General features: G+C 51.6%; 1 long non-coding RNA gene across 7 annotated transcripts; it reads right to left on the bottom strand.

The window, feature by feature from the left end:
* Positions 1-41,461: 41,461 nt before the first annotated feature.
* On the bottom strand, positions 41,462-70,518 carry LOC142069328 (uncharacterized). 7 transcript variants are annotated; one of them, XR_012665102.1, is made up of 6 exons: positions 68,987-69,102; positions 62,964-63,155; positions 62,270-62,440; positions 47,153-47,338; positions 44,750-44,989; positions 41,462-42,806 (listed from the first exon to the last, which is right to left on the bottom strand). It is a non-coding gene; the product is annotated as an uncharacterized LOC142069328 (long non-coding RNA). The 7 variants fall into 7 exon arrangements; XR_012665107.1 differs by lacking the exon at positions 68,987-69,102 and adding an exon at positions 70,446-70,518 and having other exon boundaries at positions 41,462-44,989; XR_012665104.1 differs by having other exon boundaries at positions 41,462-44,989; positions 47,153-47,378.
* Between the last annotated feature and the right edge of the window lie 968 nt (positions 70,519-71,486).

Here is a 71,486-nt window from a genome sequence, read left to right as displayed (position 1 = left end):
CACCTTGAACTGAGCAGAAATAGCTGACATGGTGGCACCAGGTGTCTGAGGACCTGGAGCCAGGTCACCCTTTCCCTAGTGGTGTTCTGATGCAAAGCAGGGCTGGTGGCAACCTGGACCTCAGACCCAGCCCATCCCACCACCCACCAGCCCTGGAGTTTGTAGAATCATAGAATCTCAGGGTTGGAAGGGACCTCAGGAGGTCATCTAGTCCAACCCCTTGCTCAAAGCAGGACCAATCTCCAATTTTTGCCCCATATCCCTAAATGGCCCCCTCAGGGATTGAACTCACAACCCTGGGTTTAGCAGGCCAAAGCTCAAACCACTGAGCTATCCCTCCCCCCTCTGAAAAGTTGGTTTGCCTCTGAAAAGCTGAGATTTTTTTCATCATGCAAATAAGAAATTCAGCTGCAAAAATCAAGGTCAGTGCTGAGCTCTGTGCAGCTCCTTCTCTCCCTCTCCCAGGGTGACGTGTTAACAGCCAAGGGACACGGCCTCCCTGCCCATCTGGTTACTGTGCACGCAGCCAGCCGCCCGGGGGAGAGGTGGGAAATGCCAGTGTTGCCGCTGAAGGGAGCAGAGAGGACAAGCAGGAGCGTCAAAGGTGTGAGACGCACCTGCTCCCTGGACACCGGGAGTGAGGGCCTGGGGCTGCTGCTTGGGCTGAACGCTGAATTGTCCCATCCATACGAATGTTGCCAGGTGCCAACCCTGATATTTGATGACATGAACGAATTGACAGTGGAACACAAATGACCCTCTTTATAATTCACACCGAGGGGTTTGCCAGCTCCGTGGAAACTCCTAATGGCCAGGAATTGTGTTTGTCAGCCCCAAGGTGAGGAGGGGAAGGAACTTTTCCTTCCATTCCTACCTTAGTCTGCAGTTTAGTCTTCATCTTGGAGCTAGCGCCGTTCAGGTCGCCGGTTCTCCAGGAAAGAATCCAGTTGCTGCTTTCCCTGGGAAATTTCAAACGCAGGTTTCCTTTAGCACTTACTGATTTTCCTCTCCCCTGGCAGGACGTCAATAGGGGCTGTTAAGTGGAGGTTTTTAAATGTGTAAGTCAGAGAACGGGAGCATAAATTTTCAAAGAAGAGCAGCAGGAAAAAAGGGACGTGTCTCTTTAAAATCAGCGTGATTTTACGTTTCAGGGAGACCCTTGCTTCTGAGCATTTACTGTGCAACAGCCTCCAGCTGGAGACGGAGCTATTTATTTACTTTACTCACTGCAAACAAACTCAGCAGTGAGCATGACCCTGGAAAATGAGGGAGCCGCAGAGGGTGTGGAAGGGCTGGACATTTCTCAATCTGAACAAACCCATCTCCAACTAAATAAATAGCCAGAAGCAGCCTGTGCTGGGCTTGGTCAAGGAGCCAGAGCCGGTAAAACGCCCCATAGATCTTTGCTCTAAGAGAGAATCAGTCGGCTCTCAGCTCCTCCAAGAGTCTGCCGTTTTGTCACTGCTCTGCCACTTCTCCAGGGCTAGAGCAGAGTGACTGGCAGTGCTGTCTTCTGGAGGAACAGATGGGTCACACCAGTGGGTGGCGGTAGCTTTGTTCCAGTTGTAACAGGATGGTCAGGGTAGTAAAGGGGGAATGAGCGTGACCACTGTAATGCCCCTGGAAGCTGAGATTTTCTCCATGTGAGATCGTTCTGTAAAATTATGTAACCACCGCTACGTCCCTACAGCTAGGCCAGATCTTGGGTGTCTTTACTCAGTCATTACCCCCCGGAGGAAGTCCTGAGTGAGGTTCGCAAAAAGAAAAGGAGGACTTGTGGCACCTTAGAGACTAACCAATTTATTTGAGCATGAGCTTTTGTGAGCTACAGCTCACTTCATCGGATGCATAAAGTGGGAAATACAGTGAGGAGATTTATATACACACAGATCATGAAAAAATGGGTGTTTATCATACACATTGTAAGGAGAGTGATCACTTCAGATGAACTATTACCAGCAGGAGAGTGGGGTGGGGGGAGAGAAAACCTTTTGAAGTGATAATCAAGGTGGGCCATTTCCAGCACATTTCCAGGAGTTAACAAGAATGTCTGAGGAACGGGGGTGGGGGGGTGGGGGAGGGGAATAAACAAGGGAAAATATTTTTACTTTGTATTTTGCATTTTTTGTATTTATTGCGAATACAGACTAACACGGCTGCTACTCTGAGTGAGGTTGTGAGCCTGCATATGGGAGCTGGAACAGATGCCAACAGGTGAGGACAGCCTACATCCCTGGGGCCTGAGTCCAAGCTCCCCTGGCCCAGGAAGAGCCAGGAGTCCTCCACTTGACATCAAACCCAGGGTGAGATGAGAATCAGGCCCCAGGAGGCTGAAGCAGGGGGGCAGTACTAATCGGTAAGTGTAGGTACTCCACCCCTGCCAGCCCCTCGATGGCTTGACCTCCCCCAGTGCATTTTGGTATAAAATGGTATCGTCCATGTGGGGTGACCTCACACGGACAGTGTATGTGAGGCCATAAGTGCTCAGAAGGGCAGGAACTCTGCTCCTGCCCCATTGCCTTACTGGTTTGAAGCAGCAGATGGATACCCTGTTCCCAGCTTTGCAGAGGAATTAGCTTTGAGAGAGTCTGCAAGAGGCAGCGAGCCAGATGAGTGAAAAGGGGGCATGAGAGAAATTCCCTTACCCATCAGTAAGGGGGCGTTTGTCGGCCTGCAGGACCGCTGGGTGTGACTCACACATCAGGCAGTTGCAGAGGAAGTCTTCTTTAACTAACACTGATTTACCCCCTTTGCAGGTTACTTTCCTCCCTCCAGGCCCAGAGGCAGGTGGGTTGCCAGCTCAGAGCCGTACCATGCCCACCGAGCCTTGCCTGTGAGTCTGGCCCTGAGCAGGGACAGGGAACACTGTGCCCATTTGTAAACGACATTGCAAAGGGCTGTCGAGAGCTGCACAAATGCCTAGCTACTGGCACAGCAAGTCTGTGGCGTGCACAACTGTTTCACTGGGACAAGTGCCGGGGAAAGAGACCGGTGGCTCTCAACATTGGATAAAGGGCACAGTGAGTCCATTTATCCTTTCCTGTTCCAACTGGATATGGCCTTTTGGGGGCACTTTCTTTTCTAAAACACCTTGCATAGTGTTGTTTCGCGCTGTTAAACAGCTGCCACCTTTCAGCCCAGAGGTGACTGCTTCTCACTGGTGAGTAAATTGTTTCCTATAGTTGTAAAGCCCGTGGGAGTCCTCCAGGATGAAATGTCCTATATTAATGGGAGATGTTATCAGCTAACAATCACTATTATTTTTAGTATACCTTAGAAGGGGGGATGCCCAAGACCCAGGTAACACCCTGAAGGCTTGAGTAGGACTTACGTAGTACCTAGGCCTGCTGCTGGTTCCGGGCCCAGGAAGGGATTTCACACACTATACATTTAGTTGTTGAACAGCTTTAATATTTTTTATTCTATGGATTAGTTGCAAATATTTGAAATGCAGGCTGTGTGATGGGCCAGTTCAGTCACATGGTCTTGCTCCTGTTCTCTAGTTGGCTGAGCATGCGACCGTTCTAGCTGAAGAGCGAAATTCACCTGGACCAGCAAACGAGATGGCGTTTCCAGGGCTGGATTGATGTACAATTCAGAACATACAGTGTGGTGGCAGAGCAGATTGGCTGCAGCATCTGCCCAAGGTGACTGCATGGCCGTTGTCCCAGAGGACCGAGAATGCCTGCTGAAATCTCACTTGAGCCTGCGTGTCCCCTCAGTGGCACTGTTGAGCCCCCGCTCTCTCGCATAGCTTCTCCCCCAGTCCAGGGCGTAACTGCCAGCGCAGCAGTACTCCGCAAGACTGGTTCAATCTGTTACCATCGTATCCGCCCACACACAAATACACCCAGATGCAAAAAGCCAAGGATAATTATTTAAAAGCCTGAAAGGCATGGACCCTCATGACAGTCGTGACAAAAATGCTGCCTTAAATATCTTTTGATTTGCAAGAGAAAAGAGGAGAGTGCTTGGATTATTTTTAGCACTGCATGGCACTCCTGGTGCTGTCTACCAGCCTGTTTGCAAGAGTTAACAGGTGTGAATTGGGATTTTCTGGCATAAAAACTTGTTGTCTGATCATTATGTTTATTTCAGCCTCCTTCCAGCCTCTATTATGGCTGCTCAGGGAGTCAACTTTACTTTCCTACAGTTTTCTTTTTAAATGTTTTAATGCTTCATACAATGCTTATTTCAAAAACATTACATGAAATAAAAAGTGAATCTCTCCCAGCACAATGTATTCCCACAAGCCCCGGCTAATCAGGAATGATTGCTTAATTGGCACATTTCTGCTTCTGCTGGGGTCTGTGCCAACAAAGAGGGTTCCACTCTACTCAAATAAACTAAATAGTTCTCATTACCAAAAATTAAAATGAAGTCATTAGCCAGAGAGGAGCATTTTCCTGCCTTGCATCCGGAGAAGTCTGATGAAAGATGGGGACATGCTGGCTAAAAAGGGAGAGTGGAGATTAAATAGGCAGGACCCCAGCCAGCATGATGCTAGGATTTGCTGTCTTTTTGATCCAATATGAAACTGAGGTTCTGACCATTTGTGGCCATTAAAAATCCCTTGGGGTTTAAGAGAATGGGTGTGAGAGCCTATATCCTGGCTTAATTCCAATGGAGTAATTTTTAGAGGTGGCCCTTGTTAGGGGGCTTATTCCTTCACCTGCTTACTTCCCTGGTCCTTCTCGCATAAACAGAGAGCAACAATATCCGAAGTCTAAAGGTGCAAACAATTCGATATTTATTGGGGTGAACTTCCAGCAAGCATGATTCCAGTTTCCTTCCTTAGTGTCCCCCTTCCCAGCTCTGACAACACAGAGCCTTACCTGTGTCCCTGTTCCCATTCCCCCCCTTAGCAAAACATTATTCCAATTTCCCCACCCCCATTCCCTGTTCCCATTCCACCTTAGCAAAACATTATTCCAATTTCCCCACCCCCATTCCCCACCTTACTTCCTGATTGACTGCAGACTATATAGTAAAACTTGAGTTCTGCTTAGCTATACCTTAACCTATTATTTTCCTGAAATTTAATGAACCAATCCTAACATATTGTAACGTGATTATTTAACCAATTATATCCCACCACCTTAATTAGTTTACACCCCACAAAATTAATTATACAGCAGACAGAAACAATCACAGAACCAGACAGAGATTATACAGACAAACAATAGGGAAATGGGGACTACAATGATAGAACAACACAGAAATGAGGATTTCACATCCCAACTCTTGGTAAGTGAGTTCTTGCCAAACAGGATGCTATCAAAATAAGTTTCCTTTTACATCTTCCAGGCACTTCCCTTTCTCTGGAGGCGATCGGCGTTATCAGGACAGGAGTGTATCCTAACAGCCCAATAGCACCTGATTTCAATGTGACTGGTTTGGAATGTGAGGAGGTGACCGGTCGCTTCCCAGCTTATGGCTGCCTCTGCTCCTTTGCCAAAGGCCTTAGCCTAAGCACAGGGCCTCAGACTGTCGCAGTGAGAGAAGGCCCTTACACCGGCAGACAGTGATTTTGATTCTTTCTTTTATACCTCTAGAACTAGCTAAGTGATAAGAACACACCTAAATTCTTACAAACTAGGCCTTTACAGGCAGGCCTGAATATCTATATCCTAACAGCCCTGAACCGACACCCTGGAACTATCCCGACGCTGAACGTTGAGGAAGCGAGATGTTGCCTTCAGATTGTATCCAGCACTTCAGAGAAGTCAGAGCTGTGCATCGGGGACTCGTTTCTCATTACAGTCTGCCTCCCCAAACTCACCGGTGCCTTGATTAGACCTTTGTGCTGTGTCACCGCCGGTCCCATAGCAGTTGCCCAGTGTTGCTGTGTGCTGTCTAATGGCTGCCATGGCTCGCTGAAGAGGTGCTGCATTTTACTATATATGTGTTTAGGTTGTAAAGCACTTTTGAGATTTGCATATGACACTAACGAGTCAATCAATAATAATCTCTCCTGCAACTCAACCAGTTGTTGTCCTGCCATGATGCCAGGAGAGGCTCAGTTAACTGGTGCTCAATGAACCAGAGAGATGTTTACAAAAGGATGGAGTCCAGAATGACAATTCCATGTGTATGTCACTGATGACTAAGATCAGCAAATGTGCAGCTAGCAACAGCCAGTCACAGGAGGTTACGGCAGGGTGTTCAGACTGAGACCTCTTCAGGAAAATGTAACAGCCACCACTTGTTTCTGGTGTTCTGTGCAACACAAAGGCCTGTCAATGCATGAGACTCTGCCACAAATAATCTTTAATAAATCACCCTTCATGAATATGAAGGGAGCTATGATTCACTCTCGCTGAAGAGAAAGAGAGCTCTGTGTTTCTGATGCAGAAAGGACTCCAGTGAGGACATGCCAACTCTGCGACTCCAGCCCAGCCCTGGATCTGTGCACCTCTGATATCCAAACCTCCTGCAGGATGGCTGCCAGCCGGGCCTCGGGCTGAGAGGGCAGCCTTGTCTCCTTTTTGTCAGGCCATTTGGAATGCAGATGCCATGCACATGGGGTGCGACTAGAGGAAGGCACCATTTGTGTCACTTCCAATCTGCCATTGTGAATCAAAGGAGTTGACATGCATGCTACAACCCATTCTTCTCATATCACTCATACCATTTCCATGCTACATTGTGACAATAGGGTATAATTAAGGTGTCAGCATATCATTTAGCCTTTTCAATATAAAACCAGGAGACAGGCTGGGAAATCTGTAGTCTTCTTTAATGAGGAATGCAGGGGGAAAAACAGAGAGAAGGAGAGAAAGAGATAGCAACTTGGCAAGGAAACAGACAAAGACCCCCTTAGTGTACCAGGGTTCAAGGTTTTGAAGGACACAGTGTCATTTTCCAGGCATGTTTGCATGGTAGCATAGGGATACTTCCACATGATCCTGGCAAATATGAATAAACTGCATGGCGTTTTCATGCAGTGATTCATTTCCTAAACTAAAGGAATGCTTATGTTCTTGGGGGGTGACTTTAATCCCTCACAGACAACAAAATGCCATCTTGATTGCTGCTCATGTTATTGGCAATTACAGGTCTCACAGAGCTGCTAGTCCAGCTGAGAGTGGTCAGACCTCGAACAGAAATCATACATTAGAGCACAGAGTTCCCATATTCAGCTGTTGTGCAGTGTTGCTGTGGCTTGTTAAACAGTTTACACGTCTCCGCAAAAGTGGCTGCATCTCAGGGGTGCATGAGGCAATGCGAGTGTGTAAATTGTCTATCAGTTTGTTACATCTGTACATTGTTAGTTGGTTGCATCACTGTCAGGATAGCTACTGCCATAGGCTAGATGGGAGCCTGCTAGGTCTGCATGGGCCTGAGAGTTCTGTTATCGGGATACACCTCTCAGGGAAATGGGGCTCTGTTCACCCAGGCAGATATCAGGAGGAACAAGAGCGATTAACAGGAAGGAAGGACAGCTGCTGGGGAATGAGAGACGAGAAAGCAGAAGGCAGTCTGGGAGATGAACTACTAAATATGGTAAAGACAGATGACACTAGAGAAAACAGCCCCAATCACTAGAGACCGAATCCACTTGTGCTGGATGAAAAGGGGTACCCCGGCACGGAGTAAGGCCTTGGACTGAAACACCTGACCCGGAGCAGTGATCTCACCAGCTGGCACCATGGGGCAGCCCTTTGCCATCCCGGGCTCAATTCCATGGGGGGTAGAGCATCTCCTGGCCATGCGGTTCCCATTGACTTCAGAGCGAGGCCCCAAGTGACTCCCGGGGTTATGAATGATTCATTCAGCACCATGGCCAGAGCCCCCAAACGGATCTGGAGGGATGAGCCAAGGGTGCTGCAAAGAAGAGAACATGTCACCCCAACCCTCACGGCTGCCTCTGGGAGTATCTGAAGGGAAGGTTAAAAGCACGGACGACCCTGGGAAAGGGGAGGAGGAGATAGTGGGGCCCCACCAGACAGACCAGCTCATTGCTCCAGGATAACCACAGGGGCTTCTGCAGTTACATCAGGGATGAGCCTGGCCCCTGGTGTCCACTTTAAGGGGCTGGATTTGTTTAGTTTCAGAGACAGAGAATAGAAGAGCCTCTTCGGAAGCATCTCCCCTCACATGCCCTTCCCAAGCCAGGTCGGGGAAAGTCCTTATTTCTTCCTTAGTTCGTTAATTAGTGACTGGGAGTGAAGAGAAAGAAAGAAACGTTTGATCGTGAGACAAAGCTCGGTGAGTAGCCAAGAAACAAAGCAGGAAAAGGAAAGTTTCAGGAGAACGGGAGAAACAGGCAGAGTCAGAAGAGAGGAGCTAGCACCAGGAGCTCTGGGTGCTCCCCTTACCAGCTCTGCAGGCACCAACCCCATAAAAAACTCAGCAACAGTGAGGTCCCTGGTGTGCCGAGCCCACGGCCTATCACGCTAGGCAACAGTGTCCCTTTGTTTCTTTGAACTTCCGCATCAGCTGTCTGTCCCCATCTGTTATCTCGTCTTATCCTTAGATCATCAGCTCTCTGGGGCAGGGGCTGTCTTTCCTTTCTGTGTTTCTACAGCACCGAGGGTAATGCGTCCTAGGCAATGGGGTAACACGACTAACAAATAACTAATAATCAAGAATACCTGAGCAAGAGAGACAGGGGGATTAATATTTCTGTGTTTCTACAGCACCGAGGGTAATGCGTCCTAGGCAATGGGGTAACACGACTAACAAATAACTAATAATCAAGAATACCTGAGCAAGAGGGACAGGGGGATGCTGCTGGCACTGCTGCTACAAGGCGTCTCTAGCGATTCAACTGTCTACCCAGGGAATGTGGCCAGCGTGGGACTATGGCCCAGCAGGGTGGGAAGCCGTGTGCCATGGCCAAGAACCTACAGGGGCACTGGGGAACTGGGTTGTCCTGGCTCCAGCAGGGCTTTTTGTTCATCATTTAACTGCGAGGGGTTGAGCACGTGTCAGGTGATGGAGATTTGCTGAACAGTCATTTGCAACCCAGGTGCACAGACATCACCCTCTGCCAAGCGAAGCGGGAGCCAGCGTGGCAGCGAGCGGCAGAGCTGAGGCTGGCCTCCCGCCATCGGAGCTTTGGGCAGGTTGAGTCGTTGGGAGACCAGCCTATCAGTGACCTAGGGAGGGGGTTGGGAGAGTATCAGCCAACAGCAAACACAAGCAAAAATGCTCAGGGCGTTCGTGGAAGCTGAATTACCCAGTGCAGGGAAATGGGACTTGGGCCCTGGCTTATGTATTCCTAAGAGTGAGCTTCCTTATAGAGACAGTCCGTAAGGAAAGGTCAAACTGCAAAGCACCGGAAAGTACACAGGGAACTTTACATTCCACCTGGGGCTCATGGGGGCAGCATGGCCCCTCCCAGCCCCACAGGGCCTGATTCAAAGCCCACTGGAGTCAGGGGGAAGATTCCCTTTGGTTCCAATCCCTGGCCGGGGTGAAATCACAAGCTGTCCATTTTTTCCTACTGTTTTTGGTGTCCACACTGGCCCACCCTCTTCCCAGTATAAATCTGTAGTGGGGTCCAGTGCAAGACCAGCTCTGTTTTGTGGGAGCCTTCCCCCAGTATATTGAGATGGCCTGTTCTACAAGGACCCTGCCACCTGATAAGCGCACACCATCCCTGGCCACTGTGGACTCTGATAAGTAACCTCTTGGGCCGTTGCTAGAGGAATGAAGAGTGAGAATGGGAGAGACCGGGAGGGACAGAGGGTGAAGAAAAACCCAGAACTTGAGCTGTTGAGCTACTAGGATGAAACGCTGGAGAAAAGCTACGGAACAATAAAGCAGCCACAGAGTTGTCATGGATTTATTTGCTGCATGATCTGGATAAGGAACAAAGGATCCTGGCACATCTGTAAAGTGTGCAAATCCAGCATAAATTAGCACTAACGACCACATCTGGAGCCAGTAAATTGCAGCCTGTTGCCTGCAGAACAATGCAAAGGCTTCAGGGCCCCTGGCTTTGTTTGGGACTGAAACAGGACAGCAGTGATAACTTCATTATCTCTGCAGTCCCAGAAGCCCTTGCATTGCCCGCAGATTAGTGAGGTTAGGGAGAGAATGGCGAACAATATGTACCAGCAAGTTGGCTCCTTTTTCTTACATGGGTTATGAAGTGTAATGTTCTGGGGCCGGTCTCTTCAGAGAAGAAAGCAGGCCCCAAAGAATCCATCCCAGGTTTTACATACAGCCCCCATGAATGCTGGGGCAAGTTTAATGGCTACCACGCGAATACTCCTGCAGTGTGTGTATCAATATGTTGAGGAACCTCAGTATCAAATCTGAGTACTTGTAATAACCTGGGACTAGAGCAGGGCAAGCTAGTCACGATGAACACCTGTTCTGTTCACCCGCTCTCCAGGAATAGCCTCTGCAATTGGCCTATTATTCAAAAACATCACACAATTGCTTATGCAAACAGATTTCAGCCAAGAGGCCTCTGATTAGCTCCTTTTTGGAGCGCTGACTATTTATGATACGTCATCTACCACTTGCGGTTGGTCACCTACTTCTCATGATGGCGTTTCCCCAGCTGGATGCCTGAAACATTCAATAGATTGAGTAAGTCACTTGTGATATCAACATCTGTAGGAAACATTTACAAAATTCCCAGACGCGAAACCTGGCAAGGAAATTGGGGCTGGCATTTGGTACGCCCAGGTAGATTGTGGAATCTCCATCACTGGAGATTTTTAAGAGCAGGTTAGACAAACACCTGTCAGGGATAATCTAGATAATACTTAGTCCTGCCATGAGTGCAGGGGACTGGACTAGATGTCCTCTTGAGAGCCCCTCCAGTCCTATGATTCTCTGATTTCCACTGCATGATCCCATGACTCAGACCTATTGTATGGCAAGCAATGGTCATCAGATAGCCAGTGAGCCATGCACAAGGTATGACTAGAGCAGTTGTTTCCTATCAGCCTCCATCTGTAAATCCCATCAGGTATTCAATGCAATTCCCAACCCAGGAGGATTTTGCATCAAGGGATCCAGAGCAGGCCGTGTAACTGGCTCAGAGATGTTAATGAATGTGTCTAGCTCCGTGAAAACAAAAAGGAGTTTGTCAGGGAAATAGCAAACTTCAGGTGAAGCACAGGTCACCGTGGAGAGTGCTGGATCGTTCAGGAGCATGCACCTGTATGGCTCAGTTGTAGGAATGCGGTGAGGAGGAGCCAGGCTAAAAGGTGGGGTGAGCAGTGTGCCAGAAATGATCTGCCAAGCAAACACGGGCTGAGCAAGAGCCTCTGCTGTGTAACACATGCAGCATTTCTCCAGCCCAGCCCTGCACAGGTGCAGAGGAACAGACTGTCCCCACCCCAGAGCTCACCTAAAGACACCCGGAGAAGCAATATCCCAATGTTCCAGCTGGGGAGCTGAGCCCCAGAGGGATGAAGTGACTGGCCCAGGCTCACACAGGGAGGCTGTGGCAGAACTGAGAATTAAACCCAGGTCTCCTGAGTCCCAGACCATCATGAGCATCCGTCCCCTTCGTAAGTCACCAAATTTCCATTAGTATCTAAATTCTTTACAGACGAAAGGGCCAAAATCCGACTCCCAGTTATACTGGTGTAAATCCACAGACGTCACTGGGATGGACACAAGTGTAACGGAAAGCAGAATTCAGTCGAAATGTCCAAACTTCCCCTCCCATTCTTCTCTCACAGCTGACAAGAATCACACAAATGGATCCAATGAAACACTTCAGCAAAGAGGGTTACCAGAGAGTTCAAGCCCATCAATAATTCCTTGATTTCTATAGCAAGAGCTCTCTCCAAGGGAATAAATTCCTGCAGAATCAAAAGCCAGCCACAAATCAATGCAGAAGATTCAGCTTTCTAATTACGGGAACTAATTTTTTGCAGCAGTTATTATTGAGTGCTGACAGTGTTCTGAGCATAACATAGACAGAGAGAGGGGCCGTGCTTCAAAGAACTTACAATATATGGCCCTTATCTTGGAATCAAATCTGTGCCCGTGCAAATGTGGCTGCAGAATTGGGGCCTAAATTAATTTCAGTTCAGGTAAAAAGAACATAGATTCCAAGGTCAGAAGGGACTATTACGATCATCCAATCTGACCTCCTGCGTAACTCAGGCCAGAGACCTGCCCCAAAATAATTCCCAGAGCAGAGCTTTTAGAAAAAAAATCCAATCTCAATTTAAAAATTGTTGGTGATGGAGAATCCACCGCAACCCTTGGTAATTTGTTCTAGTGGTTAATTATTCTCACCATTAAAGATTTATGCCTTAGTTCCAGTCTGAATTTGTCTAGCTTTAACTTCCAGCCGCTGGATCTTGTTATGCCTTACTCTAGATTGAAGAATCCATTATTAAATTTATGTTCCCTGTGTAGATTGTGATCAAGTCACCCCTTAACCTTCTCTTTTTTAAGCTAAATAGATTGAGCTCCTTCAGTCCATCATTATAAGGCAGGTTTTCTAATCCTTTAATCATTCTCATGGCTCCTCTCTGAACCCTCTCCAATTTAGCAACATCCTGCTTGAATTGTGGGCACAAGAACTGGACACAGTATTCCAGCAGCGGTCACCCAAGTGCCAAATACAGTGATAAAATAACCTCTCTATTCCTATTTGAGCTTCCCCTGGTTTTGAATCCCAGGATGGCATTAGTTCTTTTGGCCATAACATTGCAGTGGGAGCTCATGTTCAGCTGATTATCGACTATACACCTCTTTTTCAGAGTCACTGCTTCCCAGGATAGAGTCCCCCATCCTGTAAGTGTGGCCAATATTATTTATTCCTAAATGTATACATTTACATTTAGCCGTACTCAAACACATATTGTTTCCTTGCACCCAGTTTATAAACCAATCGATATCACTCATCAGTGACCTGTCCTCTTCATTATTTACCACTCCAATTTTTGTGTCATCTGCAAACTTGATCAGGGATGATTTCATGTTTTCTTCCAGGTCATTGATAAAAATGCTAAATAGTGTAGGGCCAAGAACCAAACCCTGTGGGATCCCACTGGAAACATGCCTGCTAGATGATGATTCCCTGTTTACTATTACATATGAGATCTATCAGTTAGCCAGTTTTTAATCCATGTAATGTGTGCCACATTCATTTTATATCATTCTAGTTTTTTAATCAAAATGTCGTGTGGGACCAAGTCAAATGCCTTAAAGAAGTCTAAGTATATTATGTCAACATTGTTACCTTTGTTAACCAAACTTGTAATCTCATAAAAAAAGGATATCAAGTTAGTTTGATAGGATCTATTTTCCATAAACTCATGTTGATGTGCATTAATTACATTGCCTTCCTTTAGTTCTTCAATAAACAAGTCCTGTATCAGCTGCTCCTTTGTCTTGTGTGAGATCGATGCCAGGCTGACAGGCCTATAATTACCCGGGTCATCCTGTTTACCCTTTGTAAAAATTGGCACAACATTAGCTTTTTTTCAGTATTCTGGGACTTCCCCAGTACTCCAAAATTTATTGAAAATCAACATGAACAGTCCAGTGAGCTTCTCAGCCAGCTCTTTTAAAACTCTTAGGTGCAAGTTATCTGGACCTGCTGATTTAGAAACATCTAACTTCAGTAACTTCTGTTCAACATCCTCCAGGGATACTAGTGGAATGGAATAGTGTTATCATCCCATCTGATGAGACTGTGTCATCTGTTTTTTTCCCCTAAACAGAACAGAAATATTTATTGAACACTTCTGCCTTTTCTGCATTATTATTGATAATTGTACCATGTCCATCTAGTAATGGACTAATACCAGTTTAACGATTCTTTTGGTTCCTATACTGATGTTCCAAACTTCACATCATGCAGAATTTGGGCCTTTTGAAAAACAAATATAGGTCTGAGGATCTGTATTTCCACCCCTAGAAAAGGAGATGGTGGATTCTCCAGATATCAAAGGCTTTAAATCAAGATTGGGTGTCTTGCTAGACAATACACTGTAACTCAGCCAGACGCTTGATGCAGGAATTACTGAGTGAAATTCTATGGTATGTGGTATGCAGATCAGAATAGATCAGTCTCTTCGGACCTTAAAATCTATGAATCTATGGACTATATTAGGTGGTTTGGCTTAGAGCTGGGTGGAGAATTCAAAGTGAAAGAGACATTTTGCTTTTTTTTCCTGTTTGTCAATTGCCTATTAGCGATTTTCTCAACTTCACTGGTTACACGACATTCTTCCCTGAACAATCTCTGTGGATAATTCTTAGTCTGTAGCTAGTTCTTCAGCAGTTTGCTGCAACTAGTCTATATTCTAAATCCGAGCCATTTGATTAGTTTGGATGTCCATCACATGGTATGATTCTCTCCCCTGATTGGTTCTGTGCAGGGCATTGGAGGTGAGGACAAGCACCTTGAATGGGATGTGAAATCCCACTGAGGGATTCAGGATAGGTGGATTAGGGCTGGCAGTGTGAGGAAAGAAAGGAAAGGACTATCGAATACTTACAGTTGGGGAAAAAATTAAATCACAACAAAGATGTGAAGTTGTTTCCAGTGGCAGGACTTGGACCAGACCCATTTTGCTTTGAGGGTGTGAAGCAGCCCCAGCTATGCGAGTGCAGAATTCTGAGTGGGAAGCATTTGACATCCACCTTGCGCTGATGTAAATAATGACACACGGTGAAGGCAATACCAAAGCAGAGAGAGACAGAGAGGCTTCTCTCAGGCAAATGATTTAAACTACAGAGACAATGAGAAAGTGAGTGAAAGGGAACAGAAAGGGAGAGATAAAGGGGGACAGAGACCTAGCCCCCACCTCTGGCCATACACCCAACCACCCTCTGTTCACAGAGAACGTGCAGCAACAGAACAAACAGCCCTGTATAACAAGGACCGAAGGAACATACACTCCAAATTGACAAAGTTCCCCAACGCTTCATCCTCCCCCCCTTCCCTCCCAGCCTTTGTCTGCTCCCCATCTCATGCTTTTAAGAAGTTTCTGAGAGATAGACGTGCGGCCCTGTGAACACAGACATGTTAAATACAAGATCCAGGGAAAAGGTTTCCCTAGCAACAATGATGAAGTGAGAGTGAGAAAACTCTCCCAGCTCTGCTCCCCTCCTCATGGGACTTTTTAGTGGGTTGGGGCAGTTCCAATAATGGAAGCAGATGGAAAAGTGTCCAGCCCAGGCTGCTGGCACAGGGACAGGTTTGCAGTCATCCTAGCTTGGAGCTGCGTTCATTGGCCCCACTTGCCATTCAGCACTTTGGAGCAACAGGTTACGGTGCACGATGGGACAATTGCAAAAGCCGAGGTGGGGGCCGTGGAAACGTGTCCGGAAGACGTCTGCTACCCTGATGCGCAGGGCGAGCTGACAGCACTCGGACACTTTTTATGGTGTGCTGCTCTGCAAACACTTGTGCAAGCAGCATTTTTGCACGTATGTGTGGCAAGCATCTTGTCTTCATGCACCATTTAATGTATTCATGTGCAAATGGGCATGCCCCATGGGCAACACTCACCTGGCATCCTGCATACACACACAACTACTCTGTGGGCAGGGGCCAAGAGGCCAATGCAAGTAAATCTGCTAGCCAGGCAATGTAATGGGCTTTTCCTCTTTCTCTCCCCGCCCCTCCATCAGGGACAGACCCAGAAATTTTTAAATAAGGGGTCCACACATGTAGCCAACTCTAATGCTCTCTCCAGTGCAAAAAAAGGACAGGCAAAGATTTTAAATCCCTGAATGTATCAGGTCTCTCTCTCACTCCCATGCACCCCAGCCCCGACCTTCCCTCTCCCTTGAAGATTCAATGCCCCAGTGATTGCTGGAGGTGGTTTTCCTGTTTATAAAGGAGGCAACATCTACTTAGGAAGGAGAAGCCATGCAGCGTGACTTGGGTGACCAGCCATGCAGTCTGAGGATCCAGCAAGAGTCTCTCACTGCTACTGGGCCCAACTCGCCTGCTGAAAACTGTTTGAACAATTATAAAGAACACACAGCTCAGTGAGTAAAGCACGACCCATTTGCCAGCATTTCCCAAGCAGTGAGACGGGCCCAATCCAGCGAACACAGGCTTCCAAGGGAACAGCTCAGCCATGGAAGGGGAAGTCCAGCTGAGCGTCCCGATGCTCAAGGCTCAGATCCTCAGCTGGTGTAGATGGGAGTCATGCTACTGAGTCAACAACTTCCCCCGACCTCTTTCAGTGCTCTCGATGGGGCAACACATGCCGCCTGAGGGGCTGGGTTTATTTGACTCACTCTCACCCCGTGGACATAAGTATTCCAGGAACAGAACGTGCAGGCTGCCAGGGCCTGCAACTTCCCCAATGTCCCGGGGCTAAGAGGAGCCGGGAGTAATAAGAATCATTGTGCTCTCTTGACACACCAGTCACCAGTCTCCCCATGCTTTGCACACATTAATGGAGCCTCCCAGAACTAGGCAGGGAACCATTATCTCCATTATCTAAGAGCAGGAGAGGGAGACCCAGAGACCCAGCAATAGAACCAAGGATTCCCAGCTCCAAAGCCCAGCTCGAGCTGAGAGCCTTGGAACAGACCCGCCACCTGCGTCCCAGCCGGCAAAGGCGCAGCAGCCACTCCCTCACCCGTTTGCATACAGAGAATATTGCGTGGCCTTCCTGTTCAGAGATTTGCATCCCAAATTTCTAACATTCTTCTCCGGGGACCCTGTGGCTGAGCTCTGCCGCACTCCATGCAAATGCAGGGCTTGTGAATCACAGCCACACCATGCAAACCAGGCCGGAGATGCACGGGTTACGTCTCCACCCTCCGCAGCAGCGGGATGCGACACCACCTTTTGAGCCAGCTGACGGGACCAGGGTGGACTGCGGATTTTAGGAGACCTTCCACTGGTGTGTCTGGGGTTACAGAAATTCCTTAACCACAGGAGAAACCCCACCAGCTCAGGAATCATGGTGTGGAAACCCATTGCCCTGCCTGAGGCTGAAGGCCAATATGGAGCGACTCCTGCCCAGGACCCGGCCTGGATGGCCACAGCAGCTGTGCCTTTCAGTGCTGCCGATTCCATGATGTTGGCATTGCTGGGCAAGGTTTCTCCCAGCCCCACTTCCCTGTGTACTGCATTGATAGGCCTGACTTTCAGAATCAACATAATCGCACTTGTGAGCACCTCTGTCTGCCTGGGCAAATGCCAATAATGTGCCACCGACTTGGCGTCTGCCCACAGCCTGGCCAGCCTCGCAGAAGCAAATGCCTTTTGGGAGACCATCTGATCATATTACCCCTGGTAGGAACTTCCTGCCTTTCTGGAATTTCTCCCACAGCCGCTCATCCTTGGCACATTTAAACTGGTAACAAAACACTGTGGGCCTCACCCCCTGCTGGGCTGGATCACCGCAGCCATTTCAGAGCGCACTGCAAGGCTCCACTGCGGCGTAGGAAGTGAGTGAAGAAGAATCCCATTGTGCATTTGAAACTGCCGGGGGCGGGGGGGTCGTTAGTTCAGGAGAATGCAATTATCCAATTTCCTTAGGGCATCCAGGTCAATAGCCCTGCGCTTGCAAAACCTCCCAGGGGGTCTTTAATGACCACAAGTGGTCAGGACCATGGTTTTATGGCTCATCCACAAGAGGCCACGCTGTTGTGGGCCTAAGGTCATGCCTGGGTATTGGTTCAGTAAGGACTCCCCAAGTGGTGCAGCACCTCGTGTCCCTTAGACATCTCCCTCAGTTAGTGACCCAGCCTCGCCTCCTTACGGCAGGAGACACAGCACGGCCCCAGGCAGCGTTGCACTGGTGCCACGTAACCGCTGGGGTGTTTGGGGAGAAGGATCAGACATGCTGCCCCTGTGTATTCCCAGGGCAATGGACTCATGCTGGAACAATACCAGCAGAGGTGGGTATGCAATGGCCCCGGGCTCCGGAAAGGCTTCCGCACGGAGTGGGTCTGGATCTCAACTCTGCAGCTGGCTCTCTCCTCTGATACCTTGGGGCCAAAGAGCCTCAGACACAGGAGCCATTTGGATCTGGATCCAAAGCCGGAGTCTCGAGCCCAGAGAGCCCCAGACAATGTGCAAATGTGACCTTGAAGAGGAGGCGTGCCTGACTCCGCTCCGCAGAACGGGGCTCTGAACGGACCATTAACGTTCCGTCTGAAGTGGATGTGGAATGTGCAAAATCCTTCACTCCAGATGCCACAAGCAATGGGATAATTTGCTTTTATAACTGATGTTAAGGACCCTTTTAATCAGCGAATTACACCCTGCATAAACCATCATCTTGAATAAATTACATGGAAAATCATGCAGGATGGCACGTCCCTGGAACTGACAGAGCCTGGGATCCTGCTGCAAACGGCTTCTACAGGGTCATTGGAACTGCACGGGATGAAGGGCAGCCCCTCACACAAGCTCGTGTGACACTGATGCACTAATGGAGCACTGAACTGGACACTTAACCAGTGAGCTAGGCAAGAGCAGCCCTTGGTAACATTCCTGCATCCAAGCAGGTCTGGGATCTCCTGCCGAGGCCCAACTCCCAACTCTGGCTGATGTCTCACAAGCAAAAAGCAGTGGGCAAACCACCCTTGGGCACTGTCAGCCAAGAGAGGTCTCCCACCAGCTTGTTTCACCAAATATTCTAGGCGTGGGTCATGGCACATCTCCTAGACAAGACAGAGAGTAACCACCACTGCTCCACCCAGTGCTGCACCATCCCGCTGGGAACGTCCATCACCATGAACCTCCTCTGCCCCCTCCAGGAACCTAGATCTGGCTCCGCTTTTTGTTTGAAGGACTTCCCTCTGCTGGCAACTGGTGTCTGCCCCAGGGAGCTGGTGGAGTCCTAGGCCCATTGTAAAGCCAAAGGAACTCTAGATCCCTTGCCCATACAAGGCTTTACAGACCCGACTCCAGCCGAGAGCTATAAAGTGCACAGAATAGGCCGATCAGGGCATTGAGGGCTGGCTTGTTATGGGAGCTCTTGGATACGCTCCCAGAGAGATACCGGGGTTTGTACCGTGTTACAATCAACACAAGTTTCAGGCCAACTAACTTGCAAACAGGCCCAGGACCTGTCCCACTCCCTCCCTGCCCCAGTCTACATGTGTGAGCTTTAATAAAGGCCAGGCCCCGTGTTCGCTCCGCACGCAGCCGCTTTCAGGACACCGCTCTGTGTGTAATTGCTAATCGGAGTTTTTAATTATCTCATTTGAATTGTATTTCTCCCCTTTCACCTTTCCCTTAATGAAATCACAGGTGAGCAGACCTCCGACAGAATTAATTTGACACCTCCGCTAGGAAATGAGAGCTCCTCTCCTTGGAAGAGAGACTCATTTGGTGCCTAGAGGGGTGGAACAATGCCGTCTTTATGCAAATTCCCCTTCATCACATTGAAGAGGCTTAATGGGGCTCATCGGAGTGGCTGCCGCACTGTAATATTTAGTGTTCCAGAGAGAGTCAATCAGCACCTTGTTAGCTCTGCTTCTCCAAGCCCGGGTAGAGCAAATGGAGTGAGAACCAGTTAAATAAAGAAGGCATTTCATTTTCTCCCCAGCTCTCCTTTCCCATTTCACTGGCGGTGGAGACACCCAGCTGGGGTTTTAAAGAAAAAACAAACCGGGGGTTGGGTCGGGTTCTTCCTTTCGTGCACCTGGGCCGTCTCCATGGTGCCGAGTGGCTGACACCCCTTGCAGCCCGGCCTCTGTTAAATGTTGGGAGCACCTGGCCTCTGTTCCCCTGGCAGGTCAAGCAGGAGGAAGACCGTGAGCTCCCCTTCCCCAGCCAGTGGCGGGGCCAGGCTCCATAACTGGGGGCGGGGGGAATAAGGCAGCAAACACTCTGCTTCCAGACCTGGCACCTGTGAGCACTAAGGCAATGAGCTGCCCTTCCAGCCAGCTCCACGGCTCTGTGCCGACCTGGCTCCGCCCTGGGCCCCAGCGTGGAGCGTCTGGAGGGCTGGGACCGCCTGTGATTTGTCCCAGACGTGGAAGGGCCAAAAGGCCCTAGACTGGGCTCCAGCCCAGCCCAGAACAGACTGGCAGCAGCACGAGAGTCGGTCCAAGTAGGGGATCCAGAGCGGAGAGGCTTGGATGCAGCATGAGCCTCTCCCAGCCGGGGGGAGGAAAGCTTAGGCTGGTTGGGAGACTAAAGAGCAGGGGGAGGAGCTGCATGGCTCTGGATCCCCCTCGCCCTCTCCACCGCACAGGAGCTGCTAGCACCGGGCAGCTCTTTGCAACCCACCTTCCCTCCCTGCCCTAACGTGGCAGCGGGAACACAGCCCCAGCAGCAGCTCACTCATGTGTCCGGGGCCACCAGCCCAGGAGGCAGCTCGCTGGGCCAGGCCTTGTGCCTCTACTTCCCTGGCACAGTCAGCGCAGAGAGCCTGTCCCGGCGCCGCGGAGCCAGCAGCGGGCACCCCAGCGCTGAGCCGTGTGCAATCGCGATGAAGTCCTCGGGGGTCCGTAAGGGGCACACGGCCTCAGGGCACTGACCCGAACGACAGCAGACAGCCAGGCAGAGTCCCACGGGCCAGACCCCTCCTCCCAGCTCGCAGGGTCAGGTGCTACTCAGCGGCAGCCCGGACCGGCTCTAGGCACCAGCAAAGCAAGCACGTGCTTGGGGTGGCACATTTCCAGGGGCGGCGTTCCGGCCGTCCCTTTTGGGGGGGGCAGTTGCGCTCTCGGAGCTGCGCCACTTAGACAGGGCGAGGGCGCCGCGCCCCTGGCTGCAGCAGGAAGGGGAAGCCCCGGCCCCGGGATGCTGAGCTCCTGAGGGCGAGTCCTGCCGGGGAGCCGGGGCTGCACCACCTCATCTGCGCACCGGCTGCTGCGCGGCCTTGGGCCACCCCTTATCTCGGGGCTTCTCTGCGCGGCCGGGCGGGGGAGCGGGGAAAGCCCCTGCAGGCGCTGGGAGAAGGGGACATCACTTTCTCCGCTGCCAGCGAGCCCCAGCCCCACCTCAGCTTGGGGCGGCAAAAAACCTAGAGCCGGCCCGAGAGGCAGTAACGGGGGCAGAACCTGGCTCCTGGCCAGAGCCCCATTGCCTTTCTGAGGGGAGAGTCCCAGCAAGCCAGGCCCAGCAGCTCCCCCAGGAGAAGCCCCCCACTCACCCCCTTCCTCCATTGACCCTGACGGGAGCCCTCTCAATTTCCCACTCCAGCAGAATCCTGGCTTTGGAGACGCTCTCCATTTTGGTTGCCGTAGTTCTCTAAGCTCGTCACCATCTACTTAACGTGCCCCTTCCTTGCCGGGCCCGCCAGCGGCCGGCAGCTCTCCCGCTAATGGCACTGTGCCTCGAATCACAATTACAGTAAATAAATCCTATTAGAAGTACTTTTACTACGGCGTGTGTGCGCCTCATTACAATGTGCCAAAACCCCTGGCCCCGGGGAGCTCCATCATTATGAAGCCGGGATGTATGTATGCTGGGAAATTAATGCTTATACAAGTTAATTTGTTTTTGTTAGCGGGCGTCGCCGAGCAGCAAGGATGGCTGGGTTAAGGGGGGGGTCAATCTCAACTGGTTTTAATGTTTGTCTGAGGGAGATTGGGAGCCACGCAGGCACCAGTTCACTTCAAGGAAACCCTGCAAAAGCAGCCCCAGTTGGCAGCTCCTATCACCCAGTACCTCAGTGCTGACCCCACTGGGCAACTGGGGAGGAGCCCTACAGGGAGCTCGTCCAGCCCCGGTTAGCTGTTATGATGGCAGTGGTGGGCTTGCAGGGGAAGAGCGTGGGAGGCAGGGAGGGGTCAGTAAATCAGGGATTGAGACTGGGGGAGAAATGACAGGGCCCGGAGGACTACATCCCCTTGCACTAGCTGAGCACATTTGGTGGCTGCCCTGACCCACCCAGTACACTGTCATTAGTATGGAAAGACAGCAAATGCTGCAGAACCCAGCCAGGCTGCCCTGCAGCCCCTTCTCATGCCTGTTTCCTGGCCTGGGGTCAGCAAGTTCCAATCATCCCCTTCAGAGCCAGGGTTCTCCGGGTGCTGCATTTCCAGGGCGCACGTGGAGCCAGCCGCAGCCTTTGGAGCCTTAGCGTGTTCCAAGCTGGAAGGAGACCCAAGTGCAGCAGCCGTGCATACGAGCGGTATCCTGTGAAAGGCGCATTTTGCTAAGTACACACCGGTGCTCCAAGACCCCTGCATGTAGGACAGGCCTGGCGACGGCCTGACCGCCAGCAGCAGGAGCTGCACAGTCCCCGCCGCGGCTGTCTCCGTCATCTCCCTCCGATCCGGAGGGCAGCTAATGAAAACAGGCCCCGTGTCTCTCTGCAGCTTCGTCCCCAGGCCCAGCGGCTCCATCCCGGGGGCAGGGGCCACTGCACAGGGCCAAGCAGGTTCTGCGGAGCAAGCGCCAGGAGGGTGAGAGCTAACAGACTGCGGTGGGCTCAGGTCACAGCTTGTTAATAAAGGCTAATGAAGAATAAAACATCAAAACAGGGACTGGAACTGCGTGAAATCATTCAAAAAGGTGCTAGCTGCTAATTAACTAATTACAGCCCCGCCTGGGTGCTTCGTTGAACAGCAAGTTGAGTGTCCTAGCTGCGGGTTTCAGGGAGCGAGCTCAGGGGCTGCCTTTGGCTCCCCCGTGTCCCCTACAGCACACCCGATGGCCTTCCCCTTCCACATGCGCTGGACCTAGAGAGCGAAGGGGCAGTCCCCGAGGGGGCCTCGTCTGCACAGCCACATCCCCATGAGGGCTGGGGACAGCTGAGAGGAAGCCCGCAAAACCGATACGCCGAGGTGCAGCCAGACCTAAGGCCGGACAGTGTCCAGCGTCTGCTGGGAGCTCTGTCAGCCCATCCCCAGCACCCAGCCCTGCTCCTGTCTGCACAGCTCTGGGCCCCAGCATTGCACATTGCAGCCACGGGCCTGCCTGACCACACAGCCAGGCCAGCGAGGGTTTCCCGGGAAGCACGTGGCACCTTGCCAACCATCGCACAAGGGGTTAAACTGTCCCACCACCAAATATTTGCAACCTTGAAAGCAAGAGCAACTTGGCAGCATGGAGACCAGGCTACCCTGGGAGCCGATACAGTGGAGGGCAGCTCCCGCAGCAGGCTGAGGGGCACAGGCTGGGCCACGTCCCTCCCGATGCACACCGACTATTGCTGATGCACTGGCAGGCTGCTGGCATGGCCTCCGGGAGGCTTTGCCCACCATCAGGCTGGCACGGTGGGAATGGCGTTGCTTTGTTGATGCCAATGTATTGAGCTAGTGTGAATTTCTAGGCATTTCCCTGAGTGATCGGGAGAAGGGGGGCTGAGGGAGGCAGGCAATAAAGAACCCCAAAAAGGAGGCTGGCTGCATTGAGTGCCTGGAGCAGCGCAGCACTTCCCAGTATACGGGACGTGCCCCCAAAGGGGCATGGGGTACAGACGTACCCCTCAATAGGGCTCCAGGCTCTCCGCTTTAGTTTAACAGAGAAAGCCCATCTCTAGCTGTTGTGCTTGCAGAGCCGTGAAGCAAGTGTAACTGACACAAAGACATTTGCCAGAGTTGGAAGAGAGCCTGAAACCAAAGCTCTGAGGCGGGAACTGTCCCGTTCTTTTAATCAATTCCTAAGCCAGAAGGGACCATCTGATCACCTAGCCTGACCTTCTGTGAAACACAGGCCAGAAAATTCCTTCTCCCCACCCCAGTTACCCCTTTCTTGAGCCCAAATACTTTAAGCCCTTAGGAGACTATGCTGCTGTGTGCCACAGGCAGCGAATGGGAGACACCAAAGCGTCACCAATGCCCAAGGCCCCTGCAAGGGCAGGGAATTGATTAGCAGGGATATACCTGGGCAATCCTAGCTGGTGATCCATAACCTATGCTGCAGTGCAAGGCAAACCCCCAGGTTTAAATGAGTGCCACGGATTATACATTGCTCACTACTCCCCTGTGCTCCAAGTAGGAAAGGCCAGGGAGACTCATGCTATGGAGATCCACAGCAGGGGCAGGCTGTAGGGTGTCTGCATCAAGGTATCTGATCCTCCTCTCCAGCAGCACATCACAGGGCTGCCCCAGCCTGCCATGACCCCGAGAGGGTTTGGAGCCACTAGCTGGGGAGTGGGTGTGTCCAGGGAGGCTTGCCAGGGCCAAGCACGTCACTAGATGCTGTGTAAACTTCCCCCTCCACAACTCTGCCAATGCCCAGGCCCCACTACCGCCCCTCTGCATCACTGACACCCCTCAGGCCCAGCATATCTCCCCCCCCCCCCAGCTGCAGTGCCCAGCTCCCTAGAGTGCCCCAGAGCCATGGACCCTCCTTGCAGAAACCAGCCCCTAGGAAGGCAGCGAGAGGCAGATTTTACAAGAGGCTCCTCTGGGTATAAACAAGACAAAAAGCACCCCAAGAACAGGCTGGGCCAGGCACAAGGCTCTGTTCAAGTGCATTCCCTCACCAAAGCAACCCCCAGATCAGGAACAGCCTCCCTCACCATCCCATACCAGCCCCACAAACCAGGGGTGGAGTGCAAAAGCCCCATTATATAGCCAAGACCAATCCCACAATGCATTGCAGATTTAAACAAACAGGAAAACTACTTTTAAATACAACAGTGTTCTCCACAGCACTCCCATGAGACCAAAGATACAAAGATGAACAAAGAAAATTATAAAAGGGGGAGTGGGGTTTCCAGCTCTGTCCCTGCAGTCTGCGTGAAAGGAAGGGGCTGAACCCAAAGTTGCTATGGTTCATGTACTAACAACCCAGTCAGAAGGGATTAGAACCAGCCTGCCACCCACCCTCATTCCACAGCTCCCGGGCTGCTCGCCAAAGCATAGGCCAGTGGCCTGACCCAAAAACTAGAAGTCAAGTAGGGTTGCCAAGCCTCCAGGATTGTCCTGGAGTCTCCAGGAATTAAAGATTATGGCATGTGATGAAACCTGCCAGGAATACATCCAGCCAAAACTGGCAACCTTAGAATCAGAAATTTCTCATTCTAATCCCTGCTATGATACTAACTCCCTCTGCCCTTGGCTAAGTCACTTTGTCTCCCTGCCTCTCTACCTTCTTCTCTACCTGTGCCCCTCACTGCCTCCTCATTACAAGAGAGGCAGGTCCTGTCCTGCCAGTCCCCCCTCTAGGTGCTGCCAGGTGCGGGACTCCAGCAAAGCACCTACCCCAATCCAGCTCTGGCCAGCCTTGCAGGGCCACAGTGGCAGTAGCTCTCCCTGGGAAGAGCTAAACCATCCTTGGGAAGAGCTAAACCATGTGGCTCTGAGTGGGCTCGTTTGAATTACAAACTGCACAGGATCAAGGGGAGGTTTAAGGCTGTTTATTGGGGCTGTTGGCACACCCGGCCCTGGAGACTTCTCCTGCCCTCCCTGGCTTGTACACACAGGCAGTAAAAGGACCCATAAACCAGCCTTTAAAGGTCCCTTGTAAAAAAACCTCCCTATAAAGATGCAGAGCAGGATGAGCGCAGTGGGCCTGGGGAAGGCAGAGCTTCCTGTCCAGATCAATCCTGCAGGCCTGCTGCAAACACTGATCCTTCCACTGGCACATCCTGCCTCGCAGCAGTCTCGGGAAGGGGCAGCTTCAGAGATGCCCTGGCTAGAAGGGACCATCCTGACCGTCTAGACTCCCCTCCCATTTAACCCAGGCCATGGGATTTCCCAGGAGTAATTTCTGGTTGAACTAGTGCAGGTCTTTTAGAAAAACAGCCCAACTTGATTTAAAAATGGCCCATGTTGGAGACTCCACCACACCCCCAGGTAAGTTGGTCCAATGGTTAATTAGCCCCAACCCCTCCCTCTGTGTTAAAATGTACACCTTCTTTCTAGTTTGAATTCATCCAGCTTCAACATCCAGCCCTTGATTCTTGTTCTTTCTGTGCTGGACTGAAGAACCCTCTACTATCAAATTTCTGTTCTTCACGTAGGTACTATAGACTGGGATGGCTACCCCTTAGACTTCTCTTTGGGAAGGTGAACAGTCAGCATCTTGAGACTATCACTATAAATCATGTTTTCTAATCCTTTCATCATTCTTGTGGCTCTTCTCTGAACCCGCTCCAATTTATCAACCATCTTCCTGAATTGTGGACGCAGGAACTGGACACAGCGTTCCAGCAGCCATCGCACCAGTGCCAAATTCAGAGGTAATATGACCTTGCTACTCCCACACAAGATTCCCTTGCTTATACACCCAAAGTTCACACGAGCCCTTTGGGCCACAAACATGTGCTGGGAGCTCTTGTTCAGCATGATCTCCAAGTCCTTTTCAGAGTCACTGCTTCCCAGGATAGAGTCCACCCTCCCCCCTCCTGTCAGTAGGGCCAAGTCCTTTGTTCCTAGATGAATGTCTTTACAATCGATTCTATTAAAATGCATTTTGTTTGCTTGTGCTCAGTTTACCAAGCAATCTAGATCGCTCCGCATCACTGAGCTGTCCTCTTCAGTATTTTTCACTCCCCCCAATCTGTGTCCTCTGCAAACGTTACCGGTGTTGAGTTTACGTTTTCTTCCAGGTCACTGATAAAAGTATGAAATGGCATATGGCCAAGATCCAATCCCTGCAGGACGCCGCTAGAAACACTGCCATTCGATGATTCCACATGTGCAGTTACATATTGTGACTGATCAGTTAGCCAGTTTTTAATCCAATTAATGTGTGCCATGTTAATTTTGAATTGTTCTAGTTTCTTAATCAAAATGTCAGGAGGTATGAAGTCAAGCACCTTACAGAACTCTGGGTATATTACAGCAACACTATGACCTTGATCAACCACATTTGTAATCGAAAATGATATCAAGTTAGTTTGACAAGATCTATCTTCTATAAGCACATGTTGATTGGCATTAATTCTATTACCCTCCGATAAGACTTTATTAATCGAGTCTCATATCAGCCATTCCATTATTTTGCCTGGGACTGATATGGCTTAGCCTAGCCTCGTAGCCCCTCCATCACTTGGCCCCGCCCAGATCCACCAGTCCATGTATTTAGGCAAAGCCCATCGCCCAGCCCAGATCATAGGATCTGCGGCTTGGCGCCATGGGAAGGGACCTGCAGGAAGATCCAGCTTAGCTGTTCTACCAGACACTGTCCTTGCAGCGGCTTGGCTCAGACGCTCTCACAGAACCGTGATTATCACCAGCTGGATATGATGGTGGGTCCAAGCTCTTCCAGCACCAGGCAGGGATGCCACACGGACATGGCTCTAGTATACTGAAGCCTAACTAACCATTAGTACATTGCCCTCATGTTGCACCATTCCCTGGAGGACCTCCAAGTGCTTTACAAAGGGAGGTATCATTAGCCCCATTTTACAGATGGGGAAGCTGAGGCATGGAGGGGGCAGTGACTCAGAAAGTTCAGAATAGAACCCATCAGTCCCTGTTCTATCCAGCAGATCATGCTGCAAAGCAGTAAAGCGCAAAAGGCTGACCTTGAGCAAATTGCAGACCTGACAGGTCTGGATTAATAGCTGCAAGGGTTTTGACACCCCCTCCCCCCAGGGTCCTGGGAACACAGAGTCCCATCAAGGCAGGCTCTGCACGTCTTCGGCCTTCTGAGAGAGAAACACTCACTCCAGGCACTTTGTGTGTGGGGGGAGAGGGGGGGTGTCTTGCAGAGGAGACCTCAGACACTGAGCCAGCCTGTTCTGTGATGAAAGCAGGCCTTGGTACAGCCCATCCCCTCTCCCTTGCCAACCCCCCGAAGCCGCGTGGATTTTGTTGGGATGCTGGTGGATGGAGGTGGATGGCCAGAGCCTCAGCTGGTGCCAATGGGCCTCGGCCAATGACTGCAGAGGAGTTCTGCTGCCTTACACAGCCGGGACTCTGGCCGAAAGGCGCTAAGAAGAGAAACAGCTTATAGTTATTACTGCAGCGCTGCCAGCCCACTCCCCTGCAGCCAGCACGCGCCGAGAGCACATCCCACTCCATACACAGCCCCGCCCTGTGCTGACACAGTGCATCCTTCCCCATTGCTCCGGCTCCCGGGGGGCTGAAGCCCTGCGCGCCCCAGAGCAGAGCTGCAGGGAAGCTGCCATGGATCCATTCATCCATGCTGCAAAGGGAGCCCGGGGGGCTGGGAATTCTGTGAGGTGGGAGCTGCGGCTGGAGCGAAGGGCCCTGTCTCACCCTGCACGGAGAGCTCTGCGGCAGCTTGCAGGGGCAGCTGCCCTACCGCTGAGGTGTTTTCCCCCCACAGCCCAGGGCCGGCTCTAGGCACCAGCAAAGCAAGCAGGTGCTTTGGGGAGGCACATTTGCCGCGGCGGCATTAGGGCCTTTTTTTTTTTTTTTTTGCTTGGGGGCCGGCCGTGCGGGTGCTCACCCAGGCAGACGCTGTCCTGGCCCCCAAGCTGATGCCAAAGTCCAGGTGGAAGAGCCATAGCGGGTGGCCAAAGCTGGCCTCGGGACTGGGGTCCAGCAGCAGCAGCGAGGGGGGTGCCCTGGGGCCACTGTGGTTCACGCCGCCGGCCGCGGCCGAGCCATCCGGCGGGCTCCGACACGTGGAGCGTGGGACACTCGGGCTGGGGGCCGCCCCGTGGGGCGCACGGAGCTGCCTGCAAGTACCGCAGGGTGGCCCCCCCCCAGCGCCACAGCCGGGGCTGGGCAAAGTGGCCCGAGCCACCCAGGGGCTGTGGCAGGGCAGCTAGGAGCAGGAGCAGCAGCGGGTCCATAGAGGGGACCAGTGCCCAGGGCACTGCTGTGCGGGGCTCGCGTCCTGCTCTCCGGGGCTTCGCTCCCTGCCGGCCACTCCCTCTGGGGCTGCCCTGCCTGGGCTCCTCAGCCCCCTGCTGGGGCGGTCCCCCCAGCTCTGGCCTCCTGATTCCCGGCCGGTCCTGGCGGCAGGAGCCCGGGCTGGAGGGACCCCGGGCTGAGGTGCACCCCGGGAGCCCTGCTGCTTACCCCAACCCTGCCAGCACCGGACTGGCTGGAGGCAAGGGGGGAGTGGGCGGAGTCGGGGGGGGACCCAGAGCTGGGGCAGCAGGGGGTGCGGGTGGTGGGGTGGGAGAGCCCAGGGCTGGGGCAGCAGGGAGGAAGTGGGGGAGCCCAGGGCTGGGGTGGGGGGCAGCCAAAATTTTATTTGCTTGGGGCGGCAAAAAATCTAGAGTCGGCCCTGCCACAGTCTGATCTCACCCACACCAGTGTTATGGAAAGAGAGAGGGAACAGCATCAGCCCCTGAGTCTGGGGAGCTAATAAAGCCCCCAGCTGCCTGTCTCCCCAGAGAAGGAGAGTGGAATAAGCGGAAATGCTTCCAGGCCAGCTATTAACCTTTAAAAATGTGTGTGTGAATTTAGTGCCGGTGAAAGGTGCCAGACTGCTCAGCCTGTCTCTAGCCTCCCAGCTCACAGTGCAAGTAGCCGCCAAGCCGGAGGAACCCCCACCAGGGCTGCATTTCTGGGAAACGCCTCCCCTTCTTTCCACCAGCACAGGTGCAGCTAGCCATGGCAGGCGGCGCTCGTGTAGACAGGGCAGCAGAGCGCGAGCTGGTGTCGGGTCACTGAATGTAGCTCAGACCAGGGCGAGGTAACACAGTGCGGGTCACGCCGGCAGCCAGCCAGCATAAGCCACTACTGCACTAGTTTCAGAGGAACAGCCGTGTTAGTCTGTATTCGCAAAAAGAAAAGGAGTACTTGTGGCACCTTAGAGACTAACCGAGTGAGCTGTAGCTCACGAAAGCTCATGCTCAAATAAATTGGTTAGTCTCTAAGGTGCCACAAGTACTCCTTTTCTTTTTACTGCACTAGTGAGAACATTCAAGTCCCCAGCCCAGACCCAGGCCAGGGCTGGGATGGAGAGAGGGGTCTGCCTTTTGCAGAGCCCACCCCACCCCCGGCCTCTGCTCACACAGCCCAGAGGGGACGGTCTCAGCAAAGAGGCTTTGGAGTCGGGGGGTGATCTAGGGCGGGTGGGGGCCCAAATGGGAGGCTGCAGTCACTGAGACATTAGTGATAAGTCTATGCAGCCCACATCAACGAGCCTCCCAGCCCAGGTCGATAGAGGTGGCTAGCGGGGCTGATGCTAGCAGTGTCTAGACAGCGCTTTGATGTTGTGATTCACTCGGGCGATCAGGCTCTGAAGCCTAGGGCGGGGGGTGGGCTACAGCGCCCAAGCTCCAGCCCTAGTCTCTGGGGTGGGAGCTTGCTGCCGGGCTGTGTAGACGTACTCTCTGAGGCTCATGTGGCTCCTGTGTTTGACAGTAAATCTGACTAGACCCATTGGGGAAATAATGACCCAGCTTTCTGGTCAGTTTCCCCTAAGAGCCTCCCAGTGCAGAGGTGCTGAGCTGGGGGTCGGCTAGCTGGGCTGGGAAGAGCGAAGAGACGTCAGGATTTCTCCCCTCGGCGTCTGGGGAGGCCGCACAGGCTCTGGAGAACAGTATTTCCGATCTGCAAGCTGGCAAGGCCAGTCGGCAACGACTCTGCGGGATGCACTCAGCCAGGGTCTGGGCATCTCATCGGAAGGGATCACTCCTTCCCGCATGGCTGAGTGGCCCCAGAGCCCCAGCCCCCCGGCTCCACGGAGGTCCCTCTGTTTCCTCTTCCACACGCTACTCCACAGGCGCTGACTTTTGGTTTTGCCGGTGGATGCTCCTCTCCACCCCCTCTCCCCATGTGAGCGGCACACAGGACCACAGGGGCGGGGGGTGGAAAGAGGCCAAGAAGGGGCAGGGCTTTGGGGCGGAGCCTCAGGGGGAAAGAGGCCAAGCAGGGGCGGGGCCTTGGGGCGGAGCAAAGGTGGAGTGGGGGCGGGGCCACAGTCCAGGCGCCGGGGCCCACAAAAGATTAATCCAGCCATGCGGGCGCTGAGCACCCCTATTTTTTTCAGTGGGTGCTTGAGCCCTGGAGCACCCACAAAGTTGGCGCCGATGCACTACTCCACCGCTCGGCTTCACACTGACCTCATTGGAAACCTCCATTCCTCTTCTTCTCACCTGAGCCTTCCTTCCCATCCGGCTGGTCCAGTGCAGCTCATGCTGCATCCCCAATGCCCATTGAGCCCCTTCCCTGCCTTAGCTCACTGTGTGCATCTCCTTCTCTCCCCTTTCCTTCCTCTGGAGCTCCCAATCTTCTAACACAAGCAGGTGATGCCAGTGAGCCAGGCTGCCTAGCGCAGCCGAATGGGCTGGATGGACATCTCTGGAGAACATCAGTATTAACAGAGGCTTCCCACAATGCATCTCACCCTTTGCTGGGTTTGGTCAATCCTGGCCTCTCTGATGAGTCTGATAATAAGGGAGCCAGTTAGGGCCAGGGTGTCAGAAAAGTCTCGTGCCCAACGAGTATCCAGCGCGCAAATCTTCCTGAAATCTGGACACCGCTTTTGCTGCTAACCGGTCCGGCCCTTGGGACCAGGAGGGATGGTGATTTTTTGTGATGAGGGTGCTTGTCTTCCAGGCATGACCCAAAACGCTGGACACTACCAGAAACAATAGCACAGGGCTCTTCAAACACCAGAGAGCTCCTTTCTGCAGCAGGCACAAAGCTTTCTGGAATCTCGGGTTGGAAATTTCGCAATCTGGACCGGAGCGTAGTGGCACCAGTTACCGTCTGCGGGACAAAGGTACATTTGAGTCTAAAAACAAGTGCCATGCTGCTCCCAGGGAACAACGGAGAAAGGCAGCAGTTCTCTCCTGCTACATGTTGCTTTTCCTGCCATATTTTCTGCCTCTCCCTTCACCTTCCATTCTGCCATAATTCCTCCTTGTTGCACCTCTTTGTCCCCTCTCTCCTCTTGACACACGCGCTCCCAACCACCTCTGAATTTTAATCACACTCACACTTAAAATTTTAATGATAAATCCTGGAGTCACACTTAAAGCACTCTCAGATCCCTCTGACAAGTTGAAAGGCATTATGGAATGTAAATATTTACCACTCCACCTGTAGAGACAGCTCAGCCCTCCTCACTGGATTAGAATAATATAGATCACAGCGTTAATAATACATAGCTATATTAAAATTGAACCACAAGCAGATATTACCTACAGAAGCACTGAATTATGGATAGAACTTGTCCCCAACTTTTTGTTTTTAATTAAAAGGCCCCTTTCAGTAATGCCATTAAGAAGTAGCTTAGATTTTTTTTTCTTTTTCCTTTTTAAATAATGCAATCTCTAAGGTAATTGAATAAAAATAATATTTACAAAAAGAGAGAGCGTGAGAGAGAAAGACTCTGCCCTCTAAACCTAAATCCTAATGAAATCACCTTACCACACCGAGGAGAGTGACAGCCAGGCATTGGATTTGTGCATATTCCAATAATCCTAAACCTATTAGTGTGGAGACACCATACGAACCACATGTTACGGATTAAGACCAAAAAAAAGCTCAAACAAAAACTGAAACCTCCCTTTAATTGCTGTGGAGAAAGTGCATCGTCCTCTCCTCAGGGCCTGTGCCAAAATGTCTAGAAGACAAGTCCAATGGACGCTTTCCATCTGATGGCTCCCAGGCATCTATCTGCTAGCACGTGGATTCAGGATCTCTGCTTTATGGGACATAGCATCCTGACGTCAGGGCAAATGCATCACAGGATGCAAATTGCATCACAGCTCCCTGCAACGGCATTTTTGAGATTGTCCAACATCCTACAAGTCCCTAGCTCAAAAGCAGCAGAGACTGCCCATCAAAATCAGGCCCCTCCCTGGGATCTGGCAGGGACGATGACTCCGGTATTACTGTAGGGATGTCTAGAGTGTGCCTGATGTGACATTATACAATGAAATAGCACTGCAGGAGGACAACATCAGACCTACTCCTCACATGGCTCTTCAGCCTGCATGGCGGCTGCAGTATGTAGCAGATCAGGCTGGAGAGAAGCATTAGAATTCAGCCACCTCCAGCAAGTCCCTATTCCAGTGCAATGAATGTGGCACAGAAGGTGGACTCCAAAATGACTATATTAACCTCTTAGAGTGAGCACCAATCGCAACTCTTCCGTGTCACCCGTATCACAACCTGGGAGAACTGTCTCCTGTAACACACTTCAGATCTGGCTCAGATCCTCTAGTGGGAGCAAACAGGAAGGAAGTGACATAAAACTCCGATGCCGTTCTATAGAGGTTCTTATCCTGCACTCCTTACCATAGTATCTGAGCTCCTTCCCATAGCACATTAAGCCACGTGATATCGACGTGATGCTGATCACATAAGATCAGGTTCCTGTTAGAGAAGGATTCTCTGCACTTTGACATCTTTAAACCACGATTTGAGGACTTCAGTAGCTCAGACATAGGTTAGGGGTTTGTTACAGGAGTGGGTGGGTGAGATTCTGCATTGTGCAGGAGGTCAGACTAGACGATCACAATGATCCCTTCTGACCTTAAAGACTCTGAGTCTTTGAGAAGGCCAGCTGAAGCAGACACCCTTGCACTCTGAGCGGAAGATGGGGAGGTTTGTGATAGCTCTTAGTTTCTGGGGGAGCTCATTCCAGAGTGTAGGATTAGCCCCCTGAGAAAGCTGAGTCTCCTGATCAGATGAGCTTTACCCTTATTATAGAGTAGGGTGATCAGCTGTCCTGATTTGATAGGGACAGTCCCAATATTCGGGGCTTTGTCTTATATAGGCACCTATTACGCCCTACCCTGTCCCAATTTTTCACACTTGCTGTCTGGTGACCCTATTGTAGAGTTCAATTGTGCCAGAGGAGCCACGTTATCAATCACAGTCCATATCCCTGCGGTTCAGGCAACCTTTCATGGATCCTGGGCCCAGGCCATGGAGTGCCTTGAAGATATGGGCCAAGACCTTGAACTGGACCCACTGTTCTCGGCAGGTGTGACATGTTCGCCCTAGCCAGCATCGCAGAGGAGCCGGGCTGCAGCATTCTGGAGTTTCCTAGCCACTGAAGCATCATGCCCTGGTACATTGCCGGGCAGTGAGCCAGCCAAGAGGTGACGAAGGCACGAGTAACTACAGCACCAGTGAATCCCTGATGCCACTGAATACACTGAGATACCCTGGCTAGAGGTGCTACAGAAAACAGCCAGGTTAGGCAGACAGCGAGAGAGGGGCAGGTAGCCAGAGATCTCTTTGCTCTTAATCCCAGCCAGCAACCAGGTGTCAGGGATAAAGTCCTGCAGCTGCGCCCGCTCTGTCTCCAGCCAGCTTAGTGAGCACAACTGGGCTGCACCAGCTGCGTGGCCTGACGGACCGCCTGCCTGACTGGCTGAGGAAGCTTGTTCTCAAACCCAGCTGCAGCAGAGGCTCGCTGGATGCTCAATGCCCACACCCACGTCTCCCGCTGCTCCCCTTGCTTTTGAGCTAGGCTTGTTCCACACCTGGTCTTGCTCCAGGCTAGACCCTGCCCCTGGCCTTGTTCTAGCCCTGTCCCAGCCTCGCTCCTGCCTGCCCAGACTCTGGTTCCAGTCTTCGGCTCCGACTCCTGGCTCTGACTCTGCCTCAACACTTGCCTCTGGCATTTGGACGCTGACTCTGGTTCTGACCCTCGCTCTGCCCACTAGGCCTGAACACCCATGACCCAACCTCTTGACACCAGAGTTTTCTCTGTGGTCAGATCTCAAAGCACTGTTTTACCTTTTGCTAACTGATTATCAGAACTATGCTCAGGGATCTCTCCAGCCACTGCTAAAATGCAGCCATCTCTTGTGCAGAGTGACCGCTGTAACAGCACGCAAGAATGCTACCCAACAGTTTAGGATAGGAAGTGAAGAAGAATTTTGTATCCAGTTGAAACTGCAGGGGGAGTTGAGGCCGGCAGACTGTAATTACGCTAGCGGGAATCTGGCCGAGGCATCAGGGCTAACGTCCTGGCTCCCATGAAAACTGCCTTGGGGCAATCAGCACATGGTCAGGCCCTTGGTTTTACATTTCCTCTGGAAGGTGGCTCCTCTGGCGGTGCAGCAACCCCTCCCACCATGCTGGGACACGGGCGTCCTGTTATTAATGCACTAGCATGGTATAAAATACTTTGTTAGCACTTTCCTTGGGAATAATTTGGCCTACAATAATGACAAAGGCTTTCCAATTATCTTGCTGTGTGCAGATATTAATGGAGATATTAATTTTACATAAGCGCCTCTTTCCACCCTCAAAAACCCTATGATTATTTCAAAGAGGTTTGAGAATAAAAATGGGAAAAGCTCACAAATTCCAGCGTGCTGGCTCTGAGAGCGGCACAGCTCAGGCTGAAGGGTGAGTGGGTCGGGGAGTAGGTGGATAGATTTGAACTTTTATTGTTTGAAAGGCGCGCCTGATGAAACACTAACCTAGGCAAGTTTTAGAACTCCCTGCACAGTGCTAGAGCTGTCTTGCAAATCGAATCTGTGCATACGCTCCAGAAAGGGTAATAAGTGGGACCCTCTCCAGCCAGCACCTAGTGCCCGAGCTAGCCTTTCAGAGCCATGGTGTTTCTTTTGCCAGCATCGGTTTCACAATGAACAGACCAATTTCCAGCAGGTTCCCTGCAGGGGAGTATTTTTGTAGTGCCCTGATAATGACCATGAAACTTCCTATATGTATCCCTGGCTCCCAGGACAATACCCTCCTGAACACAGTGTGCTGATGCAATCAAGCACCCGAGCCACTTTCATCCCTGGAGTAAGCGGGTGCAACTCAGTTGAAGTTGACCGGCCACAGTCCATTCCCTCTGGGGCCCCATTTGGGCCTTCCACACAAAGGCCAGCTCTAACATGTCCCATTTGCCCCTTTCCACAATCCTGAGCAGGAACAGCTGAGATTACTATAACCATGCCCAGGACAGAGATCCTACTGAGATGGCATCAGCATGCATCCGAGAGTGCTGAAGGAATTGGCGGCTGTGATTGCAGAGCCATTGGCCATTATCTTTGAAAACTCGTGGCGAACGGGGGAAGTCCCGGATGACTGGAAAAAGGCTAATGTAGTGCCAATCTTTAAAAAAGGGAAGAAGGAGGATCCTGGGAACTACAGGCCAGTCAGCCTCACCTCAGTCCCTGGAAAAATCATGGAGCAGGTCCTCAAAGAATCAATCCTGAAGCACTTGCATGAGAGGAAAGTGATCAGGAACAGCCAACATGGATTCACCAAGGGAAGGTCATGCCTGACTAATCTAATTGCCTTTTATGATGAGATTACTGGTTCTGTGGATGAAGGGAAAGCAGTGGATGTATTGTTTCTTGACTTTAGCAAAGCTTTTGACACGGTCTCCCACAGTATTCTTGTCAGCAAGTTAAGGAAGTATGGGCTGGATGAATGGACTATAAGGTGGATAGAAAGCTGGCTAGATTGTCGGGCTCAACGGGTAGTGATCAATGGCGCCATGTCTAGTTGGCAGCCGGTATCAAGTGGAGTGCCCCAAGGGTCGGTCCTGGGGCCGCTTTTGTTCAATATCTTCATAAATGATCTGGAGGATGGTGTGGATTGCACTCTCAGCAAATTTGCGGATGATACTAAACTGGGAGGAGTGGTAGATACGCTGGAGGGGAGGGATAGGATACAGAAGGACCTAGACAAATTGGAGGATTGGGCCAAAAGAAATCTGATGAGGTTCAATAAGGATAAGTGCAGGGTCCTGCACTTAGGACGGAAGAACCCAATGCACAGCTACAGACTAGGGACCGAACGGCTAGGCAGCAGTTCTGTGGAAAAGGACCTAGGGGTGACAGTGGACGAGAAGCTGGATATGAGTCAGCAGTGTGCCCTTGTTGCCAAGAAGGCCAATGGCATTTTGGGATGTATAAGTAGGGGCATAGCGAGCAGATCGAGGGACGTGATCGTTCCCCTCTATTCGACATTGGTGAGGCCTCATCTGGAGTACTGTGTCCAGTTTTGGGCCCCACACTTCAAGAAGGATGTGGATAAATTGGAGAGAGTCCAGCGAAGGGCAACAAAAATGATTAGGGGTCTGGAACACATGAGTTATGAGGAGAGGCTGAGGGAGCTGGGATTGTTTAGCCTGCAGAAGAGAAGAATGAGGGGGGATTTGATAGCTGCTTTCAACTACCTGAAAGGGGGTTCCAGAGAGGATGGCTCTAGACTGTTCTCAATGGTAGCAGATGACAGAACGAGGAGTAATGGTCTCAAGTTGCAGTGGGGGAGGTTTAGATTGGATATTAGGAAAAACTTTTTCACTAAGAGGGTGGTGAAACACTGGAATGCGTTACCTAGGGAGGTGGTAGAATCTCCTTCCTTAGAGGTTTTTAAGGTCAGGCTTGACAAAGCCCTGGCTGGGATGATTTAACTGGGAATTGGTCCTGCTTCGAGCAGGGGGTTGGACTAGATGACCTTCTGGGGTCCCTTCCAACCCTGATATTCTATGATTCTATGTGCCTAAGGATGAGACTGGTAGACTGGAGAAGGTTTCTTGGCCCATTCTGCTTAGAGCCGAATAACAGTTTCACCGGGTGCAAATGAATTCTAAGCCTCCCGCAGACCTTAGCGTACAAAGTGAGTCCTGAAGAAAGCTTCCCTTTGTATTCATTTCAGCTCCACTCCTTCTCCCGTAAAGTGGCTGTCCTCCTGACGCTGTATCCTCAGCAGAGCAGAAAACCAGACCAAGCAACCCACCACGCATTTGGTAACACTGCTATTCTAGAGGCAAAGGACAGGGCACCCTGTTTATTGGCATTGCAACTACCAGGGGTGGAAATCATCTGGATTTGTGGAAGCAGGATTTCTCGCTGGCCAGTAGGCCCACTGCCTGCTGGTCCTGTGAACCCCTCCTACCTTGCAGCCAGTTTGGGCTGGGTCACATCTTAGATGGGAGGCCTCCAAGGAGCACCTATGTGCTATAGGATGTCACTGAAGAATTGCATCTACAAGTGCTGCATCAGTGTCCCAGCATGGAGGTAGAGGGTGCTGGGCCCAATGTGGAGCTGCAGGCTGGAGTGACAGACATGTGAGAAGTGCTCTGAGACCCTTGGCTGAAAGGGGCAGTCTGAGTACAAAGCAGCCCTGCTGTACAAAGTTCCCAGGGCAGCTCGGTCTCCATCCGTCAGGCCCAGCGATTGGCTAGGTTCTGAACTGAGCCCGCTCAGCCCGGGCATGGACGGAGAGTTCTGTTTACAGGGAAACAACAAGGCAAGCGCAGTCCTTGCTGGCAATGCAGAACATAAACCTGCAGCGGTGGGACTGTCTCCTGGGATGAGGGGAGGGGAAGAAATCTGTTCCTCCCACAAGCTCCTGGAGCTCAGGGAGTGCTGCCTGGAATGGTGCAGCGTGGGCTGCCAGATCCCAAAGGAACTGAGCCCAGGGCAGGTGCCAAAACAACAAACAGCACTGGCCAGAAAAACAGCCCGATCCACCAGCATTACCGCAGCGCTGGGGCTGGCTACAGATGGGGTGTGCATCCCATAACTAAGGCTCTGCCCCAAGGAGCTTACAATGGAGCTGGAGAAATACAGATGGGCACCACATCAATGCATGTAGCAATTAATAGTTACACAGTTACACAGACAACCAGAGCCAAGAGCAGGCAGGATCCCAGAGATGAGCAGCACTGGGGAACTAAGCAGAAGGAGTGGGCTTTAAGGAAGAACTTTTTTTTTTTTTAGGAGGCCTTTTAAAAATCACAATCCAAGATGTGCAGAGATGGGCATCTGGCTATGATTATTGACAACCTCCCCTTGAAAAAGAAATGCTCCATTAATGGTCCATGATACCGGAGGGTGGATTTTCACCCACAGTGCAGAACAGAATGATTACTTACTGGAGAATGCTGTAAGTTTGGGTCCGTTCCTTTTGCTAACGGTAAGGGCAATGTGCATCAAAGGGCATCCGCGTCTCCCAGGAGCTGGAGTGATTCCAAAGTTCAATGCTTGAGACATCGCCTGATGCAGAGATCGCTCTGTGACCCCAGGCTTTAGTTTTCTTTTAGCTTGTTTTTTTCAGAAAGCTCCTGAGTCCCTCGTCAATTTCAGGTTGCTTTTCCTCACTCATTTATTAAAAGCTAATTGAGCTCTGAGCAAGCTGTGGCTCTCAAGGATGGCTCAATAATAGGGGGAATGTATCAGGAGGATTTTTGGCTCAGCTCTTCCATTATGTCTAATTGCAGTTTCCACCTTCTGAGCCGGTGGCATACGAGCTTCCCGTCCTCCTGTTCCTTAATTGTACCTGTAATGTACTGTACCATCCACTGGTACCAAAATGATAATTGCAACATCGATCTTGCAAAAAAAATCACTGCAGAAAACATGGTCTTTTGCATTTTTGCACGAAGGTGAAGGGCAGTTCAGGCCGTCAGCTGAGGGGGGCAGAGAATGCAGATCTGATTGCTGTTCCTGGGGATGTTTAGACCTCCCTTTTGTTCCTCTCCTCCCCTCCAGCCAGGGGGAAGGATGAACTGCCTGGAACCAGAGCCCCGAACGCTAAGCCCAGCACCAAACTTTTCTGAGGTTTAAGAGCATTTGCTTTGCCTCTCTCTTCCCTCCCCCCTTGGCCAGCCGTTCTCAGCAGGAATCCTAAGTGTTGGTGTGTCCAGAAAACTTCCTGAGGGTGAGATGGATTTGATCAACAGAGGGGCTGTTTCCCACAGGGGAGGCCTTGATGATGGGACATTTAACACAGGGCTGGACCCAGCATTGGAGGAAGAGACTGTGAGAAGCAGCCCAGCCCCCACCTGGGGCTGGAATACAGCCCAGCAAGGGCTGGGTGGCGAGACCAAGGCAGGGATGGAGCATTTGCCAGGGGTGAGCTGAGGGGGCTGATCCCAGGCCTGCTAATGCCCCAGCATAGACAACACCCAAAGGGTAACGCTGGTGAGGGGATATGCTGCCTTTCAGAGTGCTCCCTGCCAGCCTGGGAAACTGAAGCCTTCCCGTCAATGGAGAGTCACCAGCCGGCAGACTGGGAGATGGGGTGAGGGCTGTATGGAGGGGAGCTGGTATTAGCGACAGCTGACACATGGCTGGGCTGCTGTCGGACTCAGCCTTGCGCTCACCATCTGGATTCTCTCTCCACCAGCTGATCAGACCCAAGCAGAAGTAAAACATCGAGGGCCTTGTTCTCCTCTTTTCTACACAGGTAACGCCACTGGACTCCCTCCTGGTGTGAGTGGGGAATCAGGCCGGTGGATTTGCCTCCCAATCCATGCCCTGTGTATTCCATGGAGAAAACCGACCCAGGGCCACAGAATCTCAGCGGGTCGCTTTTTACACATTACATTATTAGCCCTGGGGGCTAGGAGGGAAAAGCTCTGAACCTGAGCTGACGCAGGGCTGCCTGCCCGAGTCTGCACCCAGCTGGCAAAATGCTCTGGGAAGTGCCAACGGCCGCCTTCCAACTCTGAAGCCTAATGATGACCATTGGAGTAGCACCACTGTTAACTAGTTCACTGGTGATCATTTCAGCAGACACATCCAGCCTCCGCACTGCGCCCATCCGTGGTGGACACTGGAGCTGGATGGAGCACGCCCAGACCCTCCTGGAAGCCGAAGAGCCCCCATCTCCTGCCCCTTTCTCTCCTTCCATTTTCTGGACTATCCTTTCTCTATTTTTTCTGGTTTTAAGGAGAGACGTCCTGCAGGATCCCCTTGCCCTTGGAGCATGCTCAGGCCCGGTACTGTTGCTCCAGGTTCCTTCCCCACCCCCGGCCCAGCCTGCCCGGGACACCAGGCCTGTCCCATGCACTGACCCCTCACACGGCCTCATGACAAGGGTCCCAAGGCACCGGCATCAATGCGTCAGGCTGGAATGGCCAGCAGGGGCTCACCCGGGGGAGGAGCCCCACCCCTTCAGTGCTGCAGCCTATACAGGGAGGGGCTTTGGGGCTGGTCTGCCCCATTCCCTGCCCCATGGGTGCTCTGCCCCACCCACCCAACATCATGCCCTGCACCCCACTGGCCACTAGGACTGCTAACCTCCCCCCGGCACAGGGACAGGCTCCCATGTGCCTTGCAGTGAGTCTGGGCCCCTGGCAGAAACTCTCAGCCCCAAATCTCCCCCTCTCCTTGCCCAGCAGTTAGTGCTGCTCCCAAATCCCTCTACAGTTCTGTCCCTGAGCACCCCTGCTGCTCCTGCAGCTCCTGCCCCCACCCCACAGGCTGGGTGTTGCTGGGGGGGAAGCAGAGGTGATGTCCTGTCCGCACTGCTCACTGAATGCATCCGATGAAGTGAGCTGTAGCTTACGAAAGCTCATGCTCAAATAAATGTGTTAGTCTCTAAGGTGCCACAAGTACTCCTGTTCTTTTAGAGGGGGCAGAATCGCCCTGAGCTGAAGGGCTCTTTCTGCTCCCCCCCGCGCCCCCCTTGCCCCCCCCCCCCCGGAAGGGTGTTGGTGGCTGGGGGAGAAGGCATGTCCCTTGCTCCCTGCTGCAGCTCTGACTGGCTGCTCTTCCCCAGGAGGCGGGCAGGGGGGAAAGCGGGGCTGACCTTTGCCAGAGCTGGCAGCGTTGTGGGTGTCGTGGGAGGGCAGGGCATTGCCCCGCCAGGGAGAGAGACTGGCTGGGTGTCTGCGGCGCTCCTCGTGACCGGCAGCCAGCGGGGCCGCAGGAGCACAGCGCAGGGCCAGCAGGCTGCGGCAAGGTAATGCCGTGCGCGGGAGGGGGGCCCCACGTTCAGAGGGATCTAAATAGATTTGCTTTGCTTTGCTTTCTCTCTCTCTCTTTTTTCCCAGATTTAAACTTCTCTCCAGGATAATGCAATAAAGACACGAAGCACCTAATTTTCATTGGGGGACAACAGACGCAATGGTATATTTACCCAGTCATACCATTATGAAATCCTACAATTAAGGCTTCAATCAGATAAATGCAATTACATAATACGATCTTATACGATATAATTAAAAACATCTGCAATCAAACCGAAGCCGATGGTACAGTAATCCTTAATCAGAAATTACCCACCAGCAGCTCAGTCTGAAGGCGCAGTGCTGGCGTTCCAGCAGACCACGAGGAGACATTCAGTTGGGAAGCCGTGTGGCTGTATCCGGAGGGAAGAGACCAGGCAGGTTAATTCATAGAAATCAAACCAAAGCACCCGTTGCAGCCCAGACAAACGCAACCCCGGTGCATGCAAAGGAGCTGCCCCCATGCCAGATTCTGCTTTCGCTAGCACGGGTGTACACCTAGAATAACTCCGCTGAAATCAATGGAGTCCCTCAGAATTTCGACTGCAGAATGTGGCCCTTGTATTTCAACAGGCAGCGCGAACTGGGTCTACAAGCTGTAGCTACAGGGTGGACAGAGGCAGGACAATGATTGCTCTACACACAGTTGCCCAGACTTTGCACCATCATGCACTTCATTGGCAACTAGCCAGGAGACCAAGGACCAGGGTTAATTTGCATCTTAATTTACCTTCATTACAAATAAATGCACCCGTCCAGAGCGTTGGCTGGGGTGCTGCTCTGCCTTCGTAGCTGGAGAAGAACTGCTCGTTGTTGGGAGTGGACACAATAAAACCCTGCTGTTGATCAGCTCTGTCTTGACCCTCCAGCTGCAGCAGGGACGGTAGGACTGTGTCAACTGTCTTCGACCCCGAGGCCACTTTACTGCCACCCCAGAAATTGGACTCATGAATCTTTTATTATTCAAAAAAAAAAAAAGTCTCAAGTAATTCAAAGCAACCAAACCATCAAGTGCACAATGCTGCACTTCCTCCGGTCCATCTGAAAATTCAGCACCACACAGCCCAGGTTGACACCAGCCTATGCCCCAGTGAATGATACAGATCAGTAGGGGATCAGGACTTCCTTCGCTGGCAGGAGGCAGAGATGGAAGGAGCCATGCAAATGCAAGGGCCCTGCAGACTTTTCCAAAACATGGCCAGAAATCACGGAATCTGCATTAATGTCCTTACTTCAGAAAAGCCCAGAAAGGGCATGTCTTAGAAACGCTTTGATGTGGGAGACTTCTGTTGCCTTCTGTAATGTCTTCTTCTGTGAGACAAAATGAAATGGGAAAGGTCCAAGACAGATGGATGCTCATCTGACCCATTCACTTATTAAACCGCCCGGTAAATACCGGTAAGAAGCTCTCCAGAATGAATGCGCTCTTTCTTTTCCTCTGAGGCAGAAAACAGAGAAGCTCAAGTTGCAGAGAGAACACTTGACAGGCACTGCAGAAAGATCTTGCAAAGCTCAGACGTAAAACCAGGGAACAACGTTAACAACAACCAACTACGTTGACCTAAAAACCAATGGGCGACGCACACTAATGCCTGTGCCCATTGTCGGAGCAGTCCCAAGAGGATCTCTGCTGGGGACGAGCCCTGTGGGCCCAAACCACGTATCCCAGGTTGGACTGATCTGCCCATGCTAAAACTGCCCAGAAACCAGGGGCAGATGAGGTCACACGCTCAGGGCTCTGACATGGCTCCCAAGAGCTTGCGCCGTGCCAGGGGTGAGGGCAGAGAGGGATCAGCCCAGCAGGGGTGGTCAGAGGTCTTGTCACAGCTGCCAAGGGTGGTAGGGAGAGCGTGCAGAGCAGCTGTGTATGCTGCACCTGGAGTAAGGGCTATGACCCAGTGCTGGTCAGCAGCCCTTAGCTGGTGAACGTCCGGAGAGCATGGCCATATCCCCCACATGCCCTTCTGGGCAGTGTGAGCCCAGCCTATGTAGGGCTAAAGCCTTTAGGGAGTGGAGGTGTTTGCAGGAGCACACCCTGGGCTCCTACAAAGCCCCATCCCTGCTCAGTTTAAGAGCAGTGCAGCAGGGAAAAGCCAGCCCCCTGACTAAGCCCCTCTGGAATGGAGCTCTTCTCTGACAGAGAGCCCAGAAAGGCAACCACCGCCCACCCCTCCCCAAGTCTCTGCATCCCCTGACCTTCCCAGCCAGCTACATGCGCTCTGTCCCACACAGATCCAAAATACGAATAAGACCCAGCACTTTGCATCTACTGATCTCAAAGCACATGACAGAGGAGGTCACGATCATTATCCCCATTTTATAGATGGGGAAACTGAGGCACAGAGGAGTAAAGCGACTTGCCCAAGGTCACCCAGCGGGCCAGTGGCAAAGCTGGCATAGGACCCAAGTCCCCAGAGTCCCAGTCCAGTGCTCCATCCACTAGGCCACATAGCTGGAAGGTGGCAGGAACATGACTGTCTTGGTTTGATGGCGGGGTCCTGCTCTGCAAGCCAATTTAGGCAGCATCTTGGCACACACGGGGCCCTGGTTACCTGGCTCCCCGTGCGAAGATGTTATTTATTTTAAAGAGTCCCAGTGGCAGCACCAGGCGGTGAATCCAGCCTCTGCTGGGCCGGCGCTTGGCATATCGGAAATGCTGTCTGTTAATGGAGGACTGTGTTTGCCCTAGCTGGAGCAGCAGAGTGACACGCCTGGAGGGCGTACATGTGAGGGGGCAGGATTGCTTAGCATACACGCTCCACTCTCTCCAGGGTCATCGAGACTCCATTTCCCAGTGCACACTGTCGGGAACCAGGAATCCTTCCGGCTCCACTCTGCTTCTTCACCAGGGCCTGGCAGGGAGTGATTAAGAATCAGTGCCCAGCCCCTGGCTCTGGGCCCAGACCCCTGCCGGCTGGTACCAAATGAAGATAAATGGGACGGACGGCACATCAGCATCCATTAATGCAACTCCCTCGCCAGGGACTGGGTGGAGAAACTTCCTGACACTCCGGGCCAAGAAGCAGAGACGAAGCTCCACGCGCAGATGACTCTTCCAATAACGACGCTAGGAAAGCGGAGCGGGCCTGGCTGAGAACAGAGTCTCTGTGACCCAGAAGGGAGCGCTTTTGTTGGAGATGAATGGCAGGAGCAACTGGGCCTCTCCGAGAGCCAACCCAGGAATGGGATGGGAACCCTCTCACCTCCAAATCTAGCAGCGGGGCTCTGCCCCAGATGACTACAGTCCTTGCCATCTGACAGCCTGTAGCAAATGGATTGGGGGTGTCATGTGCTAGGCCCGAGTGGACAAGTGTCCATGTCGGAAAGTCACCAGCAGGCTCAGCAGAGAGGCCAAGGATTGAGCTTCCTGCTCGCCCTTACCTGTGGTCCTTCCAAGCCAGAGTGGGGCACATCAGCAGTACAGCAGTGGTGGAAGCTTGCTTTTGCTACTGTTACTGTGGAGAGGTGCAAGGACATCAACCTGAAGCGGGAGAGGAGCCAGAGATGCCTTCAATTCCATTAGGGACTTGGCCGTTGCCAACCTGTTATACTGGGAAGATGCTCCTGGTGACGGGTGGCAGTACAAAACCTAAGGCATAGGTAGATAGATAGAGGGGATGTCTGGGGATGGATGGATAGAGAGATAGATGCATATGGTGAAACAGACACAGACCTTTAATTGGTGAGACGCTGGGACACAGACTCAGAAAGTTGCTCACCTTCCTCACTCCCTCCCCCACCCAAATGTGAGCAATGTAATTGTCATGCAAGCTCACCGGCTGTGGGCTGGCCCCTGGGAAAGATGGAGTGTCCTGCTGGTTTAGGGATGAATGGCGAGTGGCAGCCAGGTAGAAAAAGATGGCTATTGGCTCTGGGGAGTCCCAGCACATACATGGGAACTCATTGAAAACACAGCAGAGAGCCCTGGCTTGCTGGCAACACGCTGGGGATCATTTCTGGTGCGATGCAGATTTTCCATTGCTCGTCCCTAACCTGGGCAACCTCAGCTCCGTGCCGCAGTAGGCGAGAGAGACTCTGGCCATTCATTTCAATGCTGTCTCCCTAACATGCCCCCTGTTGGTTGCACGTGGAGGTTCATCAGACAAATGAGTCCCTGAGCTATTCATAACCAATTTGGGGCAATTCTAATGGAGCATTGCAGGAGGGCACTGTCACAAGATCAGTGTCTCTAGCGTTTCAGATGAATGCCTCAGCTCTGCCTCTAGGTTTCTGGCTGATAAACTCCACGGCTTCGCCTTGGCATTCATCTTGCAGGGAGGCCATTACCGTGCAACACAGCGCAAGTGGGAGCAGTCACCGATACACAATTATACCGGCTATTACAGGGAGTAAAAGGGGGGGGTGGGGAGAGAAAGGGAGCACTAACGTGCCTTGGCAGAGGGCTAACCTTGACAAGAACAGGAATAGCAAAGGAGACTGCTGAAAACTTACCCAGACTTTGCAAATAGTTAAAGAGAGAGAGACAAAAAAGGAGGTCAGATTTGAAGCCAAGGCCAAGCTTGAAAGGATCCTTTTAATCATAAAAGTCCAGCAAACTTCTAAGAAATCTGCGTCTTGATCTGGTGCAATGTGCTACTGCAGCACCGACTTGATATTAAATTTGAATACACTGGAGGGAACAAGGGCAGGGTGACCTACAAGGCCGTGCCTCATCTCCACAGCAGCGCTGTAATACAATCTCCTTCCTGTTCTAGGAGTGAAGGGCTCTTTCTGTTGCTCTGGCTGAGAAATTACTGCTCTGAAATAGCCTGTCCTCTTTCAAGTAAGTTGATTTCTGATTAGCTAAAGAGCAGAAACAGCCTGTTCTCTGTTTTCCTCAGTAGGCAGCTTGGCCATCACGGTGCTTACAGAAAGCACGTGTGACTCCGTATCAGGGCAGTGCTAATTATAGGTTGGCTACATGGCATCAATAAGTGTAAAGTAAGTGGGTGGTAAAGTAAGCTAGGACTCTGGGGTTCTGTTCCAGACTCTGCCACTTCTTACACCTACGTGCGACGTGTGCATTGCTTCCTCTCCAGTAGCATGGCTACTGCAGGATAAGTGCCAACTACTGCTACCACTGGATGGAGTTACTCCGTTAGTTCAAGTGGTAGAGCTCCATGCTCTGGTACTGAAGTTTCTGGGTTCAGCCCCCTTCTGATGACCCGTGAGTAAGTCTCTGGGCCTTGGTTCTTCCCCTTCGGTAAAATGGCCCCAGTCACATTGACCATATCAGACAGCTGTTGTGAGGAATAATGAGTGTTTGTAAAGTGCTTTGAGATCTTCTGTTAGAGAAGCTGTTCCGTTGTTAATCGCTAGGTATAATTATCATGGGGGGTTGAGCAGGCTGTCTGGTGCTGTCGACGACCCCATGTCCCTGTACTGAGGAGCAGTTGTTCTAATCAACAGCAGTCTCATCAGGAGAACAGGCCGCCATGGAAAGAGAATGTTCTCCCACTTTGCACTCGTTTGGGTGCATATGATATTGTAGCAAGAGACCGTTATCCTGGCACCAAAGCCACGTCTGCTGCCATCTCTTCATTAACATCATCATTAGGTATTGTTTTTGGAAGCTAAATCTAACGTCAGCGTCTCTGTATTATTCTGAGGGCAAGTAACACCTGTTCCTGTCTCAGGAGCTGAATAAATTGCACATTTTGCTGGCAGATGTGCACACAATGAGAAGAGAAGCTGATAAACAAAACTGCATTCAGGCGAGGTACAGAACTAATTGTTGGTTGTAAAAAAAAAAACAAACAAACTAAAAAAGGATTGCTCTTTTACCTTCACATTTTGAGTTTCCTCTGAGACTAACGACCCTCCTGCAGCTCCCAGAGAACAGGACTGGCTTCTTCGCTGGCTTCTTCACTGCATCCCACGTCTGCTCAGCCCTTAGACCCGGGCCTGGATTCTGATCTCATTTGCGCTGCTATAACTCCGTGGACGTCAATGGAACCGTGAAGGTTCACACTAGTGTAAATGGAGACAGAATCTGATCTGAGATCTCTACCTGGAAGAGTTTACAAATGACACAAACAACAAGGGCTGGGTTGCAATGGCAGCCTAGGACCTGCGTGGTGCTATTTAACCTGGCCATATGGCTTGTTACTGCCACAGTTTTTGCTTTAGAGGTTCGGGGGTCTATGCCCTGGTGACTTCTTCCTTAACACTTCTTTGACTCTGAATCCTGATCTCGAGTCTTATTTTTTAAAGGCATTTGGCACTTGAATGAGAAATGTCTCCCTCACAGTTAGCTTCCTCCCTCGACCCTTCAGGGATTTTGAGTCTCAGCCCAATCGGCTTTGCAGCTGAGAGAGAATATCCTACGTGTCCCTGAGCAGCGCTGCAGCCTTGCGAGGAGCAGCTGGGACACAGAGTAACAGCATTACGTTCTCCACAAGGCCTAAAAAACGCAGGGCCAGATTCATTTCTGGTGCAGTTCCATGGCCGGCACTAGAGTTGCACTCTGACTGAATTTGCCCCACAGAAGTGCAGTGTCAGCCCCCAGATTGCCAGCCCCAGAAGTTCTGAAATCATGAGTCAGGCCCCCCAGCATCATGAGATTAGCCTTAAAATTGTGAGTTTAAAAAAATGTTGAATTCTTATTTGCCTTATGGATTTTGAGCTTTTAGGACACACGTGAGTCACATTTTTCAGCTTTTATCTGCAACCATGAGGGCTAGAAACTTACTTTTGGTTTAAAATGAAAGCTGAGACTCTCACTAAATCACTTGATTCCAGGAGCTGGTACTTAAAACAAAACATCAAATATCACAAGACCCACAATAAAATAACAAGAGTTGGCAACCCTGATGGTTAATTTAGACCCAAACCTTGAGTTTCTTTAACTAATGAAGAAGAGGGAATGGGGATGGTACTTAACGCAGAATCAGATCGACTATTTGCAATTTTAATTTTCGTCTAGTGAAAAAGCATTTTTAAAATTAAAGATCCCCCTGCAACCTTGGAAACCCCAACACAGGATGGGTAGATTTTCAAACAAGCTCAGCTCCTATTTAGATACAAAAATGAGTGGCCAGATTTTCAGAAGACCTGACATTGGAAATTTTGATCCATATCTAGGTGGTTACATGGGAGCTGAGCCCTTATGAAAATCTGCCATGTGTTTTATGTGCAGGAGAACCGGGAAGCGAAACTGACTATAAACGGGAAGTGCAAATCAACATTCAGAGCCAAAAAGTTAGTGCACATGGTGAGAAGCGAATTTGATGTTCAGAAGGTCCATTTTAAACATCTAAGGGATCACACAGGGAAGGTGATTATTTTTTATGAGTAAGATTTTGATCTTGACAGTGTCCCTTTAAACTAACCTGCCAATAGAAGAAAGAAAATGAAAAGAAAAAGCTCTTCCAGTGTAATCGGAACAAGAGAGGAAAACAACAAAGAATTGAGAACTGCCCTGATATTATTTGCAAAAGGAAAAAGGAGGACTTGTGGCACCTTAGAGACTAACAAATTTATCTGAGCATAAGCTTTCATGATAAAAGCTCATTTCAACTGAATGCATCCGATGAAGTGAGCTGTAGCTCACGAAAGCTTATGCTCAAATAAATGTGTCAGTCTCTAAGGTGCCACAAGTCCTCCTTTTCTTTTTGCGAATACGGACTAACACGGCTGCTACTCTGAAACCTGATATTATTTGTATGTCTCTCTTAGTTAGCCTGTCTCCCAAACAGGAGCCAGTAAGGATCTTTATCTTTTCCCATAAAAATAGACATTGTGTGGATGAAAAGTCCCTGTTTATCTCAGATAAAAAGAAGCACAAATGCTATTTGAACCCTGTGCATGGAAAGAGCTTTTCTCTGCTAAGTCAAGACTTCCAAGAGGTCTTAACGAGGGATGGCTGCACCTTTCTCACACCGGCTTGCTGCTGGTGGGGCACTTCCTTTTGAATCCCTTGCACAAAAAGTGTGAGCTCTTATCAAATGAGGCTTCCATTTGCTGAAGCAAGAAGCAAAGTGGAGAACAGCCAGAGAAGAGCAACAAAAACAATTAAGGGCCTGGTGGGACTGATTTAGGATGAGTGAGTGTGAAACCCCAAATAACCTGGATTTTAGTGCTCAGGACTCAAACGAAGTCCATGGGACACCCTTGGTACCCCTGAAAATCAGATCCATAGTGTGCCAAATGCACCCACAGTCTAACACAACGGACTTCTTGATTGTACATGATCCATAATGGATAGCTAGGCTAAGCAATATCAAAGTGGGTAAATACATGATAACCATAGACAAATATCCAAAGGGCGTAACACACCAAGGAGGGAGGAGAAGTATTCAGGATGGACAAAGGGGACCTGACTAGGAGACATGGGGAGAAAGTGAGAAAAGGAAATTTTAGATTAACTATCAAGGGGGAGGGGGGAACTCCTTAGTAGTCAGATTTGTTGGGCTGTGGAATAGACTTCCAAGGGAAGTGGTTGGGGAGTCATTTAAAACGGATATCGGCAAAGCATGAGCGAAAGTCCTGTAAGGAACGATGGTGCACTGGGATACAAACTAGATAGGCCCCTCATAGGCCTTTCCTGTCTATAATTTCTATGACGCCCACAGTGTGTGTTTAATCTAACCTGCTGGTCTTGCTGTTTGTAACCTGAACACACCATGCAACCGGAGCCCTCCCAGCCGGTGCTCAATTAGCAAGGTTTTTCTGCCCAATCTGAAGGACAAGGTCTAATCTCTAAGACACCACCAGCCTCTGTCTATTTAAACCAGGGCTCATTCTCCTTTCATGGCTGAATGTTATTACTGCTAATTAAAAAAAGGAGAGGGGGAGAGAGAGAGAGAGAGAGAGAGAGAAGGAGAAAGAGCATTATAGTTGTTCTTGTCTAATTGCAACATTAGGGACATTATACTTCACACCTCCTCGGAGCAGTTGTCAAACTACTATATAATGTTCTCCTCTCGTGTTCACATCATCGCCGGAGTGGTAACAGGAGATTTCCATTATATAATCAGCCACCATCAAAATTCTCAGGCTGGCTACAAGAAGAGCAATGATATGGATGGGTTGCGTCTTACGGAGCCTGCAGCAAGGGAGGGGCATGGGCGTGTTGTGTATTAGTCAGTGATGCAGAAGTACGTGTATCTCTCTGTTTTATGGTTGCTCTTTCTGACTTGCCCCAGTCCCCTGCAATGCCTGCTTCCTGTGTTCATAGGGCATGGGAAAGCCTCCAAACCCAGCCCAGTGGCCCATCGCAGAGGCCATGCCAACTGTCCCACATGCCTCTGCCCCATGCAATCCTGGCACAATCTAAGTGGCAAAAATGGGGGTTGCTTGACAAAAAATGGGGGACCCCTGGCAAAAATGGGGGTTGCTTGGGTTTTGCAAAATCAACTCCAAACCCAGGACTGCTGGCTCAGCTCCAGCCCCCACTGTGTCTCAGACCCACCCACAGGTCAGCTGGGTGGAAAAGTGGGCACATAAATGACTCCTCTCTAGGCTTCTCTTACCCTACACTGATTTCATTCCCAAAGAGAGGCTCCCTTTTGTGGTAAGAGTGTGGGGCCAAATCCTGCAAAGTGAGATTCTGTAACCCACCTAAAATCAGACTGGACCCTCACCACGGCCCAGAGCTCAGATGTGCTTTGAGGGTCAGGGAAGCTAAGTTGCTCCTTGTGGCTCTGCACATCTTGGCTTCGTCTAGAAGCAGAAGAGCTGAAATGGGGCAGATGAGGGTCTACTCCCAGGGTCTCCAATTTGGCCAGGACCAAGAAGGATTGGAGATCTCTTGGAGAGAAAGCCTGAACCCTGCTCTTGGGATTTTCAGCCCTAAACAAGCCTTAGAGAAGCACCCATCGTATTCATCTGACTCAAATGTTCCGAGTGAAGGTGGCCCTGAGGAGCACAGTCCACAACTGGAACTGGATCCAAACAAACTTACCCTAAATTTGGACCTGGGGGGAGGAGAAGGTTTGGATTCTGCCCAGTTGTAAGGTCCCCCCTTCCTATCCCAGATGGGGGCGGTGAAGTTTCATTTGTCACAGTTTGTGAGGTGCTTTGGAGTCTCTGGAGGAAAGCGCTATAGCAATGCAAAGGACAGGCTGGTCCTGACTCCAATTCCAAAGGCAAAACTCCCATTGACTTCAATGGAAGCAGGCTTGGGCCCAATATCATTAGCCCACTGCTAATTTGCTGCATGCAAGCTCCAGCTGCCATAGTTACAGAGTCAATGACTCCAGGGCCTCCTGGTCTGCAGCAGCCAGAGGTGGCTCTGAAGGGCCTGCACGGGCCCCCACTGTTGTCACAATGGCCAAGGGTCACTCCAGGCTCGGCCCAAGGCTCTAGCCCACACTAAGTGATTTCACAGCACCACACCTGCGTAGGAAAGCCCTGCCCGGCCTGAGGCTGGGAAATTCATCAGCCACGTCCATCCACAGCATGCTCTGTACCCAGGACTCCCAAATCCTGTGTCGCAGCAGGCCCAATCCAGTTCTCACTGGCTTGCGTGGGACCTGGCTCGGGACCTTAGATCCTGGTGAGTGGCGAGCTGCCAGCTAGCACTGTCCAGCCTCATCACCACCGGGGCAACACCCCAGTTCCCTTGGAGCAGGCAAGGACAGGACATACCTGGCTTTGGGGCTAGTCACACATGTGCTATAAGCTTCCTGATGGCAAGTTCTGGCCAGAACGCAGGCACAGATGCCTATGCAGATATGGACTGCCTGGCACACCCAGTGCACAGAAAAGAAGTCCTTTCCCTGAGGCCAGAAGGTCATTTATCATTAATTCTTACTTTGCACCTCCAACTGTTCCAAACACTTTGCAACAACCCTCTCTGCACCCTTGTGAGTGAGGCAGGTGCATATTATTAGACCCATTTTACAGAAGAGGAAAGTAAGGTACAGAGACTTTCCCATGGCATTTCATTGAGATAGCCGGGACCAGAACTCAGGAGGGGCCTGACACTCTGTTGCCTGTTCTAACCTCTGGAGAACATTCGCTCCAGATGGTCCCGCTGGAGACAGGAGCTGGGTCTGGCAGAACCAGCTTGCCAAGGGACGGGATGGCTCCTCCAGCACGTGGAGGACTTTAAACAAAGACAGGCTGTTTAAAAATCAGGCTCTAGTTCAGCCACAAGTTAATGCAGGAATTGCTGGGTGTCATTCTACACCTCGCGCTATGCAGACAAACAGCCTAGATGATCATATTGGTCCCTTCTGACCTTAAAAATCCACGGATCGTAGGGGTACAAAATCCTGATCCGCTGTGAGATTGTGAGGAAATGGGATATGAGAGGGAGCAGTAGTGGGGTCCCATGGTGCCCATTTCAGGGATCAGGTGCTAGAAACGGATCCAAAAGAGAGTCCTGCCGGCACAGTGCAGCCCGTCCACCGGTGTCTTTGCTCCTGTCAGTAGCCCAGTTCGCTCCCTGCACGACCCCGGCGGGTGAAGCAGCGGCCGGGGATCAGGTGCGGAGTCACTGACGCATTAGCACATTAGTGCATTTATCTAGCAAGCCGCTGATCACGCACCATCCGTGTAAAAATAAATCCAAGAGAGCATGTGACCTGCACTGCTGGGGGCCCGGCTCCCGTCTGTGTGCATAGGGAAGGAAGGCGGCTCTCTCAGGGCCCACAATTTCTGCGGAGTGAGGTCAGCTCCCCTCTTCATGCATGGGGAAGGAAGGGGGCTCTCTCAGATGACAAATCTCTTCAGCTCTGCCACATTGTTTTGCCTTTACAAGGAGACAAAAAGTAACCATGCTGTGCTCTGAGTTTGACGGGTGTTTCCTCTCGCCAAAGCCCCTCTGGTGCAATAAACCCTTTCTGAAGCGAGACGTAACTTCAATATTTTATGGGGCTGCATATTTGAAACTTCCCTTGTCCATGTAAATGTATTTTTTTTCTATAATAACCTGGTTACCGGAATAGCTCATCAAAGGCACATTCCAGGAAACTCCAGTGTCCCAGGGATGTTTCCCTACCAGCCTCCTGGGACGTTCACTGTTCAGGATCCCACCTACACTTGCTGGATTGTAAACATTTCAATATTATTTCTGGTTTAACTCTCTTTTTTGTTTGTTTCTTTTAAACAGATGTTATCTGCCTTCCATACCCGACCTCCCTGTGCCCTGAATAGCAGGGGCTGGAGAGGAGAGATGATGGTATTTCCTAGATGCTGGAAATCAGGTTTGGTTTGCTGGTCTGCGGCTGGGTGGTTTTAAAGTTGATCGTGAATTAGTTAAGAGGATTTTAATTTTAAAAGACGACTGGACGGCGCACAAGAGGACGTACTGCAGGGAGCAAGTCGGCAGTGTCTGAGGACTGACTGGCCTAATTAGATCTTTCCTAGCTCTGATTTCTCTGACTCTCTGCACACTGTGGTAAGAGGAGATGATTCCTGAAATTGCCCCCACTAGTGAATATCCTGAACGGTGTGATTCAGGAAGGACCGGCACTTTGCCGTGTAGGGTCTGATTCCACACGCCTTACGCTGCGCGGCACATACTACCGGGTTACACCCACTGAACTTTGTCAGACTAGGGTGAGGAAGGGCTTTAAATATCCAGTGTGCTTGTGATATGGGAGGGTGTGTTATCCAGTGGGTAGAGCAGAGGAACAGGAAGTTCGGACTCTTGGGTTCCAAGCCCAGGTCAGGGAGGGGAAATCTAGTGGGTTTCCAGCTCTCCCATGGTCTCACTGCAGGATCTTTGACAAGTCACTTAACCTCTCTGTGCATCAGTCTCTTACCTGGTCCAACAGGGATAACAATACTCACCTGCCAGCCACACCCCTCTCCTCCCCGGAGACTCCATACGGCAGCACTCAGAGGGGAAACCAAGGGCCAGCTGTGTCCGTTGGGAGCCTGATCAGGAAATGGCAGAGCTGGGCAATGCCCCAGACTGGCTGCCCGCACTGCAGAAGGGGCCAAGGCACAGAATTCCCTCCTTCCCCCCTCTGCCCATGCAGGACCAGCCTCCCCGGCCGGGTGGAGGAAGGCCTGGGGGCTTGCAGCTGTTCCCCCCCCCGGCCAGCCTGGAAGCACGAGGCACTGACTGACGGCCTGAGGGGAGCCTGAGCAATGTGGCATCAGAGCTCCCTGATGCTTTCTAATCCGCCACACTTGGTCTGGCGCGGGGAAAACAGAGTGGCTCAGGAAAAGCCAAGCTGTTGATTTTGGGAGGACACACATGGCAGCGTGCCCGCGCTGGCTGTCACTTGTCTTGGGAGACGCGTGTCAGGCCAGGGCCCAGGCGTGGCGTAATCGGAGCCCAGCGTGCCCTCTGGTCGCACACAAGACGCCCCTCCCGGGCAGAGTTCCCCCGTGTGCCTAGTCCCAGCACAACGGCACAGCGTCCTCCGGCCCCTTGGGCTGCTATTGCTCACAGATTGCTGGCAAGGACCTGCCCTGGGAGAACAGGAGGGCAGGGGCCAGTCCACGGAGACAGAAACTCTCACACCGCCTTTGACTCGATAATTACCTGACGCTCCTGTCTCTAGACTACAACACCCGGCCCCCCCTTCCCTCCCTCCCCTCCACTCCCCGGCATCACACTAGCCATTAGCAGCTGCCATATTCTGAGTCCTTATTAACATCTACTTCCCTCCTGCTCCCAAGCCCAGCCCCACCAGAACAGCAAGGAGCTCCGGTCGATAGGCGATTAATAACTGGCCTATATGGGCAATCCAGCTAATGATCCCAGAAAGAGTGCGTTAGACAAACAAACACATCATTAACCTTGCAACACATGGGCTCCTGTCGAGCACTGTGGAACACCGTAGACACTTTCCCCAAGAAGCACCCAATACTGCCTACGGGCGGTGGGGGGGTCCTCCTTGGCTGACACCCGCCAACAGACCGCAGCGGGGCCCGCAGCAAACGGACCGGCAAATCCACTGGCTGAGAAGCAGAAGTCACCAGAACTCCCCCTGCGGTGACACAGACAGAGCAATGGCTTTCCAGCCTAGCATCTCACGTGCTGACTGGTTCCCGCCCACGCTCTGCCAGTCTAGCTGCCCAGCCAGGGCTGGGGCTGGCCCCCGCTCACTGGCGGGCAATGGACGCTCAGAGGGGAAGAGGCTTCCCAAGGGGGAGACAGAGTCTGCAATAGAAGCCAGGCCTCCCTGTGCTCCAGCAGGACTGCCAGGTGTTGGGCTGGGGGCAGGAATCACTGGCTGACGGTTAAGGGCCTGTGTTATGCAGGGCAAATAATGATCATCAGGGCAAAATGCCCATTGACTTCAATGTGGCCAGGATTTCACCCTGAGATTACCAATCCTGGCTTGCAGTCTCCTGCTCTCCCCACTAGCCAGCACTGCCTCCATCTGCAAGACTGGTACCTGTTGGACAGGGGCTGACCTTTCAGTTGGGGTATTCTTCTCCTGGGAGAGTCTCTAGCTCCAGGGACCTGGGAGCTGTCAGACGCAGGGGCACATGCGGGCGTTTTCTGGGCCGTGGCGCTTTCTACGCTCTCAATGCGCCTGGTTTTGCAAGTGACAGATTTTAGAGGTGCGCAGATGCCGGGGTGTGATTTGCACATGGCCTGGTTACCTCAAGAGGCGGGTTGGGGGCCGTTCGCCAGGGACGGGGTTCCTGCTGCAGGAAGCTCAGGCGTTGGGCCTGCATCCTTCGTGGGATCAGATGGCAGCAGGAGCAGGGGGACTGAGCGTGGGCTGCGGGGTGGCAGCAGGGGTTGTAAGGAACCCAGGGCCCCAGCCCAGAAGGAACCCAGCGGCACCAGAGGCAGCTAAGCCTGAGACCCCAGAAACCTGGCACCTAACGGATTAATGAGCGGCCAGGAAATGAGAAGCGAAGCCCTTTCTTCCCCTTAATTGCAGTAATAGAAGCCAGAGAGAAAGGTCGTGGACCTGACTCCGGCACCTAGCCAAGCTAATTAGCTCCAAACCTGGCCAGAGTGCGCAAAGCTGCTGCTAATTCTGCTGGATGCTGCAAGCAAAGGACTCAGAACTTCCTCAGATCACCTGTCTGCCCCTAACTGTCCCCTCCTCCCCTAGCTGTCCCCTGCCCTGTCCCCACATCCCTCCTCTCCAGCATCAGTCACCTCTGCCCCCCTCCTTCCCGGGAGCAACTTCCCCTCCACTCCGTCCCCACTCCCTGTTGTGGAGAGAGGGAGGCAGAAGCCTAATGGACCAGTTTTCTCCCTCCCAAAAACTAGTTGGTCAACCGGAATCACCTCCCAGGTGTCCCCAACACCAGCTGCCCCCAGCACCTCATTCTGAAGGGCTGAACAATTCCCCTAGCCTGCGAGAGAGCCCTGAGTCACACCCTAGCAGCCACTGTCTGGGGACACAGACGCACTTCCCTTCTCCCCCTGTGCTGGATGGGAGCCAGCTCCGATTCTAGAAACTCATGGCCAACTGGCCTGGGCGAAGCCTGTGCCACCCCCGAGGGGCACGGGGCTGGGCAGCTGCCGGGAAGCAGTATGTCCACGGAGCAGCCATGGGATCAGCCTGATGTGCAGGGTGTTCCCTTGGCATGTGCTCATACTGCCGCCAGGGGGGACACAGACCTGACAGACCCGACACTCTCCACCCAACACCCATAGACCTGATACACCCCACTTAGCACCCACAGACCCGGCCAATCCCACCCAGCACCCACAGACCCGACACACCCCACTTAGCACCCACAGACCCGGCCAATCCCACCCAGCACCCACAGACCCGACACACCCCACTTAGCACCCACAGACCAACCTACACCCCCCAACACACCCTGCCCAACACCCACAGACCAACCTACACCCCCCAACACACCCCACCCAACACCTACAGACCTGACACATCTGCCTAGCACCCACAGATCTGGCACACCCAACCCAACACCAACAGACCTGGCACACTCCACCCAACACCCCCAGACCAACCCACACCCTGCCCGACACCCAGAGGTCTGACACACCCCGTCCAGAACCCACAGACCCAGGACACCCCCACACAGCGCACACAGCCCAATGCACCCTGCCCAGCAACCCCATGGACATGCACATCAAACACACAGACATGAAAAACAAAGGCGCGTGCCCTCAGGCAATACCGAAGCACGCAGATCCCCAGATGGTGTGATTTTCAGAAGTGCACAGGAGTTGTGCTCAGCCCCTCTGAAAAGCCAGCCAACAGCGCACCCCCACGTAAATGCACACCCAGCAGCCCACACCCTAATGCACAGCTGCTCACACACAGTGCAAAGGCATAGGAAATTGGCCAACTGCTGCTGAGGGATTCCTCCATGGCTGTGGTGAGCCACTACATGGAGGAGCAGCCGCAGAACTGCCCCACTCCCCGCAGAACAAAAGGGGGTTTTCAAATTTCACTTTCAGCTTCGAGAATCTAAGCAAGCAAAATCCCTGCGCGCCCAGTGGCAAACGGCCTTGTACGAGCCAGTGTAGGCAGGGTGAGGACAATGCCTGATGCCAGCCCCTCCTCTGATGCCCTGTTCCGCCCCGCGCTGTATGAATCATCCTTCCACGGCTGCAGCTTCAACAAGCCCTGTGTTTATCTCGCAACAATAGTGACACTTGCAAGGTCAGCACTGAAATGAGAAAGTTCCCTTCCCTGAAACAAACAGGAAAGAATTGATCTGCTCCTTCCATGTTAATTGTGTCTTCCAGGCTGTCTCCCCCCATGTAACGGAATCGCCTTGGCAAGAGAATCCACGTTAAACCACTGGCTGGTTGGCTGGGAAAAGGCCCTTTAAGTCATCTATTTAAATCTAGCCCAGACAGGGGCTGACTGACAGTTCTCACCAGCTTCTCAGTGGCTGCCTCGCTGATGGGTCTCTGCCTGGTTTTTAGTGGACAGGTGTGTCCTTATTTTCAGACCCATCAACGCAACTGGTCTCCAGAGCTCTAGAGCTGATTGGGTGGTGGAGATTACTCTCCCCTCCTGCCCTCGCAGTTCAGGCTTGGAGCATATTGGCAGGACAGGTGGAAGAGAAGACTTTGATCTGAAGGACCATCACCAAAAGCATGAGAAACACCCACTGAATTCTGCCACAGTTTATCTGAACTCCCAGGCCTCCTGCTGGGGCCTCTCCACTGTAGGCAGATTTATCCTAACTCATCTTGGATAATAATAAGTAGGTGAAATGACGGAGCAAAGCCCCAGAGTTCAAACCCAGGCACCATGTTATTTTCTGCTCTGGATCTTGAATATATGGAGCAATGGAGAAAATACCTTGTGCAAAGACTTGAGGTTTTTATCTGCCTTCCCCTTCCTTAGAATAATATACATGGCAACATCTAAATGCACCTATCAGAGAAAATAAACAGTCTGTTATTACAGCGAAGAAAACCTTTCAAAGCCGAAATATCAGCCGGCTATTACTGTGCAGCATAGCGGGCAGCCAGGCCTAGCAGAGCCACTAACGTAGTTTATGTCTGGAGCTGTCAGATACATTTAGGAGAAGATGCATAGAGAAGAAAAGAGCGTGGCTTTTACTCTGACCTCTCCCGACCTTTCCCACTCCTTGACCTTTTCCGTGTCTCTCTCCGAAATGCCATGGAGCTCCTCGTGCTGTCGGATTAAATGTCACGAAAGGTGCAGGGCGCAGCTCCAGCGGCTCGGCCCAGCCTGGCTCACTAGGTGCTCTTGGGGAAGGTTTCAGCAGCTCTCTGCGCTCCTTCCCACTGGGCCGGTCGCACTGAGGGGTCGAGGGAATGAATAGCGCTATTGTTATGGCCTGTTCCATGCAGGCTCACCGAATGCTCTGAAAGCCCCATGCTACAGAGGGGAAGCGATTCGCCCATAGTCATCCAGACCAGTCACAGAGGTGGGAATTACTATTTCTATTTGTTATTTGTATTAGCATAGCCTGGGCCACCGTCATGGACCCCATTGTGCTAGGCCCTGTACAAACAGAACAAAGAGTCCCTGACCCTAAAGAGCTTCCAGTGTCAGTGCGAGACAAGAGAGAGCAGTGGCCACCGACAGAGATCAGCGACAGGAGCACTGGGAAAGGGAGCCATCCATGTCCCTGTGCCTTATCCACAAGCCTGTCCTTCCTGCTGCACAAGGAAGACACGTGGGGACAGAGGAGGAGCGAGGGGAAAGGAGCAAGGAGCAGGAGAGTAGATAAATGGAGGTGAGAAGGAGTGAGGATAGAAGGCTGGTTCGGGGGAGGAGGGGTGGCAATTAGAGAAATTCCCAGGACTCCTGGGTTCTCAGGGAGTGCTCCCATGTGTAAGAGAGTGGGGTATTATGACACTGAGTGCCTGAACCAGCACTGAGTTCTCACTTCTCTCACGCCCTGCCCAGCACCCACAGACCCGACATGCCCTGCCAGCGTTGCGGGATGGCAGAGGAGTTGTGGGGTCTCAGGAACAGGGCTCAGAGACCCTGGGGAGAGCAGCGCTGGGGGAACGCGAAGGGCCATCACTCTCTGAGCACCGGAGGGCCCGCGAGGAAGCTGTGCAGGGGCAGGAGGCAACTCGAGGGAGCAGCTCCCTCCCTGAGCCCTGGAATTGCAGGCGCTGATGAAACATCGCTCCCAGGGAGACAGCTCTTCTGTCCAACTCTCCGGGCCCGGGCTCCAGGGGAGGCAGGAACAGCAGCCCTCGGATCTCATCACCTCGCCGCTGCACGAGAGCCAGACGCGGGGGGTCTAGGGGGCATTATCTTTGCTCGGCTGACTGTAAACGTTTCGGCGGAATTGACTGTGTATTCAGGCACTTTCAAACACAAGTAATCTTCATCTGGGAGACGGAAAGTGAAATATGTTATTGCGGCCGCAGTAAATTACCCATGCCAGCCCTCGCATATAAAACATTACAGTTGCTGGCCAGTGCACTTACTTACCCTTGCTGTCTACCTCCCTCAATAAATTACAAAACAAATGGCTGCTGGTCACCCCGAGGCAGTGCTGAGGCCGGGCAGAATTGCTCAGGGTTAGTGCAGGAACCTGCGGGTTTATTTACTGCAGGGCGGCACTCAGCCTGCCGGATGGCTCCGTAGGAGAGGTCTGCATAAGGGCTTGGGAGCGCTATTACAAGGCAGAAGGCTGGGAATGGGGATCTGGGGCATCTCACCTCTAGGTCACTAGCTCAAACCCCAGGCAGGGTACAGGGAGGGAATAACCCTGCAGCTCTAGGCCGGTCTGGGGGGCTCCCCATTTACTGTGACCCAAGAGGGAAGCTGCAAGTGGGACGATATCTGACTCCCAGCCTCTGCAAACTCCCCCTGAGCTCTGGGAGCTGGGTGGGTGGCCTTTACGTAAGGCTATCGCTGCTGGCAAGATGCTGCCTTATTAATTAGCCCATTACTCATTATGAAAATTGGCTCATGGCATTTACATACCCGATCACACCACTGGTTTATACAGCCTCATATCCAGCCATACCAGCTCACACCTGTGTCATACGAGATCAGACTACTGGTCCATATGGCTCACTGTCACCCCTCCTCCCATACCTTATCAGATCATAGGTCCATCTAGTCTGATACCCTGCCTCTTGCCATACACGCTCAAACCACTGCTCCATACAGCCTGGCTGTCTCAGCTCAGACGACTGAGCCATCAAGTATGGAGTCATCTGGTAGTGGAAAACACCTAGTGTTTTAGACACAGATAGAAACAGCCCCACAATGCACCTAGCCAATTGCACAGTCTTATACCGAGTCAGATGAACCTTCCAAAATGTCTTAAACTGGAGAAAACAGTCCCAGGAAAAACGTCCTTTGAAACCTTGCTCTCCCAGCACAGGATACAAACATTTCCAATTTGCTTTTTGTGCATGTTTGTTTAATATCTAAACTGATCCTTTTCGTGCACTGGGTCCAGAAAAGCTAATGAGCTGTTATAATGGATGGGATTCAGTCAGCTGAAAACTGCGACAGGAAGCCAGGAGGAGAACAAACAACTACGTCTAATGTTTTTTTCAGGGAAGGCCATTCGAAAAAAAATAAATAAATACATTCCTGCAACTTTAACAATCATTGTGTTGGATTTGGGAGATGTTATTCCTAGTGACAGACAAGGGCAATTATCTGCTATCCGCCAGCAGTTTTAGCCTAATTTCATTACTGCTGTGCAATTCTTCCTGAGCCGCTAGTCTATCAATGTCTCACAGAAAGGATTAGCCGGCACTTTCTTCATCTTCAAATGAATTTTAGCTGTCATGCCCTTGATGAATAGAACAGGGAGGACTACTAACCTAGGTGAGGAAGCATGTCTGCCTGGCTGCCCGGGAATCTAGGCAAAAGCAAATAAAACACCAAAGCAGCTGGGGGAAACAGGATGCCCCTGCCTCATAGGTGCCCAGAATGGAGCTCTTATCCGCAGCTGCCCACGCTGAATAGAACACGCCAGGAGATACTGAAGTATCTATTCCCTATGGTGTGCATGTCTCATACATCTCTCTCCATCAGTCTATGCACACACACTATATGCAGGGGTGTGCATGTATATTCCTCGAAAATCCACATGCATATATACAATCTATATTGTATGCACACACGTCAGCCTCGCAAAACCGTCACGAAAAGTCACCAGCCCATGCACATGTGCTTACCCACCCATACCACCACGACCATGAAAAATTAAGATGTTATTGTACTTGTCTGTCAACAGACCCGACCCAGTCAGGTGGGCAAACAGCATTCTGCAGGGCTTATCTGTGCATGTGCATTGGGAACAGTACTTGATGCTCAAAGGAGGAGATTTTCAGAGACAGAAATGGCTCCTAACACCCACTGATTTATGTCACATAAATTACATACATATTAGGTTTCATTTTCTTATTTCCAATTTTGTCTCTGGAGACAGGGAGGAAAAGGGAGACAGGAGCAATCTGAGCATTAGGCTAGGGGTGCTAATCCCAGCTCTGACACTGACTTGCTGTGTGAGCTGTAGGCAATTCACTTAATGTCCTTGTGCCTCAGTTTCCCCTATTGTAAAGCGGGGATAATATTATTTACCTACCACACATGGGAGTGTTGAGGCTTCTTTAGTTAATGCTGGTTTGAGGCGTGGATGAACAGTACGTAGTCTATTCTTCAGAGACCACATTTAGGAATTGGGCACAATCTCTCTAAGCTGGTGTATCTGCGGTAGCCTGCTCATGGCTTCTCCGATGGATTAAAATGACAGCATCTATAATATGATGAAACAATGAGCAAACCATCTCTCTCCTCTCCAGGAGATGTTTATCTGTCAATCTAGGCCACTTCGGAATACATTAAAGCAATTGAAACTTCAGAAGCTGAAACCAAAAGATATTGCCTAGATAGACGTTTGGGCGACATCATGGCAGGAGGACCTGACATGCCACCTCCAGATGGAAGAGTCTCAAGGGACTGGCCCGCTGCAGCCACACTGGCCCCTGGCTCACACCGGGGAACCTATTAGACAACATATCAAATAATGTGAGGTTCAAGATGATTTTGCCCTCACTGCAGGGAGACAGGGTTGTGTCACACACAAGTTGGCTATTAACTCTAGGTGGGGCAGGCACCCCTTGCTCAGAGCCGTGCTCAGAGCTACGAACACCACGAGGGTTACCGGGCTTTTGAACACGACAAGTTTTCCCAGGGTTGACATAGGCACAATGGCCACATGTTCATGGGGACTGGCTTCTGCACATCCTCAGTGGTGCAGCCAGTCCCTGCTCACTCACCTTCCGCACCTGAGCAGCCCGATTCTGGTCTTGGTTACACCAGAGTAAAACAGATGAAACCCTGTTGGCGTGGTGTATGACCGGTGTTAGTGAGCGCAGAATCAGGGGCAACAGGCTCTGGCTACTGACGTTGTCTGGGTTCAGGATCCAGCCCCAGGGGAAAGTGCTGCTGTACAAATGGACCTTTGGACTCTAGAATGGAGAAGGCACAAAGATGTCACTGCAGGTGAGACTTTGCTTTGGCCACGCTCTGTCTCCAGGGACAGGGACCTTAAATCCAGTGACTGTAACACCTGGAGGCCGGAGGCAGGCTGCCCATTCTGTGCCACGGCTTTGGCAGGTGCCTTGGCTCTGCGAGGCTCTGCCCTGCCCTGCGCTCAGCTGTAGAGGGAAAGTCTGAACCTCCCACTCCGCAGCTAGACTAGAACTATTTTAAATCTTAATAATGCCAGACAACTAGAAACTGACACTAAGCAAATACTGTAGGCACACAGGTGATCAATACAAGCACGGGGCTACTTGAACAAAGCGGGCCGAAGGGGTGATTTGCAGCAGCCTCTGTGACATTCAGAGGGTTTTTCTTTTGTTCTAAGTAGATGCCAGGAGGTTATATTACGTTTAGAGAACCAAGGGGTATCTAAATTTGATGGGCCTTCAGGCAGGTTTAGGGCAAATGGTCAGCCTCACTGTGAGCCAGAAGCAATAACCCTCTTCATACGAAGACAGCTTTACCTTCTGCAAAGAACCCTGAGCTCTCGGCTATGGAGGAGTTGGGGATTCTGTCCCCCACCCTATGGCACCCCCACCAGCTTTCTGATGGCCCAGAATCAAGTCTGCGAGATCTTCCTTCTAAAACCCATGCCTGGCCCTTCCCCGATCTCCATTCAGGTGTGTCCAGGCCCAGGGGAACGCAGGATGGGGGTATTTACTCACTGCAGCAGCAGCAGGTCAATACAAAGCACTTTGCTAATTTATCTTTCCTGAATAATTGTGGGAAATCATTTATTTCATCAGCACGGAGCAAATGACTTGCTAACCTATCCCCTCCCCCAGTTCTGGGAAGCCCTCTACTCTGGAAGAAAGAACTGGTTTAGTTTTTATGCCTGTCTGTTCAGAAGTGGAGCCCAGGGTGGGGGAAGAAATGCTATTTTCCCTTTGCATGAATGTACGTTATGCCCATGTTAAATGTACAAAAACGACCCAAAGCACAGATGTTATGCCCCATCCATTGGTTAGGCTCTGCATGCGGCTCATTTAGAAAATTAAAACAAGTCAGGTCAGGCTTTGGCTTCCCCAAAGCTCAATGCACCTTTGCATGTGCAGACTGACCCAGGGGCTGCTTATCACCCAGTTGTCTTGGGCTTGATCCAGTGGGCCACTAAGCGAGAGTGCTCGGCCCTTTGCAGGAGTGGGCTCCTGGCTTGGGAGAGCGACCAGTTCCCATCAACCATTCCCAGTGCTTCCCCAAACGCTTTTGGAGCTGGTAGCGCCAGGCCCATTTGTCATGGCAAGCCAGGGCATGGGGGGAAGAGCACAGACTGGTCACAGTGAAACAAGAGCCCCAGATTAGTGGGGGAACAGATTGTGAGCACAGGGTGGAGTGTTTTCTTGGGCTGGCATATGGTGATATGTCACTCAGCCACTGCGCCCACAAACTGTGCATACACAGACCCCTTATGAGCCTTGTCTCTTCTCTGTAACGTTTACCTGCCAGGCTGAGCTAGCATGGACTGTGACCAGCCTTCCCCGACGACCCGAGCAATTTCTGGAGAACTTAATCTCCCATTAAAAATAAATAAATAACTTTCTAGCCCTTCTGGCTGTGAAGAAATCCTTCTAAACAGGACGCAAACTTGCCAGAGGTAAAGCTACAGAAACAATCTTCAGCACAGATGCAATCAACCCTCATTCACTACAATGATGTGTTGACTCCGAAGCTTAATGATGACAAAATACGGGTTGTGAATTATATTACTGCTAATCATTTTAAAAGCGAGCCTGGAGCGTCAGGCAACGATTAAGCAGAGAGCCGCCATTTCTGCCCCAACCCAGCTCCCGTCTGCACCGTAAGTGTTCAAACCTCTCTCATTATTGGCTAATCCCTGTGCAGGAGGTAGCAATAGTGGGAATGTTTGTGCACACTGTGCCCTGGGTGTTTTCACCACTGGGCTGCAGCTGCGTTAGACCAACAGGGAGACAGTTTCCCACAATTCCCAACCCAAAGGCAGACTATGAGTGAGCCCGGCACAGAATTCACCAGCCTCTTCCATCTCTAAGGCACCCGTCTCGCCCAGTCTCCTAGCCACAACAGACTCCTTCCCCGCAGCACTTTGTGGTGCTTTGTTCAGCTTTAATTGGCTAATGCACCGAAGCTCCCAATGCCTCACTGCCTGGCCAGAGAGGTGAACTCAATTCCCGTCATTTTGGGGGATCGATGCTACAACCTTCATATGTTGGGAGGCTTTGGGGATGTTTTCTCAAATCTTAATTCTCAGTCGTTGGGTGCTCCTTGTAGAATATGTTAGCAGCTCTGATGCAATTTCTTAGCCTCTCTGAAATAGCATTTTAATATAACCTAGCTGCACTGTATACCTGCTCCTAATAAACCTCTGCGACTTTAATGAACTAAATAGCAAATTACTTTTTTATTCAAGAATGAAATTTCATCATATTCATAATTCATATTTTATTTCAGACATCTGCTGCTGATTACATTACATTTAACTAAAATTAGATGATGCTCAGAATGTAATTAAGCCCCTGCCAAATTCTCTGGCCCACCAATACCAGCCTTGCTCAGCGGGGGCCGTTTGCAGCCTAATATGTAATTAGGAGCTATTTTCTAGCTGTTTTTAAAGTCTGAAAATTAGCTGCCTTTATTAATCACACAGACAAATATAAAGCAGAGCCAACGCTTGCTGAAATTTCTAAAAAGGATTTTTTTTTAATTATACACCACATAGTGCTGAGACTCATTTTGAATGTTGATTTGTTGTGCACTGACATTTTGACAACTAGTTCTCAATTTGTCTGTCGTAGTTAGGCAACAACAAAGCCGACAGTAATACTTAACTTTCAAAACCTTCAGTGCGCCAGGAGGGGAAAGGGAGAAAAAAAAAATCTACTTTGCACAAATGTTTAGTTTCTTGGGAGCTGGGGAGGCCGCACCAGGCTGCTCCCTCTCTAGGAGGGGACGGGCTGGGCTAGGGAAAGGAACTGAGTGGAAAGGCAGGCGTGCCTCAGCCCAGCAAGGCACACGGATCTTCTTCCCTTTGGCTTTTCCGCTGGGTATTACGAACGCTTGGGAAATTTCAAGTGCCCTGCAAGGGACCCAGTCCACCAGGACAAATACTCCAGCCCGAAGGAAACACCATCTCTCCCATGCACCGGCTTCCTAGCTGGAGTGTTATTGCACAGACCTTTGCCGCTCCAGGGCCTGGCCCGACTGAGCTCAGCTGGGCCTGCTTTCACCGACAGCTTTCCAGGCAAACCAGAGCGCCCCACGTGAAGAAGGGGCAGCAGGTGGCTTTTCAGCCGCGCTGTGGCTCGGGCTGAGTGGGTGCAGGCTCAGTCCGTGCTGGGAAGAGCCAGCGCTCACCCAGGCACAGAGCACCGCTCTCACCTGTCCCTCTCAAGACAGCGGAAGGGAGAGTTTGTTGCGGGGGGTGAGGGGGGGGATTCTAGTGCAGCCTGTGCTACATCAGGGGGAAGGACAGCACAGCGCTGGAGGAAAGAGATCGACTTCAACCAACCCCCACTCAGTCTCCAGCGGACAAAGCCCAGAGCCTGGCAGAGCTGGGTTCAGCTCAGGGGTTAAGGGCCAAGCCAGGATGTTTGGATCAGGGGGCCTGTTTTGGACCCATGGTGGCTGAAGAGGTAAATTGATTCTGCTAGTGCACAATGGCCACGACCACAGAGGAGCTGGTGCCTGACGCAGCCCCTTGCCTGGAGGGGCAGGGAGGTGCTGTCACTAGGAAATACCACCACCCAACAGGAACAAATTCCTACCAACACAGAGCACGGGGCAGGTGGAGCGCAAGGCACAGCACTTCCCAGGGGCAGAGGCTGCAGCTAGAGTTCAGATAGGCCTGGCTCAGAGCAGACACGGCCCAGCGAACCTGCGGTGGGGAGAAAGGGGAATTGGGGCTTTAGTTCAGCCTGTGCAGACTGGTGAAATCAGTGGCCTATTTTGGTTTAATTATTAGTGATTGCGCCCGGAACGCTCCTCTCCTAGGGGCTGACATTGCCACAGGGCGATGCCATGTTATTCTTTTGTGCCACTCTCGCCCTGGTAGACTTGTCCTTTGTCCCTCCGCAGGACACCACGCTGGGTCGTTGGCTAGGATGGAGCACTTCCCCCGTGCTCCAGGGAGAGACGGCCTTGTGGAAGAGAGGACAAGGGAACCATTGGGGAGGTGCTGTGCTGGATAGGACAGGCCCCAGCGTGCTCCAGCCCTGAGCAGGGTGAAGGGGAGGAAGCAGCCTGCTTTTCACTGTGCCGGGATCAAGCTGTCCTAGCACCTCCCATCTAGCGGCCCTCAGCTGATAGCCATCCAGTGGCCCATGGGGAAATATGCTGGGGTCTCTCCTTACTGTTTCTAGTAGACAGGTGTCCACAGTCCTAAAAGATACCAGCACTAATTAATTTGCACCCTTTTATTACCTGCTATTTGTATCACATGAGCACCTGGAGGCCCCATCACGCCAGGCATTGCTTAGCCACAGAGCGGAAAGACTAGCTAGATCGTTACCTGTCCAGGGCAGGGACTTTATGCTGACAAGCAAGGGAGGGAATGTTCTCCCTGTGGCACAGGTGGGGAACAGAGGCCCATGGTCACACAGTGGGGCTGTGATAGGAGTCAGAAACTGAACCCGAACCTCCCAAGTCCCAGGTCTGTGCCCCAGCGACAAGACCCTTCCTCACCACGGGGGCAGGGAGACGCAGACACCAGGCCTGCCAAGCTGGCGCCTGTCAGCACCGTGCAGATCAAACCAAGGCTCTCCGTCACCCAATGTGTTTTTCTTTTTAAACACACAGAAGGAAAATGAATCTAAACTCTGGCCAGGTGAATCCCTCCTAGAGACACGACAAACCATGGCAGGTCATTAGGTACTCTGCAGCCTGTAACTCTGTAAGTTATGCGGAGAAGGCCCTGGCCCTTGTGGATGGAAAGGATGAAAGCAGAGAAACATCAGCAGGGAGGGGTGTTTGCCAGTAAAATCTGGGTTACACCCATCCGTAACCACTGCCCCGCATCTCCCTCTGCCAGGAATTAATGGGCATCTCCCCTTCCCTCGATGCTATACAGCCCCACGCAGCCCAGCTGATCAGAGGAAGAGGGCTTTGAGTGAGCACCCACAGTCCCTCTCCATGCTGCTACCCAGCTCCACCTGGGAAGCAGCCAAAGAGACACTGTCACATTGAGCCTCACGCTGGTTAGGATTAACCTCAGAAGGAGAGCAAAGAGAGCATGCTGTGGAAATGAACCCCCAATCCCCTTGCAGCCCCGGGCTTTGGCTTTAGGAAATTGACCTGATCTCACATTTTCTTCAGGCAAACTCACAGAGCCAAGTGCTAGAGAAGAAAGCAGGTGATCAGGTCACCCAGGCTCTGCTCTGCTGCCCAGCGGAGGATTGTTCCTATGACTCCCAGGGCAGGAGCTTTTTAATCTGACATGGAGGCATGGATGGATCAGATTTTATGTCAGTAGATGTCAATTTCACCACAGACAGCCAAAAAATATTTCCAGACGACAAAGTGTGAAAAATGCAGCTTGAGAACAAGCCAGAGTTTGAGTTAAGGCTATTTACTTTGTCTGTTTTGACACACGATGTCGACAATTTATGTTTTAATGGGTTATAAGGCTTTAACTTCTTGAATCTCAGCATCTACTGTCATTAGACAATTACTGTCTGCTCCTTCCCCGCATTTATTTCCCACCACAGCAAAAATTTAAACAAACGTTAAAAACCTGCTTAAAAATAAACATCAATATTATCGATCGAAATTCTGCCAAGCCTACCTACGTGTCTGCGTAGCCCCTGCAAAGACCGGTGTGATGTACCTGCTAGTGTTTTGTCCCGTATCCCCCTGGAGAACAGAGCCGATGGCACAGTCCTGCCCCCGCACTACATGACTGAACAGAAATTAGAGCTAGAGAAGTATAGTCTTTACTATGGAGGTGGAGCCTACAGAGAATCATGGAAACGTTGGGCTGAAAGGGCCCTCTCCAGGTCTTCCAGTCCATCCTCCCCAGACTGAGACAGGGCCAAGTAAACCAGCTGCATTCTGACAGGGGTTTGTCCAACCTATTCTCAGAAATCTCCACTGATAGTGATTCCACAAGGGGCCGTCGCTGACTGCACTAACCAGCCCTGGGAATTGCTGCCTGGGGGGACAGAAGGTGGCAGGCGGCTAAGGGCACAGCCCTGTTTAGGACAGGAAGTGAAGCCTGCAACCAGCTGAAACGCTAGGGAGATTGGGCAAGGCTGTTCTGCTCTGCAGCACGCTGATCCCATGATACTGAATTACATTAAAATGTGGGTTTCACAGAATAGTTTTTGAGAGCGGGGATGTCAGACTTTCGCCACACAGCCCTCGGCTGACATGGGATGAGATGAGCCAGTTTAGGGCCCACTTACGCAGCCATTCAAACCAGCGTGGCTTGTAGCCATGAGCAGCCCTGTCCGGGCATGGCAGGGGTGCAGAGGGACGACAAACAGGGAAGAGGGTTAGGGAATGCTGTGCTACCTTCCACGCCCCAAGCTGAAAGACAGGCCTGGGCAGGCCCAGCAGTTACTATTTGTGTCAGATTCAAGGAGAAGCCACAGTGGTGTTTGAGGCCCATGGTGCTAGGGGCTGTATGCACAGTGAGTGTGGGGGGGGGGGGGGGGGGGGGAAGACAGGCAGGCTTGAAGGGCAGATGGGCTGGTAGCTGTAACATTGCTTGCAACAGGCAGAGCACCAGGGATACCAGAAGCGGTGCCTATGAGCCAGTGCCCCCCCGAAAGCAGGGGCAGGACTTCTGTTGATTGCGGTAGGCTTTGGATCAGGGCCCAGGAGAGTCTGCTCCTGAGGGCACTGGGACCTGCAGGAGCCTAGGGCATTACTGCCAGCTTGGAACGGTGCTGACCCTGGGGCAGAGGGCTCCAATGCCTGCAGAGCTTGTGGCTGGCCCAGGCGCGGGCCATCCTGGGGCCAGTTCCAACTCACCCAGGGAAAAGAGCGATGGGAGGCAGAAGCCCTGTGGAGCCAAAAGGAGCGAGGTGTAGGAGAAAGGAGGGGAAGAAACACAAATAATCTTCTGCCACCTCCCTGCAGCCTCTCAGCTGCAAAGCAGAGCATGTGCAATACAAACAGCACTAATCCCCTGTCAGCTGCACTGGCTATCAGCGGAGACCAGCTCCAAAGTGAGAGCACTAATTGAATCGAATTGAAAAGGAGGAATTGGCTGCTGAGGCTAGAGGGGCACCCAGCCCTACCTTTATCCACTCCATTCGAATTTCAGACTGGTTCAGGGGAAGTTTGCTTTCTCAAGGGCTCCCTCGTCCTGGTGCATGCACCAGGCAGACAATGACTGTAGGGTTTCTCCCCCCTCCCCACCCCCTGCCTTTTATCTATGTGCTTTGACATTTTCTCTCTATCACTGACCCTTTTGCTGTTCTTGCTGTTATCTCAAATAATGTCACTGCCTCTTTAGAATCTATTCATCAGAGCAGAAAGAAGCTGCTGCTGACACCGACAAAAAAATTACCATCTGTGCCTTGCAGGGGAAGGAAAGCGCCCGCACGAACCACACCACTGCCGTTTACACAGGGGAGCCAAGCACTAATTAAATTCCTAGCAGGGTTAGAGGCGCAGGACCTGCATGGAAAGAGGACACCACCTTACACTGGGGAAGACAAACTGGGAACGCCAGCAAGAGACACTCGCGAGGTCCAGCTGGCACTTTCTTCTCAGACTAACATGAAATCTTCAACTCCTGGTCAGGTATCAGCCGCCCCGCGCCTTGAAAGCGCTCCCCGCCAGGAACAGCAGCTTGGGAAACACCCCCCCCAAGGAGAGTAACCTCTCGCTGATCCCACAGAGGAGAGCAGAGTTAGCATGGAACACAGTCCGGCACCCTGCACAACCGGGGAAGCATTCCTGCCCAGCCCATGCCACTGCATGGCCTGAAGCCTGAGATCCCCCTGGAACTTTGTCACCTCACCCGTAGCTGCAAGGCAGAGCTCTGACCCTTCTCGTGAATGGGACATGGAGACTGGTGGCAGCTGGCTAGCCACAGGCAAGTAGGAGAATATTCTCTTGAAAAGAAAGGAGCCCATCTTTAACCCCTGCCTGCAACTTCACTGCCAGGACTCTGACTGGCAGCATGCACAAGGCGCCAGTCCAGATACAGGGCACACGCTTTGGTGGCAGGAGACCCGGGCTCTTGTCCCAGCTCTGTCTGACTCCCTGCCCAAATCACTTAGCCCATTGCAGCCAGTGGGAACCCTTCCATTAAGTGCAATGGGCTTTGGATC

Source organism: Caretta caretta, chromosome 15 (assembly GCF_965140235.1).
Source record: "Caretta caretta isolate rCarCar2 chromosome 15, rCarCar1.hap1, whole genome shotgun sequence".
Lineage (NCBI taxonomy): Eukaryota > Metazoa > Chordata > Testudines > Cheloniidae > Caretta > Caretta caretta.
The sequence above is the reverse complement of the archived record's forward strand: the minus strand, read 5'-3'. Positions and strand labels throughout refer to the sequence as shown.